The sequence below is a fragment of the Gouania willdenowi genome, chromosome 5 (assembly GCF_900634775.1).
Source record: "Gouania willdenowi chromosome 5, fGouWil2.1, whole genome shotgun sequence".
Classification (NCBI taxonomy): domain Eukaryota; kingdom Metazoa; phylum Chordata; class Actinopteri; order Blenniiformes; family Gobiesocidae; genus Gouania; species Gouania willdenowi.
In genome coordinates, this window is record NC_041048.1 from 27359373 (window position 1) to 27430662 (window position 71290).

Consider the following 71290-nt stretch of genomic DNA (forward strand, 5'->3'; position numbering starts at 1 on the left):
AGGGCCGAGCGTCGGGCCTCCAGCGGCAGGGAGAGGAGGGCGCTGGCGGCCGCTGTTCCTCCAGCCGAGACGCAAGCCCAGTGCCGCTTTGTACCCCAGCCCGACCAACCCAGCCCTTAGAGCCAATCCTTATCCCAAAGTTACAGGTCAACTACTGTCTGCATACACAATCAAAAGACAAGGGGGGTTGGCCCGACTGACTGTTTGTTGATTTTTGCGACAGTGCTGCGGCGCTTGTGGCCACTCGGGGCTCTTGACGTGAAAGTTACACTTCTAGCGCCCCTAGTGGCCAAAAGTTACACAGTGTGCCTTTAACCATTGGTGAGGAAGGAGCTGGAGCTGGTGGAAAAGGTTAAATGTTACCTACTAGTTATAGTCAGTCTCAACTCAAAACCAGCATAAACTCTGGAACCAAAGGCTGAACTTTCTCCTTTTCTTGTACTTTTGGGTTTACCCCGGTGGATAAGAGGGTTGCTTGCCTGTGCTTTTTGGTCAGAAACGGGTTCTGACTGTTGTTTGTACCTAAGCGCCAAACGGGAGTACAGAGTACCCACTTTTTTTGGAATCACTGGAGGGGTACTGGATGGTGCCACAACTTGGGGCTCTATTGTCCTCCTGGACTTCAACATTCACATGCACAACAACAGTGTGACCTGGTGGGGTGTGGTTTGGAGGAACGGCCTGCATGATCAGAACCCGAATGGTGTTCAGTTATTGGACTTCTGTGCTTGTCACAATTTCTCCATAAAGAACACCATATTGGAGCATGAAGCTGTCCATCAGTGCACTTGGCACCAGGACATTGTAGAACAATGAGAAATATTTAGATATATCATCATCACTTTAATTCAAGATCTTTTGAGGAATACGACAAGGATGCCATATCTCTCCATTTTTAATTTTTTACCAGCCACTAGGATATGGAATAACATGGTCATTACAATACACAAGATAGTCTCTATTCTATTTAAAAGTGACTGGTTCAAGAGAGGATAATTTAAAAAGTATTTTAAAATTTATTATTTTTTAAATAATTACATTACACACAAAATAATCTTAAATAACTGTGTTCTGTACTTTCACTTTCTTAAATATCAATCTAGTTTAAATAAAATGCATCTTGTCACTTTGTGCACTAATCCTGACAACAACAAACATTATGAAAAGCTAATTCTAGAAGAAGAAAAAAGAAGTCTCTGGAGATGCCATATATGTGTGATATTAAAATTGTCTCTGAATTTTACCTATCCTGTGGCTAGTCTTACATCAGCTAATGTGTAATTTGTGGCAATGCATGGAGGCTCCTGACTGCTGGTTGATGTAAATTCTAGTTTTCAATTTTTACGTTTTATTCATGTACCCCCATGATAATTTGCGTACCCTACTTTGGGAACCTAGGATATACCACATACCACAGGCTGAAACTCTAATAAGTGATAATGGTAATAGTTATCAGCAAATACCACATTCATTGTTCTAAAATTTAAAATGAAAAAAAAACAAAACAAAAAAAAAACAATTCTTTTTTTTTAAGTTGTATTTCATTTTATTGGAAAAAAGTAATACTATTGAGTTTCAAACAATTATTTTAAATTGTTTTTGGCTTAATTTGAAATCATGTTTTCCTGTGTGTGTGTGTGTGTGTGTGTGTGTGTGTGTGTGTGTGTGTGTGTGTGTGTGTGTGTGTGTGTGTGCGTGCGTGCGTGCGTGCGTGCGTGCGTGCGTGCGTGTGTGTGTGTGTTTATTTGATTTTACCTATATTTGTACTAAAAAACTCTTTTAAAAGATCTGTAGACCATGTGGATATTGTGACTCTATACTAATTCTTTTTTTAAGTAAAGAAAGAAAGAAACTAGGCGATGGAAAAAAGTTGGTCAATCAGAGCCTGATAAGACATGTCCTGTATTTTCCTTTTGTGTCTGGACTGCTCTGACAGATAGTTAGCCCCCTCCCTTTCCCTTCACTACTCCAGGCACCGATCTTAGGGGACTTTTAACAGTTAGTGTGCACATTGTATTTCCAGATGATGGCGATCCTATTGTACTAGTCGAGGACTCTTAGTCTGCTTCTTATCAGCATTGACGTATTTTTTCTCTTTTTCCACTTTGCACTCCAACAGGAACAAGTCAACCTCCTTATATAAACTCAACCACAATTGCTTGACGTGGACTGATTGCTGTTTATTGTTTAGAATGTGTTGTTTTTTTCTTTTGTTAAATGACCTTTCTTTGGTTCAGTGTTTATTATAAAAATTTTGTTTGTCTTTATAAAATTATTTTCTGACATTTTCTTTTATTGATTTACAGTTTGCGCATTGCATTTTTTTTGCCAAAATTTGTTTGAGGAAAAACTGAACCCGTCTTACGATGCCCTTTAGTTGCCGCATTGACAAAGGTGTATAAACTTCAAACATGCGTTTCTATTGGTAAGTATGTTTTCCCAAAAGATTAAGTTACATTGGAACCAGACAGTCAACGCAGAGCTGCCAGTGACAGGAAGAAGGAAGGCAGACCACACAACAGTTGAGGTCATTAGTATTTGACCTTTGAGCTGCAGTTCTCCTCAGCCGGCGTAGAAGGTCATGATGCATACGCTCCTTGAAATCAACACAAGTTCATTTAGACAAACAGGACTAATGTGTTTGCTTAGCAACCGTACACTGTCTGCTACAAGCTTGTTATGTTTGTCTGTACATTGCTGTGTTTGTAGAAAAGCTTATTTCAGGTAAAATAAAGAAAAACTGATGAGATTCTAATTATTAGCAGAACAATAAATTAAAATAGCTTTTTACATTAGCTGACGATGTATATGGCATCAGCAAATAATTGGATAATGAATGTATATTACATTTATTGCTACGCAGCTTTGCAGTATCATTAAAGGGTTACGTTTTTATTTTTTCCAGTTTTTTTGCTTTTCCATAAATCTCTTTGCCTCATTTAAAAGTTGATCAACATATTTCTTAGTGAAGCCCAAATAGCTGACTAAAATTCAGATACACAAAGTTGAAATACTATTATTAATTCCTATCCCATGCTGCAGTCAGTTGCACAGACTAATACTTAGAAAATACAGCAAGAAAGAGTCAGGACACAAAGCTTCACCAAAGTTATTGTGTGACACACCAAGGGAAAAAAAGACGGGCTGTGTTTGAAATTGCATCCTAACGTACTACTCTGGTGTCAAAATGAGTATGTAGTGTGTTCACATTAGATAGTATGGAAAGATTGAGTATGTGAGAAATACCAGTATGTATACTGTATTGGGACATTATTTAAGTATGCTCGATGGGCACAATAGCCATTCTTACCCGCCCCAGAATGCATTGCGAGTGGAACGTAAAAATGTCCTGGGACCAGCTTCAAGTTGAAAGTCAAACATCCCCTTTTCAAAACAAAATCATCTCTTCTTGTCTTCAATTAGTATTTAACGTTTTTATAAATAGGGCTCTTTTTTTTAAGTAAATCGGAAGTTTCGTCAGTAGCACAATGGCAACTCTCCGAAAATCTCCGGAATATCTGCATGACATTTGTTTCCGCAAGTCTTATGGATCAAATAACCACATGAGATTGATATTCTACTTGGTCACTTTCTTGCTTAAAATGCTTTCAGAAATGACAAATGAATGGAGATACTTTGCCTCAGTGTGCATTCGCTTTTTGTCGTTGTAGGTTCGAAATACATCTTGGGAAACTTGAAACTATACTTCAGTGGGAACAATCACCATCCTAATCATACTAATAGTATAGCGTAGACAGTATATACTCATTGAGTGTGTAGTAAGTAGTACCTTAGTATGCAATTTCGAACAGTCTTGAGGCCCTATTTTGAGTGCACAGCATAGTCTGCCAGGTGCACCTAGAGGCGAAGTTGTGTAAAATTATTTAAGGTGTGGTCAGAAGATGTGTTGTCAAAGGAGAGAGTCGGTATATGTTTGCACTTACGTCTTCCAGATGAATTAAACTTCCTCATTATTCAGGGCCGTGGTTCAGAGACAAGCGTGCCTGAGAGGAGAGTGGGAAAGGGAGCCGGTGGTGTTCCACACACAGATCTGCTGTTCTTCAGGATAGGATGGATGCTTCAACATCCGAGCCTTAGAAAGTCTTAAAGTTGTAAATCTTGTCTGAATTACATTGAATGATTGTAAATTAAAATAATAATAATTGTCATTGTTTATAAAAACTGCATAAAGTAAATTGCATTTTACCTTTATAAAATCCCACCAAAGTTTCAAATAAAGTTAATTACTCTGAGAGAACAATGACGATAATCATAAGAGTTTAAAGGCAAGAGTGAGTTAAATAGTAGAAAATGATCAATGCCAGCAGAAATGCAAGTAATTACCAAAGCACAAGATCATCTGACTGTTGTTGGTCATTATAATGTATGTAGTACAAACTATTGTCTGTTAGTTATTTTAAAGAAGAAAAACAATGTTGGTGTTTTTACATGGTCTACTTGTATTTGTAAAGCACGATAGAAACACAAACAAAATATCCTTTAACTTTTGTCACTGATTATGCTTGGAAAGTAAAATCCTTGAAGTACTTGTTGTTTCAGGGCTATTTGTCAAAATGTACTTTATAAAGCCTAACAATTGCAAGTCGTACAAGTAGTTTTCCTTTTGCATTCCCATGTATTATGAGCATCCTAAAGCAGCACTTCCTGCCATTGTATGTAAGACACAAATGACTACACAAAATTTCTTTCTCCACTACACACACATCAACACAACTACGTCCTCTTCCCCCCTCCCCAAAGCTAGTGGTCCAGGCCAGGGGCAGCCCAGCCCAGCCAGAATGTTAAAGGGAGGGTAGGAGAGGGGCGATACTGTCTACTCTAAAAAGAATTGATGGGGGAGTGAGAGAGAGAGAGAGAGAGAGAGAGAGAGAGAGAGAGAGAAAAGAGGGAAATGAGAGCTAGGTATAGTTTGGCTCACATGAGAGGAAGTCTGAGAAAGTAAAGTCAGCAGGAGCGGGTTGTGTCGTGCAGTTTGACTGTGACTCTCTTTGTCACAGTCGGAGCTCCAGCTCTTGCAGCACCACTCCCTGTCAGAGCAGGAGTTACTGGTACCTTCTTCTCCCTGAATCTCCCACTCACTGCACTGGACTGGTGCTGGAGCACGGAGAGAACTGGATGCCAGTGCACATAAGTGGTAAGTTCCCTGTATTGATCTTTATCTGTGAAAGGATGATTTACAGCTGCGTGTAACACAAGCTTTCTCAGTGGCTGCCAGATGAAGATGTCACACTGAGAAGAGGATAGTAAAAGTTCTTCAATTTGTAATGAACAAAAGTTTTTGGCTCCTGTTGTTGTTTTTGCTTATTTTTTACTGATACTTCACAGACACTGTCAGCTTCAGATCAGATCAGTGGAAAAAAGTCTAGGATTAGTTTTGTGATGTGTGGAACAGATAATAAACATCAAACCAAGAAATATAAAGGAAAGGCACTACTAACAGTGAGGAGAGAAAGAAAAACTGAATTTTCCTTTTGTTATTCTGGTTCCATTTGTCTCGTTTAGTGAATGTTGCTTCTCAGGGTGGGGAGTTGGGAGAAAATTGGAACCAGAGACGCCCACCCTAGTGAGCTGGAGTATTCACAAGAACATTAGAGTGACAGAGACTGAGGAAACACAAAACAACGGCAGTGGACTGTTGAAGTGAGTATAGGCATAGAGATGGGAGTGAGAGCAGAGGGTGAAAGCATGAGCAGGGATTTGGTTCACAATAAGAATGATGTGACAAAAGCTCACAGGATATTTTATATAGAGGATGAAATAAGCAAAAAAAAAAAGTCAGGTTTAAATCCCTTTTATTTTATGTTTGTTCACACAACGTAGATAAATGTGGCTCGAAAAGATGTAATACCTGTCTCAGCCTTTCCCTGCTCTGAATTTACTATGTTTACTCCTTGGTGTGGCCGAGAGAGAGAGAGAGAGAGAGAGAGAGAGAGAGGGATGATAGTGTGGTTTGTGAGGCTATAAATTACATCTTATTTGGCCTGTTTTTACCAGAAAATGGGGCCACAATGGTAATTGTGGTTTTGTTTTTATTTGTCTTTGTGAATATGAATTTCTTTTCTTTTCTTTTAACTAATGAAGAAAGGGCAATTTCATGTCAACAGACTGTGTGGATTGGTTGAATTTACCACGTCTTTAAAATTGAACTGGTGCTGTAAAGTTTAGAAAATGATCAAAATAATGAATGAAATATCTCGGATGGTCTGATTGGCTTTAAAGAATTTCTCAACAATTCTTCATCTTGGTAAGTTTGTAGAACACTTGTGCTTTTTTTTTTTAAATGTGGAACAAGATATATATTATTATATTATTCAGAGGAAGGAATCAATTATGTTATCTGCAGCAGCCATGATGATACTAACACTGGACAGCCAACCAGTGTGGTGAATGGGACAGTTTTTCTGTCATTGTGATGAATGCTCACTCTCCTGGTTTGTTTTGTCTGTAAAAGTCAAGTGGGTTAAAGGGTTAGGATGGTCAGTCAGTTGGAAGTAGCCCTCAGGGACATAACTCTCCCTCTATCACATTCAGACTACAGCTCTGCAGTTAAAGATGCAAAAAGATTCAAAATATACTTGATTTTCTATATATATATTTTGTAAACATATATTTTATGAGTAATATAGTTGTCTTTGTTGCATTTTATTTGGCTTTCATAAATAATTATGCACCTTTACAGATGTACATGATATGAGTGATAACACGTGTTTTAAAGGCTATTTTGCACAAGGTGTGCCTTCAGCTGCTCTCCAGCAACTCAAAAAATGCAAACATAGAGAGGCAGCTAAGTGGGAAACTAAAAAGGAGAAGGCGATCAGAACCGCAGAAAATTTAAAGAATCATATACCGAACATAGGTCATTTTTTCACTCCAGTGTATTTTGCCAGATCAGCATTTTTGAGAAAAATTGACAGGTTTCCAGATGTTTATGTTTTGCCAGATTATACTGATAATGATGTGTTTTATTTTCATAGCATCATATGTTAGTGAGGGGCTTTGACAAGAGGATATAGTGGTGCATTTGTATTTCTATGAGCATTTGCACATCTGTACAACAAAATGCACTTGATGACAGTTAGATATGGTGTAGTGAGTAAATGTATGTATATTACTGGAATGTATTTATTCTTTTGCCATATTATAGTAATCCTGGGGTCGTGATGATGGGGCCCTTGAAAATTATTGCCCAGGGTACAGCGAAGCGTTAATCTGGCCCTGGCCTGACACATAGAGTAATATAAGAGGAAACACTCACCCTTGCACAGAACAAACGATAATCCTCGTGGAGCCGTGTTGTGGACCCATTCGCTCACAAAAAAGTTACATTCCTCTGTCTGAAGAAGCAGATAGTTTGTGATATGGTTGGCTAATGGCCGTCAGCACAGCAGCCGCGTACACAGTCATGGACACGGAAGAGATTTCCGTGACCCTTGATTTAAAGGATGTTTGGGGCATGGGAATAATTTTAAATAACCATGAAATATTAACTGAAATAACTTTTAGCAGTTTTTTAAATTTGTTTTGTTAAAAAACAAACTGTGACACAGTGACGTCATGAACCGGTGACCCGAAACCGGAAGTAGCACGCTCAATACCGCGGTCAATACCGAGAGGGAGCCATAATCTTAAAATTTTTTGAACGTTTTGCAACACCAAATTACTCCAAAATAACAGATGCACACACTTGTGGTATTTGGACATATTCACTCTACAAACACACACACACACAGAACTTTCTTGCTTTCATAGGTAGATGTTTACTTCAAATTTGAAGTGGACAAATATGATCAATAGCGTTTGCATCAAATGACCGTTGTAAACTTCTAAGTAAATAATACACGATAAACTTTTTCCAATCATGCTCAGACTAGAACACAATGGCACCGCAAAACGCTGCTTTCCAGTGTCACGGTTTGTTTCCACAGAAGCAAAGTTTGGTGTCTTGTATACATTCACTCCTCTCAGTGGTTTTACTTTACTTTGCTGCTGAAAGTAGAAAGGATTTAGAACACTGTCCACTGCGATGAAGCATCCTCCAGCACCTGCACGTTGTAAATACACTGCAAAACTGTGAGATTGAACATATGCTGCGGTTTTCATCATCTATAATTTCAGTTCATGATACAACACCATTGCTGAATAGTATCTAAATAACTTAAAAAATATTAACAAAACAAATCAATTAAATTACTTAGAATAACTTCATTGAAGCCTCAAGTGGTTAATAACCATTATTAAACCACAGGTTTGCTATGATAGATGTGCTACAGGTCTAGGGCTTTTGTATGTACAAAACACAAGATTTTTTAATCTATCAAACAACGGTTTATGTTCTTTGTACACATCACACAATAGTCTCTTTTAATAGTTTATATCATTCTATCGTTAACACCAGCAGTAAAACACAATAGTCTCATGAGAGTAGAGTTATATATACGTACTAAGCTGGCTTTTGAACTTTAAAGACATCCCGTTCTTTATCCATAGGGTTTATTTTGGCTTTACCCAGAGCCCTCTTTTCTGGCTTGACCCGCTTTAAATCATCTGGGAAGGATTTAATTTCCAAACTCCTGGAGTGTAAAACAGTTTTAACCATTCTTCTAGAATCCCTTTTGTGATCAGGCACTGTTATTGGATGAAAAAGCTGCAGCTGTAATTGATCCCAGAGGTGATTTAATTATACTGGAGATTTTGATTTTCTTGTATTATTATTATGCAGTGGCTGAAATGTCATTTTTTAAAACTCAAAAAGCTATCTACGAGTTAAAAAAAAGTTAATCTTTGGGTTTTGTTTGACTTTCAGGAACATATCAATCCAATATTGAAGGCCTGACAGTGTTTGCAAACCTAACTTTTCCCCACACATCTCATCAATCTTCGGTTGTTTTATTTCTCATTTTCTGGAAATCTGCCTTGGAAATGCTGCTCCCTCCATCACAGACTGCATTCTTCTCATTCCTATTGTTTTGTTGAGGGTGCAAGAGCAGTGAGCCCCCTTTTCTGCCATCATACACCCACATATGACATAAGTTTCATTGATCTTTTTTTACGTGGGGTATTCCCTTTTAAACACAGCTTGATTAATTTGCAGAGAATCCGTTGACTATAAGGGAGATGGACATGGGCTCTACGTTATAGGCTCTACCTAATTGTGAGCTGTCCAAACACTGAAATGATGTAAGCAGTGGGCCCTTCCCTTGAAGTACAGCAGAAGATTATGATATTTGAGAGAGAAAAATAAGATGGGATTGCACCATTATCATCAAATAAAGAATGATAACTACTTCTTTCTTTTATAAACAAAAACATATGCTGTCATATTATGAGGTTGATGACCGTGCCTGTACTTGTTATTGTCAATATATTGTTGCTAAATGCTTGTTCATGTGGATCTTGTTGGGTTTTTTCTTTCTTATTATGAATTTTATATTTTGATAAGCGCATTTAGGTAACTTTGTTGTAAATTGTGCTATACAAATAAAGTTGAATTGAATTGATATTACATTATAATGATGCAAATAAATGCCTATGTGTTATATAGTATGGCTGGTACAAATAAAGCATCAGAAAATGATGGGAAAAGTATTCTCTTCTCTACTTCTTATAAGCTGTAATTTGTCTGAGATGAATGGATATTGGTGAGTTTACCTCAGCTGTTCTCATTCAGCACCTACGCAGAATCTCTTTGTGAAGCATGTGCTTCCCAAAATGGAATGTTAAGAAATTCAATTTGCTTTAACATTTATGCAGCTATTCAGGCTTTTAGCCCCGTGACTGCAGGATTAATGCTCATGTCCTGACAAGAGTGCGTAGGGAAGAGTCATAGGACTGTTGTGGAATTTTTTTTTCTTTTCCTCCTCTATTTTAATTCAAGTCACAATCTTTTCATAATGCACAGTTTTTCTCAATATCGGTTAAACTACTGCCTATCAAGGAGAACTGGTAGGATACATGTGGAAAAGACCAAAGGCTTTTATTGTCATTTTTATCCTTCATTTGAAATTCAAAATTTAAACTGTTAGAAATTGAATTTGTGAAAAAGACCTAAGTTTAAGAGAACCTTAGACATTTCCTGCTTCTTGAGTGAGTTTTGTATAGTTGTATACATATTTTTTGTCCCGATTGTTAAAGTAACAAGCAGTTTGTTTGTTTGTTTGGTTTTTTTATCTCTCTTTTGTTAGATGTGAGCTTTCTTGTGTAGAATTAGCATTAAGGTGAGTGTTAAAAATCATTATGTGCCTCTACTTGGTTTTTTTTACCCTTTTGGGTTTTGGTTCTTTCTTAACAATGAAATTCATTTTAATTTGTATCATTGTTACTTTAACATATTGCATTGTACGTAAGTGTTTACCCTGACAACACTGGACCTGTAAACACAGTCGAACAATAGGTGACAAAATGAATGGCAGTGCACATAGTGACAGTGTTTATGGATGTTTTGATGCCTTTGTTTTAAATGTCACTATTCCTAGAAGTATCTGCATTATGTCAGATGGAACTTCACACCAGTGACTCATCAAAATGTACTTCAGTGTGTCTTCACCTCTTGTTGTACCTGTAAAACTGGAAGATGATCCAAGTGAGAAAGAATGTATTTGTTTTCAAACACGATGCTGCCTGTCTTTGGCTACAAGCCAATTTTATTTCAGCATTTTTTTTAAGGGTCATATGTAAAACTATGCCGACATTGTTTTACACACACAGCTCTTTTTTGTACTAAACACACCTGTTTCAATAACACTCTGCCAATACTAATAATAGAATAGAACGACTGTCACAATGTTAAGGCTGATTGGTATGGATGGCATTATTAGACACATGTACGGTACTTTTTACTTTTTAAGTACATCCATTATTTGTACAATGATGATAATATAAGTAAGAATAGGCTTACAATGAAGTCAATTAAAAAAAAAAAAAAAGATAAAAATCAATTCAATTCAATTTAACATTTTATGGAATACGAAAACAAAATTTGTTTCAAAATTTCCAAACCATTTTTTTCACCATGTGGGACAAGTTGTTTTTTTAAATTGTCAATCCAGAAAGCGTACAAATGTGTTAAAAGGAGCCATGCACATTATTCTTGGGATGATTGTGAGAGCATGATTGGCATTAAAGCAGAAGGAGCCGTTATCAACCAGCTTATAAATACTTAGGTTATGAGAAAACATTTTGATTAGCTGAAATTCTAATAATAAGAGTAGGTGTAAAACCTAATACTAATAACTGAAGTCTAGATATATATAAATGAAGTTGAAAACAACAGCCACATAAGTTACTTTAATCAATAATGTGTTGACTGCTGACATTCTGACTTGTTTTAGAGGCACAAATGTTGGGGGGGTTGTAGTTGTAAAACAGCTGTATTTAGACTGCATATTTCATCATTTGAAAATAATATTTGAGATACTTAGAATGTGGATTTCATTACTCACTGAAAGCCTTGGTTTGCTTTGAAGGGAAATGGATTTCTAAACATCATGAAGCCTGTTTGTAAAATGTAAAGGTCAAACTAAGTATAGGGGCCGATGTTATCCCTGCAGTTAAGAAATTAGACCAGCAATGCACATTATAGAACTCATTGAGAAAATATAATCTAGAACTAATGGGTTAATTAGTTAGATTTTCAGAATAAAACAGAAAGTACATTTTAAAAGGCCTTCTAACCAGTCACAGTATAATTAACCATCCAACATTTTTGAACAGAGGGTTTTCACCTACGTCACCTTCTGACCAGTAACTCAGATGTGCGGCCATATTGGAGGCACTCAGAGGTAAACGCTGCGATGGATAAATGTCCGAAACCACAGAAAAGCTACTCAAAATGAATTAGAAATGCAAAGACGTACAGGGAAGGACTTGGTCCGCAGGAAAGGGCACGATATTCGAAAAAGTTACAGTTTATTGGGGGTGCAGATCTATACCAGTTGGAGGAGAGTCTTAGATCAATGATGACCCGGGGAGACTTCCATCTAATATGTATCCTGATATCAGCAATTACCTGGTTTTAACCCCAACTCAATCTGGGTCATCCTTTTGATAAAAGTCAGACATTTAACCTGGAATATAATGAGAAATACAGCACATTTTAGCTCTACATTTTAAGAACTGTCTTGCTACTGTAGCAGGCTATTAAATGTGATTATATTATATCTTATCATCACACTAGAAAATTAGTTAAGAGCCGCTGTTATCAATAATTCACTTACTTGACAAGAAATGGGCCGAACAAATTGGAATGCTGAATGCTGGAATTGCCTCGTAGATCCGGTTTAGCTTCGCTAACCACAAGCGCCTCCTTTCCTCTGATAGCTGATAACATTGTTCTCCCTGATTTCTTATAACTTTTGGCAGTGTATAAAACTTCAAATGTTTATCACGGTCTGACCAAATTGTACAGCCAAAAACACGGCAATAATTCACCATTTCCTTTCGTTTGACGTTCGGGATCTGCTTTCTTTACCTGCTGAGTACCTCCAATATGGCTACTTCCTGTTTGATGACGCGGTTTGAAAACCCTCTATCGTGAACATTTCTGTTATCATTTCCATTTAAAAAGGAAAGTGTCTATTTGTACGGTTGCCGTACAGACAACCCCTGGTGTTATTGGTAGGGTTACCAAAGTACACGTACGTAGCACCTTTGGGTTAGGTTTATGGTTAAGTAAAGGGTTAGGATTAGGATTAGGTTTAGGGTTAGGGTTAGGTTATAACCCAATATCGCAACATTTTTTAGGGTTAGGGTTAGATTTATGTAAAGATTTAGTCTTAGTCACACGACCTAAACTGACCTATCATGTGACCTAATAGCCAAATAGGGATAGAATATGGATAGAATGTCGGAATATTGATACTACAACAGTACGGATTGCCACTGCCTTTAAAAAATCCCCCCTGGAAAGTTAAGCTATATTTTAAAACGTTAGCATTCATGTATTCAGCACAGAACAAATAGTAAATATTCTCTGTCTATAAAGCTCTAAAAGTCTAAATGACAGTATTTCTATGCATTATTGTCCTCCATTGTAGGTAAGAAGTTCACAGCTGGAAAGTGATAACGACTAATTATGGGTGTGTTTACAAAACAATGTGGGGATTTACGCCATGGTGTGGGGGCGTGACGCCGGCTGCATGGTAGATATAAAGCCGAGTTGAGGAGCATCCTTACCGGCTTGGTTCAGTAGATGGAGCCCTCACACTGACTCCACTGGTTCAGTCCAGCTGCTGTTAGCAACACGTTCACCTACGGAACTCCAAGCCAGAGAGGAGGAGACAAACTCTGTACATGAGAAGCACGACATGAGGGAGAGCAGAGGACAGTGGAACAGATAGAACACACGTGTGTACGGCCTCTGACGGTGTTTCACACATCCACCTGTTACCATGACGACAAGTTTAGAGGAGATTCTGTAACTGAGCGACGACAGACTTCTGGACTGCATCTCCTCCATGAGTCCCTATTAACTGTCCATCTGCTGTGAGACTGACATACTTCGTTTTACACTTCCAAAAGGTAGGCATGTTACTGTTATAATGCGCTTTTAATGTTCAATAGAGTTAAAATCTATGGGGTTTTTTGTTTTGTTTTTTTTTAATGTACATTAAAATGTTTTTTATTATTATTATTATTTATGACGGCCAGCAGGGTTTCACACTAACATTTGAGTTATAATGATGATTGATAAATTAGTTGTTCCCCAAAAGGGGTATTTGAACACATCTCAGGGGTACAGAAACATTTTGTCATTTTATTTTTCTAACAAACAGACACAGTTTTACATGCACACAGGCTTTTTTCACCTTGTGGCAGAACTTTTTGAAATACATCAAAATGCGAAATTCATTCTCTAAAATGACCAAAACATCTGAAACAATTGAATAAAAGACAATTTTGAGATTAACGTTAGACCAAATGAAGAAAATGATTCAGATGAGCCAGCTGACACAAATAAATAATGCGTAACATGAAACTGACAATATGGCTGAAAGGATAAATTGGACCAAAAAAGTTATCCTGTTATGTCGCTATTGAAACATATTCCAAATGCTTTTTATATATATCAAAGTCAGCAGGTCAGGAGCCAGGGCCAGAGTTTATCTATAAGTTTGTAACTCTGTGTACCTAAACCAAGTAGGCATAGTTGTGGAATAAAGGCATTAGAAGTGGGAGCAAATGATACTTTCTGGACTTTCTGTGCCTATTTGTAAAAGTGTGACTTCTATTCCCTGCCTGGTAATAAATGGTTTGGATGTTGGTGTTTTGGCGCCATCTCTGACCCTATCCCTTTTATATGAAATTAATTTACACATGCACGTCAGCTTTGCTTTTCCCTCTTTGTAGTTTTCTTCATTTCAGTTGTTTGCTAAAGTGTATGCATCATTGTGTCAAACACATATAGAGAACATGTTTTAACTTTCATGTAATGTTTTTTTTATTTATTATTATTTTTTTAAAAAACCTGTTGATGAAAGAAGTTGGAAACTTGTGGCGAAGAACATTCCTGCCCTTGGACTAATATCAGAATGTTTTCCTTATTCATACATGTCTAGTGTAGTTTCTCATGAAGCTGGTCACATGTTGGTTTGACAAGTTGCTAGAAAAACTTGTTGCTCATGTATTTTTAACCAGACAGTTGCTCATTGATGGGGTTACTTAAAGTCATTGTTTCAATAGTTTATTAAGATGGGATTAAACTCTCTTGACAGTGTGTTTTAGATGAATCACCTCTTGGAGCTGGCAACTCAACAAAACACATCATCACTATGTAAACTTTGTTATGATATCGCCATTATATGACAATAAACCCAAAAATCAGCAGCTATTTTCTCCATCTCTTTCCTTTTATCGAGCAACAACTGGAACACGTTTGGCGATCAGCTTGTAATCAGCAGTGTTCTCTTCACATTTTCCCAGAAAATAACACCGTTAATGCAGTAGTGGTTTTTCCAGTATAAACCACAGTCAGTTGCCCTAACCAGTTAGAGCAACAGAAAATATTCTCTGTTCCTGATTCAAGATAAACTCAGCTGACCATCACTGTCGCACAACATCGCAGAAATAACGTCAAAGTAATCAGACTTCTGCATGTCATGTGATTGTTTGTATGGGAGAGAGCAAAAATATTTTATTATTGGGTGAATTTACAAAAACTACAGAGCCTTTAAAAGCTGCCAAATATCACAACACATATTCCATTTACTGATAGTATGGACTACTTGAGTAATCTAAGCAAATTCTGTGTCTCTGATCAAAGTTTTGTATTGGATACAGATTTACATTATTCATCGTCACTTTACCATGGGAACCCAATTTATTGCCCAATCACCCAGTAACCGAGCTTAACAAAAATACGTGTATATAAAAGTAAATACAATCTGGTGCTACTGTACAAAGAATTTTGGTGGGGACAAGTTGTGCAGACCACTGACCTGTGTTTGCCCTCAGTTGGTCACTGTTACTCATGAAAAAGATAATAACGATTGTAGCTTAAAGCGTCGGCACATGCCTAAGTTTGTATAATCGAGGACAGCGATAATGTCTCTATTGTATGTATGAATAAGGGGTGTGTGTTTGCTCTAATGTAGTGTTAACTCTCTCTCTCTCTCTCTCTCTCTCTCTCTCTGTGTGTCTCTTATGAATGACAAGCACCTGCCTTGCAATGACAACAATGTCAGCCCTTTCAGTATTTATTCATATTTATTGTCTTGCGCCTTCAGGCAAGACAGAGTTTCAATCTGAATCATCTCAATATCTTTTAACACTCTTTTCTACATCCACTGTGATGATATATAATGAACAAAGGAGATTAATTTACAGTGCAACTCAGAGACTAAATATAGAGCGCCACCAGGAAAGAAAAGACCAGAGGGCATAAATGTCCTCGTCACACTGGAATGTGAGGCTTATTTTGTGATATAACATTGATAGACCGATACATCGGCCGGCCGGTGTTATCGACCGATTTTTGCGTCTTTTCTGCTGCGTTCGCCGATCCGCATTATTTACAAAGAGCAGAAATAATTTTTACTTGTTCTTGTTCTACATCACCTGTTTTTAATTATTTGTTAATAACTTTTCACTAGTTCTTGTTCTACCTCACCTTTGTTAATTTCAATAAATGTTCTTTTTTAAAAAATTGAGACTTGTACCATTTGTTATCATCATTGTGTAATTTTTATTATGTAAACTGAGGGAGCAAAGGCAATATTGGCTCCAAATATAGAAAATTGTCTGTCTGTATTGGTCATTGGCTAAGGCTGATGGAAAAAAAAAGTGGTATCGGTCGATCTCTAATAACAATCCACCTGAGGAAATGTGCAGTATGTCCTGTCAGTATGATTGTATACTAATTATAATAATAAACACCAGGTTCACATAATGGCACGCAAGCCACAAGTGTTAGTGTTGCAGATTAAGTCATGCATCCACCTGTACCTAAATATGGTACAGTATTGTATTTTAGCCTTCCTTTCTAAAATTTAAACCTTGATATGTTTGGATTTGTTCCAGAAAACCAGCAGATTGTACATTGTGTAAGAAAATATTTTAACCAATTTTAACATCTGAGTTGCTGTCAGTAACTTTGAATCATTCTTGTGTTTTCCTCTCCTTGTTCTTTTCCCATGTTTAATCTAAACTCAGAACCCATCTGTTTCAACTCGATTACTCCCTCTGTTCAGCCACACTATCTTTGATTTTTCATCCACAATCTTGTTGTTGTAAATGTTTTATTGTATGTTTTATTTAAACTTGTTTTATCCTTTCTATCTAATCTGAAATGGTGCCTTTTCAAAGATATAAAAAACAGTTATGGAAACTCTTTATAATTAAGTTAGCTGGTATACCATGATGCTAAAAATTAGTTTAAAATACTTGCATTTAGTTTCCTGACATGAGTGCTATATAAGTGCTCATTGCAAGGCATGTCAAACTTGAAGAGGAGAGTTTTGAGTTATAAACCGATAGTTAACTTAACCACTTGTTTACATTAACGTCAAGCTGATATATGTACGCTGATATATACATCATGGGTTGGTTTGCTGACTGCCATTTACACACACGACATGAACGACACACATACAAAATTATGTGGGCAGTTGGAAGTGCTATTAATACACTTACAGGCAAATACACACATGCCACACACTCATAAACACCCGTTGTGTGAAGATCGTAATATATATATAGAGAAACAGTGCACAAACTAAGTGACCGGAAACACATGTTCGCTTGCATGATTATGCACAATAACACAACTGTTAAGCGACAGGTGACGCTAAAATTATACCAGTTTCACGCACTGAAACCTGCACAAAAAGGCACAGTGTTCTTTCCAAAGCAACAAATGGCTACTATTAATACACTGGCAACAACACACAGCAACAGTGATGCACTGGTGCATGTGTGTATGCACCCTCAACTGTCACCCATGCAGGATCCCACTTATGCAAACACAAAGACCTGCTGTGTACACTCAGAAGAAACAACTGCAAGCTATTAATATCGAGGCCTGTATAGGACAAACAGTCAAGCATATGGATAAACTCATTGGGAGATTGATGCTCCAGCTGCTCGGAAGTGGGCCGCCAGAATGTCTCTGGCAGCTGTAGATTCTTGTAGGGGACACAGAGCGGGAAAAGACAGAGAAAGGGACCAAGTGATGGGTAGAAGGAAGAAAGAGTGGTTATTTAAAGGCTTGTTCATGGTGGAGTAATGCAGGAGGGCAGGACCCCAATAGGTGCCCACTTTCCACTTTCAAGACATTTTCGACACTTTTATCACTTAATGTTGCATATGTTGACCCATTATTGTCACTTTTAACCTCTTTTCACCATATTTCATGCTCTTTTTTTTTTGCCAAATTAACCACATTCACGATTTGTCATGCCCATTATTTAGAAGTTTTCCCTAATTGTTCCTACTTTTAAGCCAATATTGACACTTTGAATCCTTTTTACCACTTTTTTTCTGTTTTTGGTCACTCTAATTCGCAACTTTTAACCAATTTCTGTGGTTTTTTAAATCCCATTTCACCACCTTTTCCACCATTTTTGGTCACATTTAACCAATTGTATTTCTGATTAAAACAAGGATTTACGTCTTTAAGATGACAATATTCTATGGCGCAAATAATACTAAACGTCCTGGATAACAGTGGTTAATGTTTAGATCAATAATGAAATGTGATCATTAGAGGTGTCTCGATCCGATATCAGCCAGAAAACGAATGTCGGATTTTATTGGACATCACTTGATCAAGCCTTTCTAACATTGCACTCAACAAAGTAAGTAATAAAAGTATGTATTATTCATGCTGAAATAGTATCAGGTCAATATTGGTATCGGCCGATACGCAAGGCTGCAATATTGGTATCGTATCGGAAGTGAAAAAGTTGTATCGGGACATCCCTAGTGATTGTCACAGATTCATAGAACAATGGACCATCATTTTGCTGACTTTATGGATGGGTCCCAAGAAGCTCTCCCCTTTATTCCCCTTTATAGATGGCCCTGTTTCCACATGACTGTTCTTCAATGTTCATGTCTGTGTTCAACCATCTTTAGCTACAGTGGGGGTCCCCAGGCTCTGGAACCTTTAATTTGGGGGTCGCAGGCTGAAAAGTTTGAGAGCCACTGGAGTAATGCATTGTCAGTTTCATTCTGTAAGAGTTACTTGTACCCATTTTGGCCTCTTTTGCTTTCAGAACTGCCATTAATCTACTCAGTAGCAGCTCCAGCAATAAGATGATTAATTCTTTATTCTGTATTTATATATTGTGTGTTGTTATTCTTTGTTTATGTGTATAGTAACGGTAACTAGCTCTCAACCTGAAGTGCAACTTCCCGGTTTCTATTCACTCTGGGCCCAAACAATAAACAAAGCACATTCTAGCCACCACAGAGGGAATATAAACACAGTTGAACCCTCACAAGCTGCACAATGGCAGCCTGTGAAGCCATTCATCCTAAATAGCAGCTTCTACTTGCCTAAAAGTATTAAGAGGATGTTATGGTCGAGACTAACTATAGAAATAGGAAGTCACTGTTTCTTTGTGTGCGTGATAGTCTATGCTTAGTATAAATGGTGTGAATGTGCATCTGTATGCATCAGCGTGTTGCTGCTTTGAGGCCACAGAAAGAGGATGGTGGTTGTGAAACAAATATGCAATTACAGAAACCAGAAGTTTGTCCCTTGACTATTTTTAGAGCTACAATGCTCAAAAGGGAGACACAAGACATGCAAACAAATTTGCCTGATGTGCTTGTTTCTGAGAGGGACCTGATTTCTATCTTACAGTAAAATGTTGTTGTTTTGATATTAAGTCAGTAGGTTCACTACAAGTACATAAATAAACAATTGTGCGTAAAAGTGTTCAAACAAGTGGCCAACAGTGTCCCCATTATTGATCTCACTCTCCTTGGAATAGAGATATGAGTGTACACACATACGGGTGATAAATCAATACATAGAAACTAGGGATGTCCCGATATTGTAGCCATGCATATTGGCTGATTTCCATATTGATCCGATACGATAACAGCAGGAATCATACATATCTTTATTAGTTATTTTGTAGTGTGGAATGTTAGAAAAGGTTTGATCAAGTGATGTTACTCAGAGAACAATAGTCAGCAACAGTAGGTATGAGAAAAACTGACCCATTTATTATAAATCAATTGGTTACGTACATTTTATCTTTCAACATAATATCTACAGTATTCTACAATTGAATAAATATAATATGATAAATATTGGCGATTTAAGATGCAGTCCGATAAAATTCGACATTCGTTTTCTGGCTGATATCTGACCGATATCCGATATCAATATCGGATCCGGACACCTCTAATAGAAACAATGGAATACAGCAATAGTCTTTACTAGGTAAAAACAGACAGCTTAACTCTAAATCTCTTAACTCTACGTAGACAGAAGATCAACTTCTCCTTCTACACTCTAAACAACAACAGCCCTGAATCAACAGTTTTGGGTTAGTTTGTTTTTAAACAGTCAAATCATTACAGTCAAACTCCGGCTAGAATTAGATTACTGTTTTGTGTGTGTGTGTGTGTGTGTGTGTGTGTGTGTGTGCGTGTGCGCGTGTGCGTGTGTGTGTGTGTGTACGGATGTACGCAGGTTGGAGAGCATTTGCAGAATATATGTTCCGTATTGCAACCACTAGTCATTTGCCTGATTTCCTTTGAAAGTTCAAGCTTTACACACACACACACACACACACACACACACACACACACACTCATTCTTCTGGTAATATGTGGTGATGCTTCCTGTTTCACTTTTTGCTCTTAAATTACAGTAAAAACCTTACATCTGAAACTTTGCATGACTGTCAGGATTTTTAAGCTACGTATCGACGCTTTTACCACTTTAATTTTGCTCGTAGTATAGTAGTAATGAAGGTAATAATTTCCTAATAGAAGCTCTACCAATTAATAATATACAGTATTGTCATCCAATCATTCAGGCTTATACCTTTAGTACATTTCCACAGCCATCTCTCCACCTTTTTCTTTTCACACTGTAGACATTATTGTCTACAATTTCCAAAGGCTTTACAGGTTATAAGGTGTCAGTAAAAATACTAACCAACTTGTCTGTGTAGATTTTTGTTTTATTGTTTTACTTACCCATTCTCTAATTTTAATTTTAATTTTAGCAACCTTTCACCTAAAGAATAAAACCTTTTTTCCAGTATAAAGCAATGTCTAGTTTGGTTGACGCAGAAAAAATAAATAACATGAAGAGGGTCTGTCTGTGTGTAGAGATTGTTGAGTTTTTTTGTGTTTTTTATCTCAGTAAAGACAACTTTCATTGCATCTCTTGTGACTTCAGAAGTATTTTTCCACAAGCTGATGATTCATGTTCTCTCTCTCTCTCTCTCTTTATCTCTAGCTCGCTCTCTCGCTGTGAAGTGAATGTGATCATCAGCTATTGAGTGTTGTTATCCTCTTCTGGGAAGGAGCCGATGGACCTCACTGTGACCCACAGATTTCTCCATCAGCACCCAGATTCAGTTATGTTGACCCCCAGACCCCCACTCTTCCTGGGACCCTTCACCACTCATAACTATTCAAAGCAGCACTTTCAGGTGAGACACTAAAAATAAAACAAAGCGCACACGCAAAGATGAACTGCAACCTTAAGGTGAGGCCTTGAGTGATATAATTATAAAGTCATTTCAAAACCAGCTTGAAGCTATATATAAAAAAAGTTTTGCCAAATATATAATTAGTAAAATAAGATAATGACACAGCTTCCATTTAGTGAAGTACACTTCAGATTTTTTTAAGTATTGCCTTCTTCTCTGTCATGTGGAATTATATTCATTTTTAAGATATAGAATATATTATAAAACTCTTAATAACTTTGTTACATGTGGGTGTGATATTATTAAAATTAATGTATTTTATTTGGCAGTTTAAATAACACAATAATAAACAGAAGTGTTTTTGCTCTGCTTCTTTTTATTTAAATAAAGAGAACATTTTCAAGTTATCAGTTAACATGTTGCACTGACGGTATCACTAACCTTGATCAATACTCATTACAAATGAACTTCTTGATTCTGCATCTTTCTGTGTAAAAGTAGTATTTCTTCAAAACTTAAAAGCTTATTTGAAATGTCTATTCCCAAAACAACAGTATCTTTTATCACTTCTGTCTTCACAGTATACCATTGAACAGAGAAAGAGGGAGATAGAAGAGGAGCAAAGAGTAGAGTCACAGCAGCTGATACGAAGGAAGAGACCTGTGCAGAGTGAGTGTCATGTTTTTCTCTATTTTCATGGTTGTTGTTTTTTTTTTTTTGGGGAGTTTTATTTTTTTACAAGATTTTTATAGAAAACCATAGGGTTGTCGAAATACTCCACATCTGAGTCATAGCACATTATGGCTCATTGAAATCTAGGGGAATTCCATCACAACTAGAGACTAGAGTCCAAGGAAATCTGCGCTTATGTCAGACTTAAGTTAAACAAAAAAACTTTGTGCTTTTGAGGAAACACTGTGTTATAATTTGAACCTCTTTAGATCAGTAGAGCTCATTGGATATTAATCAATTTTGTTTTTTATAATAATGTAAATACAAATACTTAAACAGCAAGATAATGACCTCTAAAGAAAAACAGTTTTATTTCATATCAGTTTTTTTTCTTCAAATACTACTTAGTTCATAAAAATTACATTTCTAAATAAGTGCCTTGTTCTTGTCTTGTAGGTGCTGCTGCCAGTCCGCTGGTTAAGCAGAAACTTCGTGAGCATATAATCATGAAGAGCCAGCCTTTACATGACAGAGTCACTCCCAGCTCCACTAGTCCTGTCTCAGGGTACAAGTAAGAACAATTAATGAGATTCATACACATTCTGTTTGCTCTAATAATCATGTACTGTATATTGATGTGGATAGAAGCTTTATTGTCACTGCACTGGTAAGACAATTCATCAAAATCTCATTGAAAGCAGTCATTCAAGCAGCAGAAAATATTCTGCAGTCTGTAGTTATGAATACAATTTAAAAAATGAAATAAAAATAAAAATCAAATCATAGGACTATAAAGTAGAGGCTAAAAAGTGCGACAGTAAAAGTCACAATATTGCACAAGAAAGGGCATGTGGCATTTCTCATGCACTCTCAGTGTCAGTGCTTCATCAGATAAAGAAACTGCTCTTTATCGTGTTTGTGCATGCTCTGTGGACCCTCGGTCTACCTGATGGAAGAGCAAAAAAGTGGGAGTGTCCGCTGTGTGTGGGATCCCCGAGGATATTCTTTGCCCGCTCATTTAGGCTGACTGTAAAAATATCTTCCATCCTGGGCAGTGGAGATCTAATGAACCACTGGGCTGTTTTAATCACCTGCTACAGACTCTTCCTTTCTGCCAGGGTGCAGTTAAAGTACCACATTGTGCAGCAGTAAGTCAGTTAGGACTCTATTGTGCTCCGATAAAATGTTGTCAGCAGCTTCTTTGGTAGCCCTCATCTAGGTATTCAGAAGGGCTGGGCAATATGGACGAAAATTCATATCTCTATATTTTTTTTATCAAAATGGCGATATATAATATAAATCTTAATCTTTTTAACTCAAATAAGTCTTACCAGAAAAACAATTCTAGGTCAAATGTGCTGATGAAAAATGCCACACGCACATTTATTAACAAACAGCTGCACAATATAAGCCATTTGGCTTTTTCTCCTATAATGGACAACATGTGTGAGTGAGTTCTGTAGTGTGGCTTGTTTAGGGGAAGGTCTGGGTTAAGATGCACTAATAAATCACTGTGCTTTTCATGCTTTCCTGAGAAGGAGTGAAAGCATGAACGCACTCCTAAAACAAGTATTTTAATAAACTCTAAAATAAAAATATATTGATACAGGCGATATTAAAATGATCTATATCGCCAAAAGAGAAAACTCGATATATCTTAAATCTCAATAGCCTCTGCTGGGCTTTCTGAACCAGTCAGGTGGTGTTAAGTCTCCAGGTTGAGTTATCAGAGATGTGGACCCCCAAGAAATGTGAAGCTGCTAAGTGTCTCCACCACCTCGCCATTAATGTGTAATGTGTTCTAACGTTAAAACCCATTTTAATAAGTGAATATAAAGAAACAGGACATATTATACCAAAAGAAATTAATGTAGGGGATACTGTGAAAGAGAAATGCTGATACTGGCTGACTGAGGGCCTGGATCTGCTAGATTTCATATGTATGGCCCTTAGTTGTGTTTATCAATGACATTAGTGGAATCTTAGGCTAATGTTTAACCTTCCACAGACTTCAATGAAAAAAAAAATCAGGCCAGTGTTTCATCTGCTAAGTGACAAGTCAGAGATAAACAAAAACAACCTATTGTATAACACAGAGCCAAACTAATACCAACCTCCCTCTGATATTGTTATTGTTACCAAGGCTACCAGTTTCCAACATGTCCCCGAAACCTGAGTCTACACCCTGTGACCAGCGAAAGGACCTCGCCCTGCGGAGAACAGGTACGGCACCTGTTTGAGATGGAAGTGGAAGCTCCGAAGGTCGCTGGTGATTTTCCATCTCAGTGGCTTTCTTTCCCCTCGTCTGCTTCTTTGTAACCTGAGTTGGGACTCAAAGTAATTTTTGCTGACTATCTCAGAGGAACATTTTCTTCCCAGTGATAGTTTTTGTGTCTCAGCAAGCTGTTATTGTTACTGAATCTGGGAGAGAGTGTGAGAAAGTGAGCAACTAGATGAACATCCACAGGAGTGACCTTTGCGTTTAGATGAAGGGAAACTGAGTGAGCTTTGGGCCTGCAGGGGTTCAGAGATAGAGGTAGAGAGAGTGTGTACAGTCATAAAGACAACAATGGCTGTGAGACACAAGAACAAAACTGTTATATAACTTTAACTAAGGTATGTGTAAAATGAACCGCGTGAGAGTCCAGAGTCTATAGCCTTCTCGGGATGAATGAAAGGAGTGGTTCACTCTTCCTGTATATTTCTACTAGCAATATAAATATTATTTGTTTGCATTCACCTGGAACCTTTAACTCACACACCTATGCATACACACTCACCCTGACATACTTATCCTGGCAAAGTGACAACATACATTCTTCTTTGTCTGATGTGAGCCAGCCACTGATTGCTTGCTTTGTTTGGGTTTAGTGGAGCTGGGTTCATGTAACTTTTGTTTGTTTTTGTTTTATAATCAGTGTGTTATATAAGTAGGCAGTCTATTTGTACTGATGTAGAAGAGCTGTGTGCTAGTTTTTTATAACCTGACAAATCTGTGATTTGATGCTCCTTGAATTACTTGGAAAGAAGACATTTCCAAATCAATAGTCAGCTGTCAACCCTGTAATCGCATACGAGGTTGGTGGGTCTGCTAGAACTAATTCCATTTAAGACAGGACGCTATTGCACAGCTAATATTTATCCCAATGGCTAAACTAGAAAGTTCAAGTAACCTGCTTATTTTGGGCTGTGAAATAATTTGCATTGTAAACACTTTGGGGTGGATTCACTAAAGGTTTAGGGGTATTAAAACGTGTGCAAATGTCACTCCACACGCTAATGAAGGGTACTAACTCTAGGGAATCAGGAGTGCACGGCTGCTGCACGTCAAAATGCGCCCTCAATCCATTTGGCGTGTTTCCCTCTGATGAATATGTAAAGTAAGCAAATCTCACAAGGGGAGCAAAAAATGGGAGGAGGAAATGCAAATAAATGAATTCAGGGGACGCTATGCAATTCATCAAACCAGGAAATGTTTGCGGTGTCTGTTTTATGCACCGAAAATAGTATGACTCAGAAGCAGGCAAAGATGGAAAAATTGCTCCAGTTAGCATTTCTAGTATAAGAAAATAATTTAAATAAAACAATAGTCAATATTTAACAGCCACTGAATAAGAAAATGCAGGGTAAAGTGTGTTTGAGGAATCGAAAAACCAGTTCTTTCTGAGAACTGGTTCCCACTAATCCAATTCCTAGGAATTGTTTGTTTGCATGCCTGTCAATTCTGCTTATCGGTTCCTTTTACGTCGCAAATACGTGATGACGTCACATGTTTTCACGGAGCGCCGCTATGATTAATGGACGAAGTGTCTGGTGTTGCTGCGCTGGAGAGAGGATTCTGTCCGCAAAGCACTGTCGCTATGGACGCACCGCTCCAGTGATGTTTTGACCGTCAAACTCTGGTGTCGCATTGATGAAAGGAGAATCAAGCCAGAATCAGCTGATCAGATGCGTAATTTATGATGGCACAATGTTCACATATGAGGGTGTGGTGACACAGCGCTACTCAGGACCTCAGACCTGCTGATGATGGTCAGTAGATCATCTTCAAATGGTGCAGACTGATTGACAGACTGTGTTGCTGCATTAACTCAGATCAATGGCAGATCAATTGGACGGTTTCTGTCCAATCCTGCCTGTTTTTCATTGACTGATCAGAGCAAAGTTACAGGACCTGATGTAGCAGCCACATTAAATTAGTGAAAATTTTTTTTATTAACAATTGTATTTGTTTATTTAGTTTTTTACATTATTAAATGGACTTCCTCAAATGTCATTATGTGCTTCTGTGCGCTCACCTCTCCACATTGAACGAGCAAAACGCTCATTTAAATAGAGCGGTCTCCACCACCTCTCCACGTGCGCTAATCATTGCTGCAATTTTAGTGAATTCCTCACAGCAGGTCAGGAAACTACGTCACCAACAGATTTAGGGACACAACTGGTTAACCACCCTTTATTTCAGATCTTAGTGAATCCGCCCCTTTGAGATATCTGTATAACAATTGCATCACCAACAAGCCCTCGAATAATACCTTAAAGAAAGTCCTTGTTTGGTTTATAACAAGACAAAAAGTATAGCTATTTGAAATAAAGCAAAAAATGTCTTTAACCATTGATAAGTTTTATTTAGATAATGTTTTATGTGGTAACCCAGGCCCTTAGACAGACTAGCTTAGAGATCACATTGTTCTTTAATGTTACAAAAAGGAACCTGCAACTATTTTTTGAAATGTTTAACTTTTTGTAACTGTGCTGTGATAATGTCTTGTCCATTTACACTCCTTCACATTTGTTTCATTGTACACAGTCTCTGAGCCGACATTAAAGTGCAAGATAAAGAAACTTATTAGCACGAGGCCAAACCCTCTGCAGCGCAAGGCCAGCGCTCCTCCTGCTGTGAAGCACAGGACAGAAACTCCAGGTAAAACATCAGCATGTGAATGAAAAGAAGGGAGTAACAGTTTCATTCGTTACTTGTTTGTGCGACAAAAACCTTTTTGTGCTTTAGCACAGCAGTCATTGTTTTTAATTACAGTAACTAGAGAATGATAAATCTGGGCGGTTCTTTGATCTGTGGTGCAGATTCTTCCCCGAGCCGCCGCAACACGCCGGCATCAGGGTGCAGCTCACCTAAAGACAGCCAGGGGCCTCTCCCACTGGCCCAGGAGGTGAGCTTTACATCTTTATGAATGTCACAAGACCTTCGTAGATTTCACATTGACAGTATGACAATAAAGGACCTCACATATTAGTAGGTACCAACCAAAGTATCTATCCTTCTTCACTGATTATGTAGAATTTTCAGCAAAAGTTTCAGCAGTCAGACAAACAAACAACACTCATTTGTCTAACTAATCAGCCGAAAGGGTGGAGGTTGAAGCAAAAGCTTATACAAGCACCCCATTACAAAAAAAACAGAAAAAAATATTACTTCTAAAAGTGTACCTGCGCTGCAATGTCTTTGCATGAACTTTAGCATCATGTAATGTCGGATTGCTCGTGCATGCTTCTTGTTTATTATTTAGTTCATGACAACACATAAAAAATCTAAAGTGATAGTGATAATCTGTCTGATTTTTTTCACTCAGAAATTACTGATGAAAGACTTGGCCCACTTCACTCTGCCTCCTAGTCCCTCTGCCAAACCCAACATCACTGCTGGACTTCCTGCACAGGTTCACTACTATTTATCCGGACATTTCTTTTACACATTTTGTTTTTATATTTTGTTAAACATTTTTCAAAACCTGATAATATTTTCTGTGCATATGCTCATCATCCTGTGTTTTTGTTGTTGTTGCAATGAGCACTACCCCTTGTTTAGTTGTTGTTGTTTTTTCTGTTCTCATTAGGCTGACTTGCGTTTATCGAGACCATTTGCTGTGTCCTCTCTACACCCTTTCTATATACCTCTGGAAGGGGGTAGTCCAGCCCTGACTCAGCATCTGCAGTCTGTGTTCATATTGGAGCCTCATACCGGATTGATGCGCTCTCAGCTTGTTGCTTGTGAGTTACTCTTGAAATCTGCAGTGGAAAGTGCACATATTTCAGGAGTTGTTTTTCAAGCACAAATAAATATGTACAGGCCAACCAACTGATTTTTATGTGCTTGAATTAAATGCCTGCCTAGTTTGTTCTCCTTGCATAATTGCAGCATTTGTGGAGTTTAGTAATACATACAACTTTTTTTTTACCATGTTTGCATGTGTCATCAAAGGTTAACAATATGAGAAGTGCATTTTTTTTTTTTTTTTGCGACATCTATGCATGTTTGTTCTTGTAAAAGAGAATAAGTACTAACACTTTGAGTTTTTATATTGTAGCTAATGCATAAAACATTTGTCAATTCTCTCAGAGACGTACGTAACCATTAGGGGTATCCCTGGGTAAAACACAAGATAAAGATTAAAGTATATATATTTTCTCATGGGTGAGCATTTAGGATGAATATTATATCCAACCACATGTTTAGTACAAGGTGATGAGATTATGTACCATAGATCAGTCACTGGTTTATGAGAGAAGGTAGAGAACACACTGACAAGATTAAAAGAAACAATAATAATAAAATAATTTCCTATTTGTGTGTGCTTCTAAATTTACTACTTTGTCTGTGAAATCATCTAATCTTAACTCCCAAACTTTTCCCTTTAAATCCCTTTTCATATGAACATATTTGTTTCGTGTGTCTTTTTTTTCTTTGCATCAAACGCAGCACCACAGTGCTCTCTACTGAGCTTTAAATAGCAGTGCCTCTTACTGGAATTAAAATATCAGAGATGTGATGATGTTTCTCCAAGTAAGAACAACTTTCCATCTACTTAATCAGCTAATTCCTGTACATTGCATGGGTTTGCTGAAGCCTTTCTACCTCACATCAGGCACATGAAAACCCTTGCAAGCATGAGAGAGAACAGGAATTCAAATACAGACAGGTCCCATGTACACTATGAGCAGCTCAAAACAACAAAAATATTCCCGAGAAAGAATTTTTTACATGAAATAAAAAAAAAATTTAAAAATTGGATTATATATATATATATATATATATATATATATATATATATATATATAATAAGAGGTTTATAAACATTAATATGTCTTGATATTGTTGGTTGTTTTACATGCATTTGTAAGGCTCACCTGTGTTTCCCTACTCCTGTTTTCAGTTCATGGTCCAGTTCCTGTGCAGCAACAACATCAGTCCTACCCGTCCCCCCACAGACCCTTAGAGCGAAGGCGTTCTGAGCCGCCACCTTACAGCCACTCACCTCTGTCTCTGCACAACAGCCATGCCTCATTCCCCCAGCACCACATACTGCAACAATACCACCAAAATGGACTGGAATGGGTCATGCAGAATGTACCCCTAAGCAAGGTAATAAAATTAATATCAGGTTGCTGTTGTTGTTTTTTAAATAATTTGTCTAACTAATGAGGAATTGAATAGGTGGCTTGTTTATCTTTTTGCAGTGTATCTTTTAAATTAGGCATTCATGTGAAAGCAGGCCACAGGCATAAACATTTCACATATTATGTAAAAAAAACTTCAGCTGTCCAATTACATATAAAATAAAATAACTTGATTTGACAGATACCATCTGAGGACATGGGCCTGGAGGAGACTGGCTCAGGGACGGGGTCTGTGAGCGGTTCAGAACCTGGCTCAGTGTGTGAGGATGACTACCATAGGAGACAGAGCACCACCAGCATAGACTCTGTTTATGACACAGAGTCCATCACTTCCTCCCGGGAAAGCCTGATTGAAACGCCACTTCCTGTCAATAAGGTAATGACATTAGGTCAAGGATCTTAATGTAGGTTTAAAGGGACAACATAGAATATTTGAAGAAAATGAATATATACTGTATGTATCTTTAATATAAATGTTAATCAGAGGTGTAAAGAGTACTGATATATCCTACTCAAGTAGAAGTACTGTTACTTGATTGTACTTGTACTCAAATACAAGTACAAATAAGTCACATAAAATACTCAAGTACAAGTAAAAAGCAGCTCAATTAAATAGTACTCAAAGTAAAAGTTACTAGTTATTTTCAGCCCTCACATTTATTTTTGGTAATAAATCTTGCCACGGTTCCCTTGCACACAGTAAGCATCTCATGTATAAACTTAAAAAGGAAGAGATGAAATCTTGCACAATTGGGACTTAGTTTATTTTCAACAAACGCATCTGCATAAAATAAAAGGTTTGTCAAAAGGTACAATTGTTTTTTTAAATAAAATAACACCAAATTAATTCAATTCAAAATAAAAAATAAATGATCAGGCTGTAAGTAAAGCTACATTAATGAACTCTAAAACAGATGTTTAATGACGTTTAATCTGGTTGGTCGGCTATGATGTGATGCATTTGATTGTTGTCTGGTCATTTAATTTAATGTAGTTTCACAATGTCCGTTGATCATTTTAAAATAAAAAATAATAATTTACTCTGTTATGGTTGGGTGTAGAAATGTGACAAATTATTTTACCTCTTTTAAAACCTACTTAGGTACAAGTAAAATTACTGATTTAGTAAGTACCCATAAAAGAAACTCAATTACAGTAACTTAAGTACTTTTAATCCAATACTTTTATCTCTGGTGTTGATATAGATTTCAGGTATATCTTCTTATTTTATATTTTTATTCGAAGAGCAATAGATGAATAAGTAAATAACAAAACTAACTAATAAATCTAGGCAGGCAGGTTATGCTTCTGATAAACTTGCTTAAAATTCTGAAATTAAAGAATTAGTGAATCGACAGTTCATGTACTATACTGAAAGAAACAAATGTAAACCATGAGTCCCCCAGGTGGTGCTGTTGCATTGTTCCTGAACTGAAAGCAGTGCAAGTCATTGTGGTGACCTAATGCTTGGCAGTGATAGTTTTTTCTTATCAGCTGCTTGTTCTAAATGAGCAGAATTAAATTGACCACATAATGTAGCAAATTTACTGAGTTTACTGATGGGATCAGAGGGATTACTGCCGTATGTGTGAGTGGGTGTCTGTCTGGACCTTTTTACTCCAGGCACTCTGTCCAACTTCCTACAGCAATTTAATTGTACTTGTCTAATTCATTTTCATCCCTAGTGCTTGGAAACACAGAGGCAGGTAATCCTCAGACCAGGCCTTCAGCTAGATCACCAGGGATCGCCCACCTTGATGTGGCCTCACCAGCCCCTGTTTCGGACCCAGTCCTCCCCAGCCTCTACCTCCCTACCTCCTGCTTCTCATCCTTCCACCACTATACCATCCTTGTCTCTGCCCAGCCCCACTACAGAAAAGCAGCTACAATTCACCACAGGTGAGTGTTGTTCACCCTGATATTCAGAAGTCCCATGGTAGCATTGGATTAAAATGCTGTTTTTAAAAAATGTGTGTGTAGGCCTGGTGTATGATGCTCAAATGCAGAAGCATCAATGTATCTGTGGAGACAACAGCCGTCACCCTGAGCATGCTGGTAGGGTTCAGAGCATCTGGTCCAGACTTCATGAAAGAGGCCTGAGGAGCCAATGTGAGGTATGCTGTACAGCACCTGCAGATCTAGTCCCCATGTGTGTTAAGATAAACACACGCCTGTACATGTCTGTGTATGTTTACAGCGCATCCATAGTCGAAAGGCCACCCTCGAAGAGCTGCAGTCAGTCCATTCAGAAAAACATGTGCTTTTATACGGCACCAACCCACTCAACCGCCTCAAGTTGGACAACCGCAAGCTTTCTGGTAGATATATTGACGCTGCTGCCATGTTAATATCTGATCATATATTACCAAGTGTTTAATGTCGTACTTTGTCTTCTGCAGGAATCTTGTCACAACACGTGTTTGTGTCGCTGCCATGTGGAGGAGTTGGGGTCAGTGCTACACACACACACACACACACACACTTTCGTAGTTGTAGACAACTTCACAATAAAGCTTAAAATTGATTGTATTTCATGCATTTGTGAGCCATATATATATATATATACTATATATACATGCATTAAAAGAAAAAAACCAAACCAACCCCCATTAAAAATGACCACCACATTGCAGCCTTACCATGCCCCCTATTGACACGAACAAGCACTTTTAGATTATACTGCATATGAATGGTTCAAACTAGCCGAGTCAATACGTACAGATGCATATCTCTCCAGGTCTTTTCCTGTCCTGTGGGTAGATTTCCCCTTGTTTATTTGCTTCCTCATGTGGCTGATTGGGCCCTCATTCCCATTTTGGCTGTTTACTCTACAACGTGCTGATGTGATTGTTTATAGCGAAGGTCTCTTCAAAGAAACTTTTTAAGTGTAAAAACTGAAAGAAAAAAAACTGAAAAAATGTTATAAGCTACATTTACAAATGTAATAAAGAATAAATCCAAAATGCAATAGCAGGAGACAATTACAAAAAGTATTAATGACGTGTAAGAGAAGTAATGATGAAGGGAAGGAAAAGAGTAAAGGGAATAGGTGTCAGCTGATAAGAGGACTGATGTTGTTGGATTTCTGACCCTCGGCTGCTCGGGTGAAGACTTTCGATTAGAACAAGATGGTTTTATCTTTGATAAAAGAAATTCCTCTGATTTCATTGTTCCGCTGAGGGACAGCAGCACATTGCCGGGATGTGCTGCTGCACGTCATGAACGTTCAAAGTCTGTGTAAATTTATAAAAAGAATGAGTTAAAAAATGCTACATCTGTTTTAGGCCAGTTAGTCCAACAACAGTGCGGTGTTAATATAAATCTGTAATTCCTTTTACCGGACAATCTTTTGGACAAATGGATAATGTTTTGGTTAAGATTTTTTATGCTGTTAGTATTACCTAATACATGAGTATCTTGAACATAACAGTGTTTCATATTGTAATTTAAAGGTAATAAAGTCACTTTAAGGTTTCATTTTATAGATTTCCAAGTTGTAAAAAGCTACCTAAATGATAGAAAATACCTATGTTTACATTCAACGCAACAATACAAAATTTACAAGATATTTCAGTAGGTTTCAGTTAAATATTGTGTAAACGTGAACTGATCATCCCTCTTTCTTCCTGTTTATTGACAGGTAGATATTGACACTGTGTGGAATGAACATCACACATCAGCAGCATCACGTATCGCTGCCGGATGTGTCACAGACCTGGCACTCAAGGTAGCGCAAGGACAGCTCAAGGTGTGTTTTTGTTTTCACATACTTTTACAGCTCTGTCAGGACTCCCAACACTGCCATGTTACTGATTAGAGGGGTAAACACCAGCTTTGTACACATACAAAACAATTAGGCAAATGATTAGAGGAAAATATACATCAAAAACATGTGGGTGCTTTTGTTGGTAGAGTATATGTCTGAGTGGTGGAGTTGGATGTTTTGGGATAGAGTGTTATGAGCGAATAAAGGTGTGAGGAATTGTTTCTGTCTTCTTACAGAACGGCTTTGCGGTGGTGAGGCCCCCTGGACATCATGCAAACCATTCCTCTCCTCTGTAAGTACCCAACACACACGTACACACACACACACACGTACACACACACACGTGCACACACACACATATCAGTGACCAGGAGGCCTGCAAATTATTTCAAAGGATTTATAACAGATCTGCAAAACTTCTAAATCAAAGGATGGGTGGGTGGGGTGGGATGGGGGGGAGTGTTTTTCCTTCAATTTGGTGAGTGTGTGCATGCACGTTTGTGTGGTGTATACCTGCTCGATGCCCGTGGCAAACTACCTCCACTGCTCAGTATTTTTAGGCTTTCAACATACAAAGGAGAGCACTTTAAAGGAGCCGTGCATGTGTTTGTGCACTAATGTATATATGTACATGTGTGCGTGCACATTAGTGTGCAGAGGTTAGTGTCAGTCTTTCATAGGAGGTATTAGTGCAGTAATCACGTTCAGATGGAACTGTGTGTGTGTGCTCGGCAACGCTTGTCACTAGTTATTTATTACGATGTTTTTGACTTTTTTTGATGACTTGGGTTACGGCAGCATTTCATATCTACTGGTAAAGTACACACACGCATGCACACACACATTTTATAGCCTATGCAGACACTTTCATTATTCTAATGTTTTTCATACACCAATAGTTGTTTCTTATGCCTTTATTATAGTCAGTGAGCATTTTGGGATTTTCAGCATTCATGTTGGTGATTTTGTATCTGAAATCTACTCACAGGCTGTGACAGCAGCCTCACTATTATCTTTGTAAACCTTTAAAAAATAAGAACAACTTAAAATGCAGCATCTTAAGAATTTGAGTGTTAACGTGGCAGGTCTTCTGTCTCATCATGAGTACATCAGAGTCAATGCTATGGATGACAGTCTGGACTGAATCGCCTCCGCATGAGGCCAGACTACTGGAGAAAAACCTTAGAGGTTCCTGGGGCCCATCTGGAGACTTTGTGATATTAATCTGCTAAAGATGTGCTGATGAACACATGGCTGCCACTCTTCCTGTCTGTTTGTCCACAGGGGCTTCTGTTTCTTCAACTCTGTGGCCATCGCTGCCAAGCAGCTCCAACACAAGCTCAATGTCAGCAAGATCCTCATTGTGGACTGGGTGAGGAGCCTCCTCCATGAGTATTAACTGAAATGAGCAAATGCTGTCACACAAATGTGTGCAATTAATGTTTCAGGTGCAGAGCAGCCTTAAACAGTAGCACCACTATGAATCTTTTTATTCATTTAGCAACTGTTATCTCTGCTATCCATGTGTGAGCGGAGCTGTCACCATTACTTAGATTTAACGTAAAACCTCACGTGAACGTTCACCAACTCATACATGAGCCAATATTGATGCAGGCGGTTGTGTCTTTGATGAGTGTGTATGAGCACCTTGCTTTAACTCTGCTTCACTGAACATTCATTTTATTTATTGTGTACACCAATTACCAGGTTTATTGCTTACCATTAAATCAAATAAGATATGACAGGGTTTACCCTACGATCATAGAGATTTTTTTTTTACCACATTGACTAAAGTATGAAAAACATTGATGGTTGAGTACGCTGAAATGCTATTTGTATCTTCAGTTCTTACACAAGGCAACACAATGTGCTTTACATACTTAATAGTGCAACATCTACAGAGATATTTAACCGTAATCTGCCATCATAATATTATCCAGGATGTTCACCATGGCAACGGCACCCAGCAGGCCTTCTACAATGACCCAAATGTGCTGTACATCTCTCTACATCGCTACGATGATGGCAACTTTTTCCCTGGCAGTGGACACCCTCATGAGGTATGTACGAATCAGCTCTGCTGCTGTGTTTATCTGCTTTTGTTTGCGTTGCCGTGGTGACGTGGCCATTTGTCTCTGGCTGTACTTGAATTCCTGTGAGGACAACAGCTTAATAATAACACCTATGACACCTTTATTCTTTAAGTGCAGTCACTCTGAGTGGGATGAAAGTTTAGAAGTAAATTAGTGAGTGTCATTGAGTTGCAGTTCATATTATTGAAAATATGTGTCTTGTTATGTTGCCATAGAAAAACAATGCAGTTTTTGAGTGAATCTAGAGCTAAAACAAAAATCATGTTAATCATTTAATTGTCAAAACAGGAGGAAATAGAGAGCAGTCCCAGAGCGCAGACATCTGCCGCGCTGTAGTAGCCCCACATATTGCATTGCCACCTAAATGTTACAAAGATATCGAGGAAAATATGTTCATCCATAACATGATTTTCTTCCAGATCCAGATGAAACTGGGGTGAAATTTCATGAACATTAGTCACTTACAAACCAAGATATTAATTTTTGAAATTTCACCAATGATAAAAGACAGAGATTTTTCTCTTTTCAAACATGATCCATAATCAGGACGTTGATCCTGATCATTCCCAAAATCTAATCATGTATTCCTTACCCCATTTTGCATATTCCCTACAAATTACATCAAAATCTATTCATTAGTTTTTGAGTTAGACTGTACACTAACAGATAAATAAACAAATAATATATATCTTTAGGAGCTGTATAATGAAAATAATCACTTATCATGAACAATGAAGAAGTCCTTAAAGCTTTACATAAAAAAGAAGATAAAGAAAACCTGCACATTATACACACACACACACACACACGCACACACACACACACACACACACACACACACACACACACACACACACACACACACACACACACACACACACACACACACACACACACAGAGGTTAGGCTGAAAACAACAAATTATAATCATAGAGCAAAAGTACTTGGAAAAAGTTAAGAAATAATTAATCAAAGATTTTAGACAGTTTTGAGCATTCTGACCATTAAGCTTGTTACAATCTTAGTCCAACAGAACATCCTTCCACAATCATTTAGACATTGAGTGGAGTTCGTCCACTGTGCAATTTTAAACCTTTTTTGTTTTTTTGTTTGCTTCTGCTCTCTTTTCTTTCATTGAGAAACTAATGCAGGGTTACTTCCATACTTGTTGTTTATTTTAACAACTTCAAGGCTGTCGAGTTTCCAAACAGGATGTGTGCATTCTTGTGTTTGCGTACAAGAAGTCGAGCACCCTATAAATTTTGCTTGTGGTCTCACCAGAAACCTAGTGTGATGACTAGCCCCTCTCAAACAAAATGACCCCAACCCACACTGGCATCCAACACTCATCCAGTCCCCTGCATACCTTTCTACCCCATCCTCCTCCACAATAATGACGACAAAATAGTCAATGTTTTCCCATAAAACCCTCTGACAAGGGACAATACATAAAACACCATGGGCTTTTGGATGTGGCTTCATTTAAGTGGCCTTTCAACCTCTGTTGAGAAGTGTGGTAAACCTCGGGAGTCTTGCTATCCCCTGTGTAGGTATCTAACCCACCATGGGGTAGGAGGTTGATCTCACAGCCAGAATGGAAAGTACTGAGTGCATCACAGAAAGTAACAAAGGTCTGATCCAGTCCAGCAGCTCTAGTATGAAAGAGAATGACAAGGAGAGCAAGCGAATAATATACAGAGCCACAGAAAGAACTGTTGGTTCCTGTTGGGGGCAGTGGTGACCTAATGGTTAGGGAAGTGGATTAGAAATGAAGAGTCTCTGGTTTAAATCCACTCTCAGGGATATGCATACTGTCCCTTGAGCAATGCCCCTAAAAGCTCCCTGGGTTTCACACTGTGGCTGTCCAACCCTACCAAGGGATGGGTTAAAAGCAGAGAACACATTTAGTGTATGTGGCATATTAATGACAATTAAAGTTGATTACTTATTATTATTTCTTGTATTTGGGCACGTGTGTCAACATACATGCGCATGCTGGTACATTACCAGTTGGCAGAGAACAAGTGTTGCATGTGTTTTTCATTTTCCCTGCGAACATCCTGCAGAATGGACAAAGATGCTCTGCGATGCTCATCAGCATTCTTTTCTATTTTCCTCTCAAGCATCCTTTCACACCCATACGCACGCACACCCTCACACCATGGAACTCACCACACATTATTTGCCAAGAGCATGTCAATCATCCGCCACGAGCTCTCCTCAAACTGACAAATTGACTGATGGTGAAGGGCTTAGAAGGCAGCTACATGGATGCTAGCACGACTACAAAGAGAGAGGCAGGAATCTGTAAAAGCTTCTTTGTAAGACCCAGGCCTCAGTTCACTCTCTGCCCCAGAATGTGAGGTCACACTGAAACAAACTCCATCAAATCTTCCTGCAGATTACATGCTAATCTTGATGGCCCTTCAAAATAATCCACTAAAATCATGTATATCCCATAAAAGCAGCATAATTGACTACTATACAATGTGGCTTTTTTGTTTTGTTTTTTATGACATGACACGTACTAAACCTTCTAATCTGACATGCATATAATTATTTCATGTCAAGCTTGTAATAAATATTTTTGGTATATTGATGTTCTTTTCATCATAAAATGTGTGTACATACTCTTGTTTTTTTTCAGGCTTCAGTCCAAAAGAAAAATGCTTCCCATTATAGTTGTAAAATAAAGCTTGGGAACAGTAAATAGTTATAAATCTTTGCTGCCTCAGATTGATTTATAAACTCCTTTGACAAATTGAATCAAAAAGAAATGGGAGAGGGTGGGGGTCAGTTTGTTGGATTAAAGGCCATCCGTCTTTCATTAAAGAATCCTAATGATTACCCGATGCTAACTTTTCTCTTGGTTGCTGCCGTTCATTATTTTTCAAAAGTGGCGCTGGTATTGTGAACATTTCAATGGGACATGTTGACTTTGTTGACACTTTCTCCCCTAGCCTCACCCTCTCTCCTTTCTGTCCAGGTGGGTGGTGGTGCAGGAGAGGGCTTCAACGTGAACATAGGATGGACTGGAGGCTTGAACCCACCAATGGGTGATGCAGAGTACCTGGCTGCTTTCAGGTAAAGAATTACCTTATTTCAATTGGAATTACCTACAAGTATTAATGTACTGTACATCAATGTACATACATCATTTTCTTGCTTGAAGAGATTACCAAGAATATCTCAAAAACATTTATTATAAACATGCGATGTATCATTATCAGTTACCAGTTAGCAAACCTTTTGTAAATTTTTGTATTCATTGGTTTTAGGCTAAATATTGCCTTCATTAAAGTCATTTTCATCTGTTGACTTTCATTTTATTTCTGCTTTTTAGAGCTGATATTTTATTGAACATTGAGACGATCTGAAATGTACTGGTCCTATATATGTGAGGGTATCAGTGACGTGCCTGAGCACTAGGGTTGGGTAGGCTGGGCGTTGTGAAATCGAGACCACCAATGTCAACACCAATGACAATTCCATATGTTTCTGCTGGCTAGTGTTAATTCAATTCAATTCAACTTTATTTGTATAGCTCAATTTCCAACAAAGTCATCTCAATGCGCTTATCAAAATATAAAATTCATAATAAAAAAGAAAAAACCCAATAAGATTCACATGAACAAGCATTTAGCCATCTAACAAAATCAACATTGTAAAACACCATTAAAGAAACAAACAATTATTCAATAGCAGCCTCCATACTCTACAACAAGATATATCTCATGACACGGCAGCACATCTGTTGTTTGTGTTGGAAACACAGAAACACGCACATCCACAAAGTCAATCATACCATTCATTGTAAAAAATACAAACAATTTTCTGACCTTTTCTTTGCTGAAGTTCTGGTAGCTCAGGTGTTGGTCTCCCTTTATCTCCCGTTTCTTTATCGTCTCTAACACTGTAATCCTGCCTGTAGTGTCATCCCGCCCACTAGCCATAGAACGTAGCAGCAGCGGCCATGCTGTATCAATTCACTAATGCACTGTGAACATATGTATAGCATTTAACATAGCGCGGTTGCATCCAAAGGCAGCGTAGAGAGCTTCCTTTTTACGTAAATGGTTTTCATTTTGGGGACCTGACTGGGCATGTGCAAACACAAAAACACGCTATGGGAACAGAGGCAGAGCAGCAATATGCTTTTGGGAGGGGGTGTGGCCTCCTCCTGCCTTACAGCAGAGTGAGACTGTGCAGAATCTCTGCCGTACTAGGAAATAATGCTGTATAGTCATTTAAGCTATGAAAAGCACAAAATGCTGACACTTTCAAACTTATAGGTACTGTATGCTATCAAAAATGGAAAAATAAATAATTTATAATTATATTATAATTAAAACAAATAATCAAAATGTCAATTCACCCTTGGGTAGGCACTGCCTACCTTGCCTACCCTGACTGCACATCACTGGAGGGTATATATACATAATGTCTTGTCCAGACATTACCCTGCAGTTGGATGGATGGTTGGATGGTTGGATGGATGGATGGATGGATGGATGGTTGGATGGATAGTGCTGCTTTAATCTGAAGTCTAAAGTAGCTGGACACCAAAAAAATCCAATGTACACGTTATAATAGACTGAGAGAAAAACCTGGAGGCCGAGGAGGAAACCAGGGAGAACATGCAAACTCTTGAGTCACTATAAGATTACGACATAAAGTAAACCCACAACAGTCTATTGAAGGCAAAGCTACTTCCCTGATAGACATTATCCACATCCACTGTGGTGGGACAAACGCCTAAAACTATTTTAAAGTCATTGTATTATCTTCACATTAGCAGTGACTTCACTCACTGGTATCTTTTTTGCTGTCAAACTCCTAATTTCAACCAAATGATTCCTCCTGATTTGAAAAGGACTAGACTGTAATAAAGTCAGAATGTTTCTGTCAGCATTGCTGGCTCACCACCAGATGATTAAACAGTATGTGATCTTCATGCAGCTGACACAGTGGGTGGGCCTCTCGTCAGAGGAAAGATGCTAATGAGCAAACCCATACTGGTAAAGTGCGTAGACGCAATAGGCCGCCTTGGAAATACTAAGTCCAGTGTTTACTGGAGCTTTAGCTGCTAATTAAAACACAACTGGCCCTTTCCTGAGCAGGCGTCTGGCTTTAGTATTTTATTTATCCACTTTAGGAAACGGCAAGTGTTTTCATGTGTTTAACTTCCTCAGTCTAACCACACACTATAGTGCCGTCCCATATTGTGAGTTAGATATAGGAATCAAAGCTGTGTGGAAGAGCACTCTGGTGGTCCAGTGGTTTCAGGCTCATACCACCATAACATGTTGCTGGGATCCAAATCCAGGGAAAGACCTTTGTCAATGCCACCATGGTGTGACAGACATTCCTCTATGGGGATTAAAATGAGTTACGGTTACGGCGCACACACACACACAAGGCATTGTTTATCAGCAAACTTTACAACCTCTGCAGATTAACCGGTGCACATAAATTCATAAAACACAGCGAGGAAAAAAATTTAATGCATTATGAATTTATGAGTGTGCAATTAAAGTTTCACTCGCCTGCCGCCAATCTAATAAATAAGAATACTTGATTTAGACAACAGCCTGTGTGCCAGACTGTGAAGTTTCTCCCCGAGATGGACCGAAAAATAGTCAGCAAACAGTTTTGGGTTTTTTCTGTGTGCGTGTCTCTTTTGTGTGTATGAATGTGTTAGTGACAGGGGAAATCTTGTCAAGGGGAGAAACAGGCACTGGAGTACACTCAGGATAGAGGTCAGCTGTGATATGATTAAGTGTCATGGCAGAGTTTAAGTGTCTCAATCACTTGTAGCTCATCACACTCTCCCTTGAATCTGAAAGGCACAAACCAAGCTTGTGCAGATATTTTAATGTGTACAGCGCACAGATGTGCGCACATCTATTTTTGTGCACTTCTAAGTGACTACTGAGGAATGATAAACTATGGAGAACAGGAGAGGAGAACACAGCATAGCAGGAGTGGGGGGTGCATTGTTAGAGAATCCAAAGTCGGCGTAATTAGGCCCAATGGATCCCAGATGGCTGGCTGTCAGTGACGTGAGAAGAGGGACGAGCTCCTAATAGGAACCAGACGCACGCAAACGCCTTTGAACTGCCGCTGAAAGAGAGGGAGAGAGTGAGAGGGAATCAAACGCGGCAGGCTCCGTGTGCTCTTGCTAAATAACTGGCAGCAGAAAACAGGAGGAAGTTAGAAGAACGTGGAGTGAGGAAATGTACGGGACCGTCTCTGTCTAGATCAGGGTCTCTTTTTAAATTGTTCTGTCCAGAAAAAAACCCCTCAGCTGTTGGTCTTCCCTTCCACTTTGTTTAGATGTTTTTTATTAGCAGGAGAAGTTTTGGGTGCACATTTTAGCAGTGACATTTACACCTGGAATTTGCTCTCCTTGCTCATATTTCTAGTGAACCACTCACCAGAAGTGGATCAAGAACAAAGATGAAGCACTTGGAAAGTTGCCTACGACTATTCTTTATTTTCATTATTTTCAAATAGAGGAAGATCACAATTAAGTAAGCATTTACAGCTTACAATACAGAAAAAATACTTTCTTCCAGGTCCAGTTTGGAAACAGTCAAAGTACATTTCCTTTTTCGCTGCAGACAGGCAGTGCTCTGTTCTGTTTCACCTCCTGTTCACTTTGCCATATTGGATTTGGATCCAAAAACCACTAACACCTGCTGGAAACACAAGCCACTAAAGGAGGCTAAAGGATGAAGACATGAGCAAATCTATCGCACGCTGCAATTTAACATCATTGTGTCTCTTGATCTTGTCCCCAGAGCTGTGGTGATGCCCATCGCTCACGAGTTTGCCCCTGATGTGGTGCTGGTGTCAGCCGGGTTTGATGCTGTGGAGGGACACGCGTCATCACTGGGAGGCTACAAAGTTACGGCCAAGTGTAAGGCTCCATCACTGTCACATTATGCACCAATTCATATTCACTGGCTTTAAACACTTTACCCAGCGCTGAATGACACAAAAACTAATAATTTCCAGTCATAAATCTAAAATGAAAGACTTATTTCTTCAGCTTCTAGGAGGCAACAAGATTTCCATATAACTAAAGGTTGCCCTTAATGTGGGAGTTCTTTAGATTTCTGCTCATGAAATGATTTGATATCTTTATCCTCAAAAAGTCTAAATAATCAAAGTATAACCTGGTTAAAAGACAAGGTGTCTGAAAACATGACTTGTTTCATATATTTTAAAAGTCAATTAGAACACAGCATTGTCTGAGTTTTATATGATCTGAAAATAGGAGGTGGTATGTGATTAATTGGGGCACACTTAACTTGTTGGAACACAAAACTGTTTGTGTAAATTGTTAAAAGGGTACTTTGCAGTCCGAGAGGTCATTTTAGGGGTTTAGAGGGTTCAAGACCTCAATTTTTCATGTTTAGGCAAATTGTAGAACAAAGTCAGCTGTATGCATAACCCTGATTAGCATTATTTTGCAAATCTGAATGAAAATCTAAGGTTGAAACCTACAATATACCAGGTGAAAGTATGTGTCGCTGTCCTCAACAGTGTAATTCAGATCAACAGTTTGACTCTAAATAGCTACTTTTTTGATTGGCTATAAAGAAAATCATGCAGTTCCTTGACTATCACCTGATTATTCACTGACGTTATCAAATATGAGCACCTGTCCACTTATATTTACCCATCCTAAATGAGCCTTGAATTTCTACAAAAATAGTTTTATTTTTTTACGCTCTTGTGTGCGAGCACACAAGATATATTTCTAGTGTATTTACAAGCCAGAGATTTTGAGGCCAAACAATGATACTAACATGTAGTAATTTGTAAAGGAAATAAGTAGCTTAACAAAAAGGTGGCTAGATTTCAGCAACCTCTGTTTAATCCCTGACCAATCAGTTTTTGGCTCGGCCCCCAAAGGTTTTTGGTTTTTAAGTTGTGCCTTTTTGGGGTCTCCTCATCAGGCTTTGGCTTCCTGACTCGTCAGCTGATGTCACTAGCCGGGGGTCGGGTCGTTCTGGCTCTGGAAGGAGGACACGACCTCAAAGCCATCTGTGACGCCTCTGAAGCCTGCGTCAGCGCCTTGCTGGGCATGGAGGTGAGCGGTGTAATACGTACACATACATGCACTTTCAGTCAGTCTTTTAAACACAGCTTCTGTTCCTCAGGTGGAGCCGCTGTCCCACTCTGTGTTAGACCAGAAGCCTTGTAAAAATGCAGTGCATTCTCTGCAGAGAGTCATCCAGGTTCAGGGTGAGTGCACCACACAGCATCTAGCATCAAAACGCTGCCGCAGGAAGCTGTTTGGTTTGGTTCAGTGTGCTAGCAAAACTACCACTGTTCATAGAATGTTTCCTACCAGTCAACATCTCACTGTCTTCATGTGCAGAACAGTTCTGGTTTATTTAAATTGTGTCCATACTAATGTCCTGTTTGTGCTTTGTGCAGACTATATTCTCCCCGTTGCACAGCCTGTTTTATAATGTATTAATTTGTCTGTTTGGATGAATTGACTTTAATCTGTGTATCATGCAGTAAACAATCAGAAATCTAACTGCCCACATATTTTACAAAGGGTTTAGAGACTGATATAGATGGTCCCAAGCAATTTCACAATTGAGTTTTAGTTACAGCTGACTTTTGTTAAACTCAGTATTTTGTCCAGTTAGAATATACTGTAACTCTGGAAGCCTGAAACTGACTTCATATCTCAGCTTCTTCTGTTTAGCTTTAGTAGTAGTAATAGTAGTGCAAACACTTTAAAAAAAGAAAACCTAAGTACCCTTTGCTAGCTTGCTGCGTGCTACTGAATGCTAGAAACTGGAGTTGAAGACCCAATAGTAGGAGTTCGTGGGAGCATATCATTAACTTATGATATCCCAGGAATGGTGGCCCAGTGCTAAAAGAATCTCTGAGAATAGCTAGAATCCAATAGATACCTTGCCTCTATGTTGTTAAAGTGACCAAGTATGATAGCCCGTCAGCTGTTCTCTGAGAGTTCATTGGTTTCCCTTTTTCAATGTTTTATTATTTATGATCTTTATAATGCTCGCCATCTATCAATGGTGGTAAATCAGGCACTTTCACTAATCTTTCACTCTGTGCTACATTGAAACTGTCAGAATATGCTTTTATTTTGTCTTTTAACTTTTTTATACCTAAAGCATTCATGGAGGTCATGCCACTGGAGACCAAAGTAGATAGAAATTCCCTCATCAGCTATTGAAAAACTATTAGCCTACTGTATCTAAACCAAGCAAATAGTTAAAGAAGTGGATTTATTCAAAATGGAAAAGCGAACATATTGCCCGAAGAACCCAAACGGACAAATTCATCTCAATTTGAAATAGATGGATCACATAAATAACCCTAGCCTATAGTACCTGACGTTGTGTTTTTCCAACCACTGTGCACTGCTCCTATCTGACCTGGCAGGAATAACTAACTCCCATTGTTCTCTGTGTAAAAAGGCTTTTCCTAATAAAGACACAAATATTAGAAAGAAATTCGTGACAGTTTCTATTAGAGTTTAAAGCATTATTTGTCCTGTGACTCTGTTCAAGGTTTAAAATCAACAGAGATAGTAGATCTACAGTACCAGGGGCAGCAGGAAAGAATTTTTCTAATTGGATAGAACTCTACAGCTCCAAGTCTTTTGTGCTGTTTTCCAGTTTATTACAGGATCTTGGTTTAATATCTTTTTGGACCTGGATACAAAATTGGCCATAATGCAAAGGATATGTCATATCTGCAGCTCTGAGTCACTATTTGGTAAACAATTGTGACAGAAATCAAACCTAATCTGCTGCTGCTACTGTTGTGTGATTTTAATTCCATATCTTTAGTTGGTGAAGTCACGAAAACTTTGGATTTTACTTTTTATATCTGACTTTTCCGTCCTAAAAGGAGAGGATTTCTGTTCAGGGTGTCTCTCACCTCGCTCAGAACGTCATCTTCTTTCCATCTCTTTTTGACCACTTACACACACACACACACACACACACACACACTGCTCCCCTGGCTATAATTATCTTCAAACACTTCTCTGGCACACGACCTTCGCAACATCCCCTCCTGATTGCACACAAATGTTATCCCAACCAAATTAGATTAATTAAAAATATTTGAATAGCCACAAGAATGTTAAGCCCATAATTTAGGCTTGGGGTGAAATATATGAGAGCTGCAGCACACACGCTCTGAGATGAACCCAGTTCCACACACTGACTGGTTTCTTTATTCTACTGTGGGAAGCAGAGCCACAGGGAGAACAGCATGAGTTTATATTTGTAAAATTAACAACATGGATATTTAGACCGTGGGCTGTTTATGTCGCAGTCATTGCTTGTACTCGGATCAAGCGACCACCACCGCTGGATCAAACGCCAAGTGGTGCTTATTAATAATGCAACCTGGTCCCCCCCTCCCCCCCAGAGGAATCATTCAACATGAAAACAGCAGTGAAATACCAGCAACTGAAGCTAATAATCTATTTCTCCTGTTTTCTTCTCTCCCTATTCCCTCATTTCTGTCTTCCAGGTGAGTACTGGCACAGTGTAAAGGCTTCTGGTGCGTCTGTGGACCTGTCCTACCTGCAGGCTCAGAGACAAAGGCTGAGGCGAGACTCAGACAGTGAGGCAGTAAGCGCCCTCGCCTCGCTGACCATGGGCTCTCTCACAGCTGAGAGGTCAGGACGATTTCATCTTTCTCCACTTCAACATCAACTGTCCGTTATTATAAGTGGTGTTTCTATTTTGTTTCTATCAGGGTAGCAGCCTGAAGGATTACCTTTGCCTCAACCATTGAAGCCTCCACCTGCATCACTGCTGTCAGCAGAAGACCCCCCCCCTTTGATTGAACTCACACTGACATACAACATTGATCTGGGCTACATTCATAAGTCAGGGTTCATCTCTGCAGACTTGTCTTAAAGACGCCCTGTTTCTGAAAGTGTAAAGACACTCGGGCAGAGTTTAAAGAGTAATTCTCACTCTTTTGTAGATTCAGGAAACATGTAATGTGTAGCGTGATCATCTTGGAGCACAGCTCAGTCATTTTGAGTTTGTAAATGACTTCAGTGAGATTATTCAGACTGGGCTAAGACTGAAATTGGGGTCAAAGGTTACCTTGGCTTACTTGAGTGGATTGTGTCGTCCTTGCACAGAGGTGCAGGTGAAGGAGAACAGACATATCCTCCAAAATATAATGATGTCATTTGGCTGCCCGTGATGGAGACTTAAGTGAAGGAAAAGTTTGAGCTTTACGGCTCGTCTTTGCACTGTTAACCTTTCAAATGAGAAGCAGAAGATGCGTGATGACCATCATTTAGTTTTGTCGGTGTTTATTTTAAGCTTAGTAATAGATTCATTCTATGCTCGATGGCACTTATTTGTGTGAATGTCAGTATTAGACTTTTATTTTATGATCTGGTAATATTTTGAAGCTATGATGAAGTTTAAGACACATGTTTTATCCTCGTATGTTTGTCCACGTGCCTTTTGCTCTCGGGCCTGTCAGAGGAGCATACGCAGGAACACTTGATCTGACTGGAGCCGTTGTTGCAGCTCAACAAAGAAGACGTGAGGTTTGGATGTTGACGAACATCCTGTGGTTTGCTTCAGTAGCTTTAGTCGCCATGAAGAGCAAATACATCTGCTCAGTGAAGCACCATCGCCAGGCCAGGTTTTATTTCTGCACATCAGGAGCCTTATAATTGTCCCATGGTGCCTCAGTGCGGCGTGACCGCTTAGCAGTCATTGTTTATGTGTCAGCACACATTAAAGTGTGACACGTGACCATCAGACTCATAATGTGCACTTAAGGATTTGAAACCCATGGTTTTGATAATGTATCATAGTGTTCCTACCTGTGGACCAGCATTCCTGCTGTATTTTATTAATGGTGCCATTATTGTTTTTTCTTATTGTAACCAGGCCCAACCAAGAAACAACCACATTGTTTGCAGTCAGTGCTGAGGTTGTTTGGCACCGCAGACCAAACAATGGCTTTTCAGCAGCTAGGAAGGATGGAGCGAGAATAGTGAGATAGCGGAAAAAGTCCACACGCTGCAATTGGACACAGGTTAACGCAACCAAAGCTTATGAGAACAATGTGTTGTCCCTGGACTGGCACGGCCTGAGAAACTTCAAAGACTTCAGAAGAATTTCTGAATGTTTCTTTTCTCTTTCCAAACATTCAGAACGCACCGAAAGCACAGCAGAGAGATATAAACAAATTTATTTGACATGACCTCTATTCATACGCCCAGATTGTGTGTCTTTGAAGTCATTTTTGCATGTCAAATACAATTACGGCGGTGCTAATACATTATGTGTGGGTTTTGCTACTTTCTTTATGTCATGTTGCAAATGTGTAGCCCAAAACCTGTCAGATGTTTGTTATAAGGAAAATGTGAACACTGCTCAGCCATTAAGGACGAGCAAAGAGACATGAATAGCTTCCTAATCAGCTGCCTCATCTTAAATGTGTCTTAATTCATGCAAATTATTTATTTTTTTATTTTCTTGTGCTTAACGTAGAGACCAAATTAACAGTGTGACGCTGACCTGTCTATGTGAAAGAAGCTTTGATTGAAACAGGTCGAGTCCAGTTTGCTCAAAAATGTGTAATTTTTTTTTTTGTACAGTGTAAATAACAACTATACTTTTGTGTTTACCCTTTGGCTTTTCTATTTCTTTTTCCTGAAAAATCATAATAAATGTGCATTGTTTAAATTTATTGTAGATATTTTATTTTCTCTGATACACATTTTTTAATATATTCATTTTAATATCTTAAATTTTGGACAAATTCCTTCTCAGTGTTTTCTCCATTATTTAAAAATAACTTATGCTACAATAAAATGACCCTCTACATAGCACAGCATCAAAGATATTTTTATTTTCCACAGGAGATGACATAAAAAAACAACGACTGAACGCAAAAAAAAAAAAGACAACAGCACAAAAGAGCCAATATTTTACAATGTATGGATGATGCATTTTAGGACATTTTACAAGAAGCTTTCTACTATTGTGTTGTATTGCGTTCAGTTAGAAAACACCTTTTAAAACTACAGAATACATCTTTCTGAGATGCTTTAATGCAGAACAGTTGGTGTGCAAAGAGAAGCAAGTTGCAAGACTGAAGTCAGTGGTTTGAACACATTTTGATCACTAAAGCAGAGAGTAAGTAATTCACAAACGGGTACATTTAAAAACAATGATTGTAACCCAAAATACAAAGAAAGCATCCAGTTATACAGCACAACAAAAGCAGAAGGTCCCACTCGTCCAGCTCCTCTTCTTTCTCTTCCTCTTCATCATAAGCAGAGGCCTCGAGGGGGCAGAGATTAGCTTATTGGCATTTTAGCTGTAAACATTCATTGGCTGTGACCTCGAACCATCGCTGTGTCATCATGGTCAGTCACTATAGTGTCTGTTATTTACCCATGGGACACACACAAACAAAGGCCCTTCAACCAGCAGCCAATCAGTTTCATTGTCACTGCAGGCCAGCTGTGTCTTGCTTTGTATCCTTTTTATTTCTTGTTTTATTTCACTGAGAAGATCTGCCCAGAGACGGTGAAACGCTGCTACACCAAGACTCACGGGTAGAACAGAGCTCCAAGGAAAATATAGGGTTATAAAAAAGTTCTTTGGAAGATGAAAAGTGTAGATATGAGGTGAGACGGGGACCCGTTTCTTCAAGACTCGGTTTTCATTTGTCGAATTTCTGCAGGAATAAGAAACAGAGATGGGTTAAAATCAACGGTTTGAGACAAAATAATGACTTTTTTTTTCAGTGTGTAACATGGATACAGATGTGTGCTGGTGTTACAAATCACACCAAAGATCAACATTATGTTAAATGAGAAGTGGGAGAAAAGCCACAGCAGCTTTACTTTGATCTTCTCTTGCTGTAACCAAAGAGATGTTTACCAGTGCAACAAGTGGCGTTTAGACGCAGGTTTGTGGACGTAAACTGACAAACACAACGTTATTTCACTTTTATTGTCGGCAGAAACCATAATGTATAAACTAACATCACAGTTATTAAAGTAATATGTGAAATTAGAAATTCTCTAGCCCGGCCTTTTTAGTCCTTTTTTTTAAGTCCTTTTCACAAGATGGAGAAAATGCTTATAAATTTTACTTCAAAATAGATTTTAAAATAAATCTCCTTCATGTAATTAAATTTCTGAATTTTAATTTAGCATTTTAGTAATGTTTAAATCAAGTTGTTATTCTGTCTTTCACTCTTTATATTCTGTGAATATGATTGTTTAAAACTTGTGGTTTTTGTTTGTAAAATGTACATTATGTTCAACTTTTACGCTCCAACACTTTAGCCTAGTGTTGCGTGTACGACCACAGAACTTCCTTTGTCCCACAAACAACTACAGAACAAACACAAGCGTTCATATCTGTTAGCATCAATCAAATCCACACACACACACGCACAGATGCATATCTCTCCCATGTCAAAGTTTGGGTCTCTAAAAATAAACATGACAATTAGAAGCCAAGACTTCTGGATGAGGATTTAACATCTGGTCTCAGGTCAGCCAGATGCCTGAGATTTGATTTGCACAGGAAAGCATCCAACAGCAGGTCAGTCCAAACTGTAAAACGCAAACACACACACACACACACACACACAGACGGATCTGAGGCAGGAGCAGTGACAAGCATTGTAATCATAGTGTAAACTGAAAGAGAAGCATTGTTTTCTGCAGCTCATACAGAACAATCCACTCATTTGAAGAGCTCCGCTCATCCCCAAGTGTGTGTGTGTGTGTGTGTGTGTGTGTGTGTGTGTGAGAAATGTGTTGTTTTGACTAATTTTCTCTAAATTAGTTGAATGTGCATTTATTATTTTTGTCTCAGTTGCATTTTACTGGTTTAGTTGTTCATCGTTTATTTAATCTTAATTCATTTTCAAAATAAAAACACTCCAATGCAGCATGATTCGAAATTTCAAGGCAAGTACACAAATAAATGCTTATGTTATTATGAATATAATCCTTTATTAAATGTTCACATATTTAAATTTAAATAATACAGGAATTATTCTAAAAATTGTGTGATTTTATAAAATCCAACAGAAATTGTTATGTATTCAAAATGTCATCTTTAGGGACAGATATAAACTATAATTTTTTTTTGTTCCAGAAATCCCAAGGTTTTTTTTTTTCTAAATATTGAGCGAGTTGTATATAAGAAAATCAAGCGTGTATACAGACTATATATTTTCTTAACTTAGGGTTACTGGTATGTATAACGTTAAAGCAAGCATGCATGAGCTCATCAGCTGGCCCACACTCAGCCTGTGCAAAGCCCTGACCTCTTTTGACCTCATCCCTCCTAAAAACACACGCTCACTGGTCGTTGGCTTCTAGCGCTTCTTTGCGGTGGCCCCTGCAGAGCTGATGATAGCAAGCAGTGGGAACCACAGCCGTGTGTGCAAGGACAGTGAACTGAAACACATGCTGTTGTTCTTCTCTGGCCTTTCCATCCACACTGAGTGCTCAGCAACTGCTGCACATGCAGGCAGCTGGCAGTTCACTGATAGTTTACAGCAAGAAGGGTTCCCAACCGTTTTTCTGCCGCTTTGTCTTCAAATCCTGCTGTTCTTGATAATATCACAAAGGATCCCCTTATTATTTGCTATAAGCTGTGTATATTTGTGGGCTCTAATGAATTACCCTTCCTAAAAAGTAGAATCTAATATTTGTTTCAGGTATTTTTTTAATGTTTTGGCCATTTTAGAATTTTGTCGTCTTTGAATACGTCTTTAGAGAAATGTAGCGTTGGCTTGGGGAAAAATTGTCATAGTCAGCACATAACATTTAATATATGAACTAGGAAAATTATCATTTTTATAAACAAAGACTCACCCTCTGCAATGAGCTAAATGCAGGAATTCTCAACTGGTGGGTCGGGACCCAAAAGTGGGTCGCGGGCCAGTACTTGGTGGGTCGTGGACAACTGGTCAAAAATAAATAAATACTTATGTCTCTCATGTTGGACGTGTCTTTTATTTTGAAAGAAACTTTTCTTTTGACAAGCATACTGTGAAATGAATGTTGCATTAAAAATATATAGATTTCTGTTTTTAAGATTATATATGTGTGTGTTTTCAACAGCTATTTTTGAAAAAGTAAATTTGGTTGGTTGAATTTTTAACAAAGGTGGGTCGCGATTTAATGATCGTGGCAAAATGTGGCAAAGTACGCTGAGAGGTGCACGTACCCCAGTTTGGGAATCACTGTGAGAGTGAAACACCTGCCGTGTCCAAATGTACGGCAGCTATGACAGTGTTTTTCACAGAATACTATTTTACATTGCTACTTTTATTTTAAATAGTTTTATCGTTATATTAGGAGGTGTGAATTCTGATTGAAATGATAAAAGTAGTATACATGTCATCTGTAGCCTCTGGGTGCATGAATGCAGCACGCGTTTGTTGTCCTTTCTGCTTCCTGTAAGTGATTCACCTTGACCTGACCTAAGCTAAGTGTGCACCGCGGATACAAAGCCTCATCTCCACTCGCTCTCTGCTCCCTGTCACGTCATTTTAATGCTTTCATGTTGTCCTTTCATTCTGAGCCACTTTCTGTCTGCCTTTTTAAAGACATGAATGAGTGGTTCATAAGTAAAACCAGAGGACGAGACAGATAAAAATCTATGAAATACCATCTGCGAGTCTATCCCTGTGCATTTGCACACACAAGCAAACACTGCTACACAGCCCATTAGAATCTGTTCACGCACACACACGCACGCTTCTACACAATGTACATGCGCTGAAATACACAGGCGTGCCTGCTTGACCCCAACCTTGCTACACACACCTTCCTAATACTTCACAACTGTTTCCAATCTAAAGGTTCCTGCTTGTCTGGGCCCCGGCAGGGCCTGATTGCATGATACAAGATCCTGGAGAGAGGGCAAGGCTGGAGGGAGAGAGAGAGATGTGCTTCCACTTTCTTTTCCTCCTCACTCTCCCTTTTCTTTCCTTCCTTTCATGTTGTACCTGTGCAGGAATCTGGTGCCCATAAAATAGTTGAGGGGAGGGAGGGAGGGAGGGAGGGAGGGAGGGAGGGAGGGAGGGGATCAAACTTAGGAGCTTGTGAAAGACTAGTTCTGTTAGCGGCCTGTCATACAGTGGAGCAGCAAAGTTTAGATTACATTACTGTGTGTTCCATTCTATTCAAAAAGTAAACAAAACAAAACAATGATGATCAAATAAAAATTAATCTTGAATAAATGCTTCCATTTTTACGTAACACTATTCTTTATATTTTACTCTAGTTGTGACAGTGACCTTACCGGTCAGAGGCCACGAAGCTTTATGTCAAACTAACTTTGAATGCAAAGTCATTTTACTATTACACACCACATTTGTACAGTTACAGTTTCTGTTCAACTTTTTTCTCCTGCACCATTTTAAAGCAACATCAAAATCTAATGCTTCTACTCTAAAAATAATTAAAAATGATCTACGTCAAATCTAATTTGTTTGATTAATAATTAATACCTGCTTATTTCTCCTTTTTAAGGAAAAACATAAAATAATCACTTTTGAAAAGGAATCAATAGTTTAACTGAGATGCATTACTTAAACGCGTTCACTGACTTTCACATTCTTTAAGGTAACATTAATCAGCAAAGTTATGTCTTTACATTTAAAATATAATTAAATAAATAGTTAAATAAACAAATAATAATTTTACGTCGTACATGATATTGCAATATTTAGACATACTTAGATATTTGTTTTGAAGATTATGGAAATCCTTTTGATTCAAAATTTATACCAAATATTATCGTACAACTACACATGCTCATAAACATTTATTAGAGTTTTTGTGGCCCAACAAAATCTTTTTATTTACTTTAATACTTTATAAAGAATAGAGATCCTTATTATATGAACAATAGTTTGAATCAGTTTACCGTTTGTTTGACTGTTTATTTTTTAGATTTTGTTTTGTGTTTGTATTTCTTTTGCGATCAAAGTTTAGGATAAAACAATTACACGACTCTATCCCCTGATGTGAAACACACTTTAGATGTGGAAAAAAAGTAATGACATCCTGTTTCTTTAGCTATGCACGTGTGTTTTTGTAGACATGTTTCGTACCTGAAGGGCTGCAGTGAAGTGACTTGTTGCCCTGGAAGAAAGGTTGGGTCAGAAAAGGGAGAGAGGTGCACCAGACCAGGGGTATTAGAGTGAAGTATGGAGGGTATCAGCGAAACATATCAAGCTTTGAATGATAGAGTCCACAATAAGGAGTGAACCACCACAGGGGCCGACATGGATAAGAAGTTACTGTTAAGATTTTAGATGAAAAGCTTGAGGTTAGAGCATGGAGGAGGAGTTCATAGGTTCAGAGGTCAGGAAATGGGTGCAAACATAGACAGAGGTGGAGGTGGGGGTTGGAGGTGTAGACACAGGAGGGTGTGTGAGAGAAGTTCAATGGTTAGTGGCTGGTGGACATGGCCCAGGCTCCCTCCATCCTCCACACAGAGAAGGCGTAGCTCAGTCTCTCGTGGGCCAGGTAGTTGCAGCTGGCCAACTTGGCGTCCATCTCGTCGCTCTGGAGCACCTGGTACAGGAAGTCGATGTAGCGTGAGGCCAGTTTCAGGATCTGGATCTTGCTCAGCTTATCTGATGGCAGTGTGGGGATGATCTTGCGTAAAGAGGCAAAGGCGTCATTAAGTGACTGAGTGCGTTGACGCTCCCGCACATTGGCAATGACTCTCTGAGAGTGGAGCTCCTCGTACGGCGGCTCCGACCTCAGGCCCAGAGACGTTGGAGCCAACGACACCACCGTGGAGGGGCTCTTCTTCACCTTCTTAGGCCCAGAGGGAAGCAGACTGCTGGGGCTCCCTGTGCTGCTCTCCTCTGCCTGACTCAGGCTGTCCTTCTTCGGATATGGGGAGCGCTTTCGATTCCCTCCTTGAAGGTTCTTTTTTGATCCCCTCTCTAGCTCCTCTTCGCTGGCTCCCAGCCCTCCTTCGGGAGAGTTGGTACAGGTCACTTCTTCTCTCATTATAATGTCCACTGGTCACCTTCCAACCTCCACACCACTGGCACGATGCAGCAAGGCTCTTTGCTACAATCACTCACAGCTTCAGATTGACAGGCGATGGTCACGGCTGCTGAAGCTCCATCAGATTGGAAGTCCGGCTCCACTGTTACTCTGTTCAGTTTTGAACTTTCACGCTCCCTTCCCAACTTGTGAGACAGAACCACAACAAGCCATCTGACTGGCTGTTCCGTCTCTGCCTCTTTTATACTGTAACACCAACCCGGCTCCGGGGAGAGGCTCTCATTGGCTCTGACGACTTTCAGAGGGTGTATTTCGTTCTTCGACAGGCAGAAATGCAGGAAGTGTGCATTGGTGGAGCGGGCGATGGAGAAAAGGGGGTAAGTGGTGCTCTGAGCCAATGAGAAGTGCGCGTCTAATGTTGCAGTGAAGCCTTTATGGTTTCCAGATTTGGGCTGGACCATTAGTCGGCCTACATCCTCGTGTCTACACAAACACAGCCACCACATGTGAGCTATAATATTTAATACTCATTTAAGTCTGTTTTATGAATGAAAAGACTTCAGCTTTAAGGATTTTACCCCCAACTTTACAACAACACAAAATGAGGTATAACACATCTTTTTGGTAATGTATTCTGCTCTCAGTAAATTGAGTCAACATGAACACTTTGGAATGATGATTGATTCATTTATTGTTTTCAAATATGAACAAATGACAACAGTTACTGGTAGATAAACACGTCCTCCTGACATCAGCTGTCACACAGCTCTGTGTCAGGTTAGAAAAAGAAGGCAGGCGGGACCCTGATCCCCCCCTGACCTCAGTGGCCCACAGACCTCAGTCAGTGGAGGTGAGAGAGCAGCTAATTGTGCCATCCATGGCCTCCAGGCAGAGCCGACACATGTTCCACCTCAACTACGTGAATCCATCTGGATCTGCAGCCACTTAAAACACGTTTTCCTCAGCTGGGCAGTCATGACACAGCAGGTAGACAATCTAGAGCAAAATGACAGCAGGTTGTTCAATCAACGCAACCTACAATTTAAACAAATTACTAAATCTTGCCCAAATCGGTCTTTGAATCCCTATCGGGTTCCCAACAGTCATTCTCTAACCATTTGGATGTGGATGCGTCACAACATAAGTGACTCACATGTGGAGAGTCATCTTCTTGAGAATTTTTTACTGCATTCAGTTTTGAAATCTTGTACTTTTTCGTGATAACTGCCTTTTTGCGGTCATTACATCAAACTATTCTAATGACAATGGGCCATTCTTCATGTTACCAAATAAATTCAACTCCCCTTCCCGAAATGTTACAGGAAACATGCATTATTTACAAACACAAATTTAAACCGTGTACATTTCTACGCACTGAAAACACCCAACAGCTCCCAGCCAACAATTTGGGTGTGATTGGCAAAGCTTTCAGGAGATCACATGTGCAGAGACCGGTTCAGAAGATTTTTGATGAGCCCCGTGATTGCGCTGGTTTACATTTCATTTGCTGAGCGACACTGAACAAAAAATAGCTCTGTCCCAGTTGGGTTCAATCAACTTGCAAGCAAGAAAAAAATCTGAAGGAAGAGACAGAAAAATGAGGTAAAATCTTTTACAACAGGTCGTAGGAAAACCTAAAATTAACTGGTATTGGAGCAAAGGCTTACTGGGTGCTCTGGTAGATACTGGCAAAGGACAGTTAAGCTATTGTTGCTGATTATGGTTAATCTTTGAAGCTGTGGCTTACCTTTAGTAAAAAATGTGGCATTGTGCCACCATGATGGAAAAAATTAGCTAACATAGTGGGCAGGCCAACAGTAATGTCATGGCGGAAAGAAGAATAGAACGGGAGGGTGGGAAGGAGGGTGAGAAGGGGAGAATACTAAGTAAAGGGGAAAAACAAAAGGGGGAGGAGGAGAAGAAAGGATAGGGTGAAGGGGGAAAGAGTGAGGCTGTCCAAATAGAACCAGATGCAGGAGTGTGGAGGCTCGTTTGATCTCCATCCTCATAGGCTGATTGATGTTGCACATTTCATTTCCTTGTCAGAGTTTTGACATAATGTTTCACTAAACACTTAGGCCCAGCTCTCATCTTTGCTCTGTTTCCACAGGGGTAATAATTGACCCAAAATAGATCCTACATCTATCAGTATATATCAAAATACAGTATATTGCCTTACTTACACACACACACACACACACACACAGGCTTGGATATCAAAAAAGCCAATGTATTGTCTGTTTCTGTGTCGGCACCATATGGTTCTACCCTGAGTTAAATAATGCTCGGAAGAGTAGCCACGTTACAACTTTGAACTTCAGACTGAAAAAATTCATAATGCAGTCAATTCAATTAACGTCATGAAGCATAAGGTCGTAGCTTAACAATGACGTTGTCGACCAGTAGGAGAGCAGTGGTGTGACCAATGTATGTGATGTGTTTGGAAACCAACCCTGGTCTATTGCAAAATGAGTCAGTAAATTATTTTACCTTCACCTGAAGACTTTCTCCCCCCTCCCGGCTGCTGTTAGCATAGCAATGTTAGCATTATGCCCCCCTCTTTTATACCCTTCATCCATGGGCTCCATCCCTCCTGAGGAGCTTATGGTGACACAAAGGCAGACATCTGGGACCCATTTCCCCCCTGGAGAAGCCCTTCCTGTGGGGTATCCACTTAGAGGGGTTTTTGAGAGAAGTAGGAGGCAGATATGGGGTGGGGGGTGTTGGAGTGTGAAGGTGCGCAACACACTGGGGGAGGGTGGAGGTGATGATTGGAGTCGAAATGCTTACACCAAGAGTTATGGATAAAATGATCAAGACTATTTTTTTTAATGAAGTAGCTAAGCAAATAATTGAGTTTCACCTGAATTTTTAAAACAAATAAATAGTTTGTGCTAAAGGGGCAGTGTATTGTTTGATCGGCAGTCTTGAGAGATTGTTTCATGCTAGATATTTTTTTTTACACTTTTACATGAATATTTCTAAAATGATAGAAATCTTGCTAATAAAAAATGTTTTGATACCTGCCATTTTCTCATAACATGATTATTTTTAATGTATTTTGTTTGCTCAATGCTAACAGCGAAATATGTATGTATTTCAAAAGTGTACTTCTTCGCAGAGGTGTAAAGAGTACTGATACTGTATATCCTACTCAAGTAGAAGTACTGCTACTTGATTAAAATTGTACTCAAGTACAAGTACAAGTAATTCATACATAAAATACTCAAGTACAAGTAAAAAGTAGCTAAATTAAATAGTTACTTTCACCCCTCACATTTATTTTTGGTAATAAATCTTGCCACAGTTCCATACAGTAAACATCTCATGTATAAACTTAAAAAGAAACTGAGACAAGATCTTGCACAATTGGAACGTAATTGTATTTCCACAAAGACATCTGTAAAAAATAAAAGGTTTGTCAAAATGAACAGTTATTTTTTAAATAAAATAACACCAATTAATTAAATTCAAAATTTAGAAATGATAAGATTCCTAAGTATAGCTACATTTATGAATGGGCAACTGTGGCTCAGGTGGTAGAGGGGTCAAGAGGTTGACGGTTCAATCCCAGTCTCTATCTGTTGAAGTGTCCTTGGGCAAGACACTGAACACTAAGTTGCGCTCTGTCCCATTGGTGTGTGCGAATGTGAGTGTGAATGAGCTGATATATAAAGCACTTTGAGACTACTTCAGTGTAGGGATAAAGATATAAATCAAGTCCATTTAACTGGCATTCAATGCTGGCACCGTGCATTATGTTTACTCTGGTTGGTCGGCCATGATAGGATGCATTTGATTGATGTCTGGTCATTTAATTTTTTGTAGTTGTCCATTGATCATTTTAAAACAAAAAATAATAATTTACTCAGTAATGGTTGGGTGAAGAAATGTAACAAATTACTTAACTTCTTTTAAAATTTACTTTAGTACAAGTAAAATTACTGATTTGGAAATATACTCAAAAAAGTACAAGTACCCATAAAAGCAACTCAATTACAGTAATATGAGTGCTTGTAATCCGTTACTTTCACCGCTGCTTCTTCGAAACACTTCCTGATTGACATATTTTATCAATATTCCGACATTCTGTCCTAAACCTAACTGTAAACCCTAATCCTAAACTTAACAATAAAAATTGTTGCGATATACGGTTATAACCTAACCCTTAACCTAAACCTAACCCTAAACCTAATCCTAATCCTAAAACGCTACGTACATGTACTTCGGTAACCGTACCATACAAATAGACACTTTCTACTTGAAATGAGACCCTATTCTTGTTTTGACATTCCTCAAGCTTAAGCTGCCTCTCATGGATGCTAGCAAAGGTTCGCCTAAAGAAAAATGAATATCCTATCTAGAAAATAGAATATTAATGCTAGCTAGCTAGCTGGCTATTGCTAGGTAGAGTTCCCTTAGCTCGTTATGAACTCAGTTCTGCAGAGAACAATTATTTTATGTCAGCTTTGATTTAACTTGCATGCATTATGTTAAAACAGTAAATAGCGTATTTTATAGCAGTTAAGCGTGAGAAAATAATCAGAGTAGACCTATTTAGCGAAATAGCTCAACTAACCAGTGAACTCACTGCCTAATTTCTCGCTGTCTCATTCCTGCTTTATTTACTTACTTATAGACTTTGACACAGCTTACATTTATCATTAGTGTGTGTATTGTTTTTATTAAAAGGGCAACTTACCAATGGCATATCATATCATTGTGCCAGGAGCTTCCAAAAATCCCTGGCTAAGAGGACCAAAGGATTTATATCATTCCAACATGCACACGGTAAAGTACAAAAAGACTTGATGTCTGAAGAAACTCAACGTAACAAATAATAAGTAGAAGGGAAAGCCCCTAAAAATAAATGAAAAATGGAAATAAAAGTGTCTGAAAGTCAAATAAAACAGAATAAATCAGCTGATACAGTATTAACGGTAGTAAAAGAAGTAGAATTTGATTAAAACTGACCTAATTAAAGTTAATGCCATCTGAACTCTTTCAAATGTAACTTTATTAAGTTAGGAAAAGCCATGAAGGATATTTGCATATATTTCAAATGTAATCGCAACAATGGGCAAACTCCATCTCTTTATGAAGCCCATGTGATATGATCAAAAGCTCTAAACCAGTGAACCAAACAGACCTCATGGTAAGAACATTCAGTAAAGTGTTTGCAGACTCAAACATGTTTTTCCAAATAAAGAAGAACAATTTTGCTTTGAAAATCGTATCCCTCCCGCTGTGGTGTGCAACAAAGTATTCTTTTTTTGTTTATTTGCCTTAAGTTTTGACTTATTATTCATATCAGACTATAGTTTATCATAATATTTAACATTTGAACTTTCTTCTAATAAGCCGACTTTCATGTGTAATTTAGCCAATATCCTGCCTTGGCTCTGATTGCATCTGTGGCACATTACAAAGAGTCCCAGCGGAGCTCACAGCTGAGCTTGCCGCGGGTCAGGCTGTACAATGATTTTCACATCACTAAATGAAGAGTTTTTGCATGATGATTAAGAGCAAGGGCTGAATGACAGACAGGCAAATGAGTTAAAAAAAAAAATGTTTTAGCAATGCCTATATAAACTATTCAACTTTGGTGGGCGACTCAGACATTCACAAATTTCAACTAAGATGTAGTTAAAGTGTTTATAGAATAAGTAGGTAACAAGCTAAATTTAATTAATACGTTGCCTCGAAATGATAACTGGCAAACCTGCCTCTTTGTCTTCTACAAAAAAGTATTACAGCTCGATCTCAGTCGCTGGTATAAGGACTGAGTCTGGAAGAAGCTACCATGCAAAGCATTAGCCCACATGAAGGCATAGGTTTGGATTGAGCTGCCAACCTTCTGATCAAAACCCAATAAACTCTACAACCTGAGTTAGTGTCTCCTTCTAAAATGTTGAAAGGTTTCTTTATTCTTCTTCTTCTTCTTCTTCTTCTTCTTCTTCTTCTTCTTCTTCTTCTTCTTCTTCTTCTTCTTCTTATTATTATTATTATTATTATTATTATTATTATTATTATTATTAATAATCATCATCATCGTCATAATCATAATCACAATAAATTAATAATGAATCATGTTTTCCCTGTGTTATTTTTATTTATTTATTGACATCTTCTGAAAATATTCGAATTGGAACAAGGAAGGATTATATTTTGAGGATGATCTTGATCAAAACAATAATTCTGGGTTAATGCATTCATGCTCTAGTCCATCCATCCATCATCTATTTTCTGACCCACTTGCTCCTTTTTTCAGGGTTGCAGGGGTTTGCTGATGCCTATCTCCAGCCCTCATTGGGCGTTAGATGGGGGTACACCCGAGACAGGGTGCCAGTCCATCACAGGCTAACACGCAGACACGCAGACACACAGACAGACAACCACTCACACTCCCATTCACTCCTATGGGCAATCTAGAGACTCATATCAACCTAACCGTAATGTTTTTGGATTGTGGGAGGAAACCAGATAAGTGAGTTCCATTTCACTTTCTTTTTGATGGTTCAACAGCACAGCCACATGCTAGAAATATCTTCTAAGCCTTAAAAGTGTGCTCCAAGCGCCATGGTTTGGAGGTTGGAGAGCTCATGTTTACCATCTAACTACAAACACACAGCATGATGCACCCTTTCAGATCCTATAGCAAAGGACCAACCCTGATGGATACATAAAAACATCACTTATTACTGAAACACTGATGATTGTGGAGTACAAAAAAAAACTCATGAAAACAAACTCCACAAGAATGTTACCCAACATGAACCATCAGGCTGTTGATAGAGACTAAGCGATGAGGCCTCGGGGTTGAACTTTATTCCCCTCTCCCACTTCTAAATGTTACCAAATCACCTTGTCCTCCTAGGCCTAGCATCTACCTGCCCAGTGCTCTGTGGTTAGAATATCTAAATGTTACCAAATCAGTGTCCAGAAAGAACGTCTATCCATTCTGTAGAGAAGGTCAAATATTATGAGTTTGATCATGGCGTATCTGAGAACCCCAGATGAAAACATGAATATAATGCTCATTAGAGCTATATTTACGTGCCAGTGATTGTTACTGGGACCAAACCAAGCCAAACACTCTGAGTAAGTCGGGACAGGTGATTGTGAAGGATGACTGCATGTTCATTCTAAAAGCTATCAAATGACAGATGCTAAAACCAGTGACTATCTCCGGAGTTTTACACTTTCCTGTCGTATGTAGTGAAGACTGTCCGCTCGGTTCACAAGGATGTTACGATTCTCTTACAGAGCTATTGAATTAGAAACATCAACAGAACCGGCATCAAAGGGAACTGCCTTCACATTGAATCAGTCCCCACTTCCATTAGATTAGATGGCCTTACCATTGCTACATTGCGTTAACGTTTCTTTATGGTTTCTCAAATCCCCGGCTCTGGTTCTGCTTCCCCCTGTGAAACCACTTCAAACAGTCTCTGCCATGGCATATCCCTTTGTGCTCTAAAACAGCAAATATGTGTCTTTCTAAAATGTTTCAGATGCGAGTTTCCCAGAGGCATAAAAAGCACTGTACACAGAAACTCAACAGAAGAAGAAAGAAATAGCTGAGTGAGGCAGGTAGGACATTTACTGTGCCATCAAAAGCAGGACTGACACTGACCAGTGAGTCAAAATGAACAGATCTGATGAGGAAAAATAGAAATAGTTGTGAGCAAAAAAACAACTATAGTGTGAGAAATCCTGCAACAGTAAATCAGCACAGTATTAAACAGAGATGGGAGTGAAGGGAGCTGTAAAGGTCTCGGGCCATATGTTTCAGTTTGTAAATAAAACAGTAAATTGCTATGGATCTTGCTTAAATATCAGTGGGCTTTATACCATGTTTTGCGGAAGTTCCCCAGAAATCTTTCCGGGATGGCCGAAGTGACTTCTTAATGTCAGAGAGGCCATCTGATTTTTAAGCAATTCAAGATGTCTGTTCTTTATTTCCTTTTTTCTTGCTTTTTCCAGATCAAAATGCCTCATTTTTTATATCATTATTTTAAACAATCAACTTAAGAAGTAAGAATGTATCCCTCACCTTTTCACAATCATCCACAAAACACCAAAGTTATTAATTATGTTGTTACCGAAGATGGAGGAGCATTTATCAACAACAGCAGCCCTTACATATTGGAATCCTTTCTGCGGGGATGTAAATGAACTGTGTGAAAGGGATTATTCTGCTTCCTTTGTGTGTGTCTCACACACTCTTTAGTTTACAACACAGCACATTTTCAGCACAAACGTACCATTACAAGTAAGTCCAACGCACAAAACAATAAAAGTTTCAAATATTCATCCTCCAGATTTAAATGTACTACTTTAATGTGACACTTACACAGTGGTGAGACTCGTAAGACTACAATCACTCTTTGCATCTACTCAAAGTAAAATCTGTTTACATATGTATACCATATACTTTATTTAAATCATCATCATCATTTTACTTTTTCTCATACATAAGCATTCAACACTTAATCATTCATTTGCATCTTGTTATTCAGTTTACCTCACGTCCTTGTTTTTCTGCGTGGGTGTGTATTGTTATAATTAACAGTGCTGTTTTCATTTCTATAATTATTATTTTTCCTCAATTTTCTTTCTGTTCTTTCTTTATATGCTGCTCTTTGCTTTCTGATTTCCCTACGGGGATGAATAATGTTTTTCCTGAGTCTGATCATCACTACAGCATTAACTGATACATCAAACCATCATTTGTTGAGCATTGTGTTACTTTTACCATAAAGTCACTAGGGTTGGACGATATAGTGTATTGTGCAACAAGATATCAAAACATCACAAGATATTTTTATATTGTAAAAAAAAGGAAAATCACAAGATATATCGTTGATGGTACAAGTAGTATCGCGATAATGCGATGTTGGGACACTTGCCTTTGCGAACATGCAGAAATCTACTGTTTTTTTTTAATTTATTTATTTATTTTTATTTAGTAAAAAAAATAAAATAAATGAAATCTACTGGGTTTAATATGAACTTGTAATACTATTTACAAGCATAACAACTTTTACTCTGGATGATTGAATGAAATAATGCTCATTTGTGACCATACTGTGCAGTAATTGTAAAAATGGTAGTCTAGAAGATGATTATTTGGCTGTGGAAACAATATTAAGAGTCGGTGATTCACAGGTGATGGTGGAGGTTATTGACGTAATAATTGTGATGTACCAATTGTAAAATGTGGAGTGGAAGTTGTTGTGGTAGTTACAGTACTAAGCAAATAAAGGTGGGATGATATATCGTGTAACAAGATATTGAGATATCCATAATCCACACAGTCTACATGCCAAGCCCATGTGTGTGTATATACAGTATCTTTCATTTTTTTTTATTATGCTGTTTATTTATCTACTGCTGCTGAAACACTGCAAATGTTCCCTTTATGGGACAAATGAAGGTTATCTTATCCTATCTTAGGTTGTTATGGTTTGTTTTTGTTTTTATATTGTGAGTTAAGGAGGTTTTTTTTTCTTTCCAATCAATATTGCACCATTATCGTAACTAGCACATTATCATTTATTGTATGGTCACGTGAACCCAGTGCTTGGTTCAGCCCCATAGGTAATAATAGCAGTGTTAGTTTTGTGGTGGCATTAGCAACAATAGCATTAGTACTAGAGGTAATTGTATGATTATATGTTACCTGGCTATGGGAGAACATTGGTAGATTTTAGAATTGTGATAGTCAACAGGTCTCAGCCCTAAAGGAATTGCTGTCAAGGACCTTTTCCTAATCAACTAGGTATACTATGAGATGTTTCATGGATTATTCATTGTTTACAACAAACAAATACTTTTAGTCAGCATCCAAAGTGAACATTTTCAAATCTATGTTGAAGGCACTTTCATTCTCTACAGCGTATGACTGAGAGGGAGATTTTTAATCATATTGTTGTTGATTTATTTATTTTTTATTGCTGATTTTAAATGTTTTTACTGCTGATTTGAATGTTCTTATAGATGTTTCTGTTAAATGTTTTCTGTTTTGAATCATGTAAAGCACCATACGCTATACAAATAAATTTGCCGTGCCCTTGCCTTCAGACCTGTTTACAGAGCTAACTTGACTAAAGTAAGGTTTTGCACATCCCTAAAATACTTAAAATGCTTATGCATTTCTGTATTAGTTTGTGCCTCAGTCACTTATTTATGGAAATGTATATAATATTCATAAGTACATATGAAAGCGATCAGTAGATGCTTTGATGCTTTCCTTGTAGGGATACATCAAAGCAATCACTAGATGCCTCTGAGGAAGACTGACAGTTGGCAGTCGAAACATGTCAGGCGATCACATTTCCTGAAAAAAAAGTTGTTTGAATAAATGAAACCTTAACATATTATTCATCGTTAATGTAAAGTGGATCCTCAACAATCAATGATGCATTTGATAAGTTTAATTGTGCCTGATAGGACGAGTAAACATGTTGTAGTCTTTTCAGCTCAGTATAAGACACAGCACTTCTTCCTCTGCACTTTTCATTGATACATAATGACACCATAACTTTAGATTTTTTTTTAATTATTAACTGAATCACGGCCTGTAAGCAGACTAGTGTGACGTGTGTGTTTACTTGTTATTTAGAATGCATTCTTCAGCACATTACATGGCTCAACTTTATAAGGCCAACTTTCCTTTTAGATTATTCCTGGGGTTTGTAAGGTTTCTGTTGCTGCTGTGTGTTCTGGATCCACTGTTTCTAATTGAACCAGATATTTAGGATATTGAGGTTTTTCTAATGTATTTACAATTGTTTCCTCTCCCACCACTCTGATGGACTGCCAGTCAAGTCACTTCCTTCTTTTCTTTTCTTTTTTTTTTAATCATGATTGTATAAAATAAGACCACTCCCTGTCTTTACATACTATGCAAACATGCACACAGATACACACACACACGGAAGAACACGCAAACACACACATTTTACAGGCGGGTGTATAAAGTTAATAGGACCCATTTGGTTGCAAAGACCCCATCTGGCTGGATGGAAAGTAAGCCAGATTGTTTTTCACTTTTTTTTTTTTTTTTTTTAAATGTCGACGTTAAAACAGCAAGATTGAAAAAAGCATCACTATGGGGATCTAACCACAAGATCGCAATTACCTTGGAACTTAGAGACTCTGGAGACTTACAAATAAACAAGTGTAATGCGATTAAGTACCACAAAACTGTTGAAAAGGACAGGAAGTGCGCAAAGGACGAAACAACAAATAAAAATTATAACCCAAGAAGTGGATTTGTTGAGTATGGCAATATTTATACTTTACTATTACCCATCAAAGTGAGAGTTATATTTCAGTCGAGGAGAACACTGACATCAAAGCCCTCTTCCTATCAGGCTGTTGCCTTTAAACAAAACAAAAAAAAGCCATTCTCCTGGAAAAGTGTACAGCTTCCTTTGATGGGCAAAATAAAACTAAGTACCAATAAAATAATTGCCTGACTTCAAAGTGCAGGTTATTGGCCTGCATTTACGGTTTTCAATCATAAATGCTGTGGGTGTTTTTCCTTCATAAAAGTGGCTCGGATTTGTGGGAAAAGTGATTACGCTGCAGATCTGCACCCCACTGCCCAACGCTGACCTTAGTGACCCAGGCTTAGCAGAAAAAGACACAGGTAGCAACTTCATATGCCTACATTAATCATGTCATGTGTCCCTTACAGGCGTCATTAACACACTGCTTCCTTTGCTTTTACCTGTGCCGTTTGTAAAACTAAAATAATCACTTAACGTGAATACTTTCATTTTACGGCAAAAAAAAAAAAAATAAATAAAAACATGCCTGTAATCAACACATTTTTTATTGCCATTACATTGTTGTAGAAAAAGAAAAAAAAATAAACCTCATAATAATCAACTCAAGTAGTACATAAGATTATTTAATACCAGGATTCTTAATTTATGGGACAATAAGGTACAGAAGAAATTATTAAAAATATATGTATACTAAAAAAAAAACAAAACCAAAAAAAAAACAACAGGGCAAATTATCTCGAGAAACAACGACTTAAATGTAACTTTGATTAAATTAAAATAAAATACTAAAAAAAAAAGCATGCACAATCACTGCTGGAATTTGCAATCTAATTTGCTTTTTTTAACAAAGATAAAAATGTAGTGAAAGTCATTTCATACATAAATATAGCCATTCATATTTCAGAAAAGTTTTAAAGCAAGGACACCAGTCTTTGATCATTTACACTGTGACACTGTTCATCTGTTTGTGATGAATTGTGTTCCTATTGAGCGAAAGCCTCATGATACTGTAGGCTAAAGGCAGAAGTAAATGTAAAAACTCCAAATACATATATAACTGAACAAGTGCTGCCCTCTACTGACTGCAAGTCACTTTAACATTGCGTTACTGAAAACTGTAAAGAATAAACTAAGTGTGCAGGAAAAGAGAAAATCAGAGGACAAACATTTATAAAAAATCATTAAAAACAGGGACAAAGCGTCTAAGGAGTTTCTCCTTTTTTACACAATTTGCACCTTAAAACTCATTAAAAACCTGTGCCTAAGAAACAAGGGAGCCAGCAGCATTTGTGCACGCATCCAATGGGCTTTTCCAACTCTAGTGATTCTTTGAATCCTCCTCGTACCATGGAACTGGGCCGTTCAGGAAACCAGCAGAGCCAGCCCACTTGAAAAGTCAACGTTTTTTTAAATAAACTGAGGACTGAGGTACACGTGACCTCAAAAGTCACTGAGGATACTGATGTCGGCGAACTCCTTACGGTAGCGGTGAGCAGACAGGGCGAGGAGGATAGACCACTTGAGGCTCATGAAGCTCCAAACACAGGACAGGTAGAGGCTCTGAGGATTGGTCAGCGCTGCAGACGACACACAGACACACTGCATTTAATGGACCACTTCAAACGACATTCACATCACTCCAAAAACTAGGGATGTCCCGATACAACTTTTTCTTTTCCAATATGTTACCGATATGGCAGTCTTTGTGTATCAGCCGATACCGATATAGATCCGACATCAGCAGGAATCATACATACTTTTACTACTTTTTTAAATTATTCATATAAAAATAATAATTACTTATTTATTATTATAGTGTGGAATGTTAGAAAAGGCTTGATCAAGTGATGTCACTCAAACAGAGAACAATAGTCAGCAACAGTAGGGATGAGAAAAACTGACCCATTTATTATTAACCAATTAGTTACATATATTTTAACATTCAATATAATATCTACAGTATTCTACTATTGAATAAAATGAATGAAAAATGAATTGAAAAAATAATAATGAAATAATAAAAAAATAAAATAAAATTGAAAAAAAATCGGAAATTTGAATCCGATATTCATTTTCAGGCTGATATCGAACCGATATCCGATATGACATCTTGTCATGCGATATATCGTTAATACTAGGGGTGTTGAAAAAAATCAATTAGGCGATATATCACAATATTACGTTGCGTGATTCCCGGAATGATTCAAAATGCATCCATACTGATTTTTTTTTTTTAATTTAAAAACAAAAAAATAATCTTTTTTTACCTTTAACCAGGAAAGTCTTTTCCACAGCAGGAGACATTGTAACAGAAAGTACTAACTTTCTGCATTTATTTGTTGTTCTAGGCATATACCTCAGTTAAGTTGCACTAAAGTCATGTTGCACTAAAGTCAAAGTTGGTTTAAAAGCCACAGACGATTGTATGTTATTTTTTTTATTTTTAGTTGTTGGCACACGGCATTTTAAAGCTAATGTTTTGAGTGTAAAATATGCCAATAAAATATATTTCATACATAATGTTCTCATGAAGGTGTACATTAGTTTCTTAATATATATATCATATATATATAAAAATCACAATAATTGCCTTATACTTTAATATCATGATATATTGTATCGTATGATATCATGACCTATGTATCGGGATACAAATCGTATCGCCAGATGCCAGGCAATCCACACCCCTAGTTAATACACGTTTTATAGGCTTACCAATCTTAATCCTGGATATGATTCTAACATTCCCATCTATTTATGAAGCCAAATGTCTCCCTCATAGATGGCTGCGTGTAAGTTATGATGTCGCCACAAAACAAAGAAATATTAATATTAGGAGTAAAAATCTTGGCTTTAGTAATGATTGCTACGTATGTGTTAACACGAGGGAATATCTTAAAATATATCATTTCTTACACTCATTGTTGCTTATAGCAACGGACAGGAAACTGATGAAGGCTACAACAGCCAGCACAAAGAAGAAGGTCCCGACTATGAAGAAAAACTTAAGGCCCTTCAGCCACGTCCGCCAGTAGTCCTTCAGGTACATGACGTGGATGATGAGGGTCCACAGAGCCAGCACACCTGAGACGGAGCACACCACACACAATGTACACACACATGCCTCAACAGCACATCATCATTATTATTATTATTATTTTACTTTACTTTTTCCCTGAGAAATGTGCGTCAATTGTCATTATATGCATTTCATGTGTGGAAATTAAAAAAGACAATGGTAAAGCAAGGACATAATCTGAAATGAGGCCAATATTACAGAGAAAAGTGCACCACATGTTGAGCTTGATTCAACAATCAGAGAATCAATCCAAATAATTTTAATAATTGGTACCAAAAACAGATATTTATTAATCTAGCTTCTCCTTTGCTTGTAATTGATTTGTCTTCAATAATCCAAATGTAATCTGGTAAATGTTCTGATTACTCACCCTGGCCATAGAGGGACTACTTCAGCTGATGTTATTACTGTAACCTCACAGCTTGACTGACTGTTGTAAATATCTGTATCATATTTGTGTATTTGTATTATTATTTTTTGTAAATGTATATACAATTTGTATATTTGTGTTTGTATTGTTAGTAGTAGTATTATCTATTTTACTTTATTTTTTACTACTGTAATGTGTATCTAATCCTTATTTTTAACAGTTTTTTACTTAATTATACAACTTATTTAACGTTTATTATTTTATTTGTGATATTTTCTACAGCGGTTGTAACAAAAGCAGTTTCCCTCTGGGATTAATAAAGGAATTCTGATTCTGATTACTATTTCCTGTTTACACAGCTGAATCTGATTACGTGTAATCATTATGATTAGTAACAAGCCTCTGCTGACAGTCAGGTGTGTTGGAACTAGGGCTGAGACAACACTATTTTGTCCCAAAACAATTTTTTTCACAATACTTGTGTGTCGATCACCGCTTAGGGCCCCTACAAATCTTGGGTCCCTAAGCGGGATACCTTTTGGGGGCCCCACACTGCAACTCATGGACAGAAGAAACACAAAAGCAGATACTGTATTCTAGGGATGTCCCAATACAACTTTTTCACTTCCAATATGATACCGATATTGCAGTCTGATTATTGGCCAATACCGATATGAATCCGATAAGATATCTGCACAAATCATACATACTTTTATTACTTATTTTGTAGTGTGGAATGTTCAAGAGATTTTACTCAAACAGAGAACAATAGTCAACAATTTAAGTTCACTTCAGTTATTTTTTACAGTCAGTACATGGTGGGAACAACTGAACGCTGGAACAAAAACTTATCAGAGCACTTGTATCTGAGATTTTAGATGCAGTCCGATAAAATCCGATATTGGTTTTCTGGCTGATATCGAACCAATATCAGATATCAATATCGGATCGGGACACCCCTACCGTATTTTATTATAAACCAAATTAATATTTTTTTTCCCTCTATGATCATGATGGCCATAGTTTACTAAATGCTCCTTTACGTCTGGATGTCAAACACTTTAAATTACATTAACTCTGATGTACCGCTTTAACCTAGAGGGTAAAATTAAATGTATGAAAAGCCACTCTCATGGAAGATTAATAAATACAACAAAAAAGTTAAAGCCTGAATTTAAATGTATTCATAAATGATAATTTTTAATAAGCCAATAATTTATTTGCATAAAGGATTCCTTACACTTCCAACTGCTGCAGAAACACAATGAACAAGGTAAAAAAATGAAAAATTCTTTAAAACAACAACAACAAAAAAGTAATGGTAAACATGAACAGAAATAGAAAAAATTTTAAAAAACTTATTGCAACAAAATGAATAGGAATAGTAGGGGTGTCCCAATCCGATATCGGTCCTATATTAGCCTGAAAACAAATATCGGATTCAAATGTCCAGATTTACAGATTTTTTTTTATTATTTTTTTTAATTTCTCAAATTTATTTTTTATTCATTTTATTCAATAGTAGAACACTGTAGATATTATGTTGAAGGTTAAAATGCATGTAACCAATTGGTTAATAATAAATGGATCAGTTTTTCTCATACCTACTGTTGCTGAATATTGTTCTCTGTTTGAGTGACATCACTTGACCAAGTCTTTTCTAACATTACACACTACAAAATAAGTAATTATTACTTTTTTTATTAAAGAAAAAAATAAAAAATGTATAATTAACAAAAAATGTAAGATTCATGCTGATATCGGATCAAAATCGGTATTGGCCAATACGCAAGGCTGCAATATCGGTATCATATTGGAAATGAAAAAGTTGTATCGGGACATCCCTATTGAATAGTATTTTTAAAATGATAAATGTAATATTTTCTGAAAAGGAGCCTCAAAAAATAGTCTAAACATCCAAATTAAAAATGTAATTAAAATATTGTTTAGAACTTCAAAGCAAAACATTACAGCTTAATTACTTCCAACCACTTTTTTGATATTTCTTCTTCTTACTAATGACTATATGTTTGTTTTTCTTGCCTCGGTCGGTCATCACAGGTCACCTGATGTTGGCATAGCACTGACTCTTTTGCAATGGCTCCCTATAGCTTCAAAAAAACTATTGAAATAAAAGAGGTGTTATTTTTTTACAGAGGCTAATAATATATAATGACAAATAAAATCATGATATAACAATTTGTTAACCTAAAAATAAAGATACTGTTATGTTATTTCTTGATGTTCATTTATTTTATCTTATTTTAAACAGTTTTTAAATTGCCATTTACATGATGAAGATAAAGCAAATCAAATTAAACCAAACATTATTCTATATAATTTTAACTGTATAGAATTCAATACACTGTATTGTCTTCATTAAGAAGGTTTTTTTGG

The 71290-nt window shown here is 37.9% G+C and overlaps 3 protein-coding genes across 4 annotated transcripts in view; 1 reads left to right on the forward strand and 2 right to left on the reverse strand.

The window, feature by feature from the left end:
* The first annotated feature begins 4886 nt into the window (after nucleotides 1-4886).
* LOC114463740 (histone deacetylase 7-like) lies at nucleotides 4887-47822 on the forward strand. Of its 2 annotated transcripts, none has more exons than XM_028447507.1 (25): nucleotides 4887-5155; nucleotides 20939-21134; nucleotides 21716-21803; nucleotides 22263-22377; nucleotides 23950-24029; nucleotides 26617-26730; nucleotides 26892-26977; nucleotides 27398-27484; nucleotides 27662-27815; nucleotides 28979-29187; nucleotides 29404-29598; nucleotides 30908-31121; nucleotides 31203-31336; nucleotides 31420-31540; nucleotides 31622-31671; nucleotides 32863-32970; nucleotides 33225-33280; nucleotides 34273-34360; nucleotides 34929-35048; nucleotides 38068-38165; nucleotides 41885-42003; nucleotides 43049-43182; nucleotides 43253-43337; nucleotides 45624-45771; nucleotides 45852-47822. In XM_028447507.1, the coding sequence occupies exons 2-25, from the start codon at nucleotides 21012-21014 to the stop codon at nucleotides 45862-45864; spliced, it is 2739 nt and encodes a 912-aa protein (XP_028303308.1). In that variant the 5' UTR covers nucleotides 4887-5155; nucleotides 20939-21011; the 3' UTR covers nucleotides 45865-47822. The 2 variants fall into 2 exon arrangements, with proteins under 2 accessions (XP_028303308.1, XP_028303306.1); XM_028447505.1 differs by lacking the exon at nucleotides 4887-5155 and adding an exon at nucleotides 13205-13536.
* Nucleotides 47823-48080: 258 nt separating this feature from the next.
* Nucleotides 48081-54345, reverse strand: LOC114463938 (twist-related protein 2-like). Its single transcript, XM_028447836.1, has 2 exons — nucleotides 53232-54345; nucleotides 48081-48818 (listed from the first exon to the last, which is right to left on the reverse strand). The coding sequence occupies exon 1, from the start codon at nucleotides 54142-54144 to the stop codon at nucleotides 53572-53574; it is 573 nt and encodes a 190-aa protein (XP_028303637.1). The 5' UTR covers nucleotides 54145-54345; the 3' UTR covers nucleotides 48081-48818; nucleotides 53232-53571.
* An 11749-nt stretch (nucleotides 54346-66094) lies between these two features.
* The window catches only part of slc48a1b (solute carrier family 48 member 1b), a 7809-nt gene continuing 2613 nt past the window's right edge, over nucleotides 66095-71290 (reverse strand). Inside the window, exons 2-3 of the mRNA XM_028447118.1 lie at nucleotides 68361-68528; nucleotides 66095-67021 (exon numbers count right to left, since the gene is read on the reverse strand). Of these exons, the coding sequence (XP_028302919.1) occupies nucleotides 66885-67021; nucleotides 68361-68528 (305 nt within the window). The 3' untranslated portion in view covers nucleotides 66095-66884. The remainder of the gene's footprint in view (nucleotides 67022-68360; nucleotides 68529-71290) is intronic.

Bases quoted from the DNA above. Each gene is read 5' to 3' on its own strand.
- LOC114463938 (XM_028447836.1), bottom strand. From the start codon at position 54,144: ATGAGAGAAGAAGTGACCTGTACCAACTCTCCCGAAGGAGGGCTGGGA.
- LOC114463740 (XM_028447507.1), top strand. From the start codon at position 21,012: ATGGACCTCACTGTGACCCACAGATTTCTCCATCAGCACCCAGATTCA. The intron at 26,731-26,891 runs GTAAAACATCAG...TCTGTGGTGCAG, and splicing joins GCACAGGACAGAAACTCCAG to ATTCTTCCCCGAGCCGCCGC. The intron at 32,971-33,224 runs GTGTGTTTTTGT...GTCTTCTTACAG, and splicing joins TAGCGCAAGGACAGCTCAAG to AACGGCTTTGCGGTGGTGAG.